The 51,109-nt window shown below is 42.7% G+C and overlaps 1 protein-coding gene and 1 pseudogene across 3 annotated transcripts; both read right to left on the reverse strand.

The window, feature by feature from the left end:
* Nucleotides 1-1,657: 1,657 nt before the first annotated feature.
* On the reverse strand, nt 1,658-45,324 carry Zkscan1 (zinc finger with KRAB and SCAN domains 1). 3 transcript variants are annotated; one of them, XM_004630521.2, is made up of 6 exons: nt 45,202-45,324; nt 36,256-36,766; nt 35,596-35,749; nt 31,795-31,883; nt 31,399-31,513; nt 21,959-28,524 (listed from the first exon to the last, which is right to left on the reverse strand). In XM_004630521.2, exons 2-6 carry the CDS (start codon nt 36,676-36,678, stop codon nt 27,638-27,640), a joined length of 1,668 nt encoding a protein of 555 aa, XP_004630578.1. In that variant the 5' UTR covers nt 36,679-36,766; nt 45,202-45,324; the 3' UTR covers nt 21,959-27,637. The 3 variants fall into 3 exon arrangements, with proteins under 3 accessions (XP_012370034.1, XP_004630578.1, XP_004630579.1); XM_012514580.2 differs by lacking the exons at nt 21,959-28,524; nt 31,399-31,513; nt 31,795-31,883; ... (1 more) ...; nt 36,256-36,766; nt 45,202-45,324 and adding exons at nt 1,658-2,838; nt 5,394-5,577; nt 5,929-6,361; nt 13,251-13,330; XM_004630522.2 differs by lacking the exons at nt 31,399-31,513; nt 31,795-31,883.
* On the reverse strand, nt 17,603-19,006 carry LOC101582427 (annotated as a pseudogene).
* Nucleotides 45,325-51,109: the final 5,785 nt, after the last annotated feature.

Below are 51,109 nucleotides of genomic sequence, written 5' to 3' on the forward strand. Positions count from 1 at the left end.
ACACACACACACACACACACACACACACACACACACAGTTGTGCTGTCTTTGTTCTGAGATGAGTTTCACTATGCAGTTCAAGGCCTCACTTTAAGGCCCAGGCTGGTCTTGAACTTGCAATGATCCTCTTGCCTCAGCCTCTTGAGAGCTGGGATTACAGTATGTGTCACCACGCTTGGTTTGAGTTGTATTACTGTATTCTTAAATTGTAGCAACAGCAGAAAATAATATCTTTGCGATTTACTCAGTGAGACCCTGTCTCACAGTAAAGGCTGGGGATGTGGCCAAAGCAAAACAAAACCCTCTTAAGACTTTCCAAGACCTGGCTGTAAGCATATGACGCAGCCTGTGGTAAGTGACTAGAGGTGCTAGAACTAATTAGCAGAGACCTGAAAACCCAACACTGAACTGTTAGCCTAGAACAGCAGTCTCCAACCTCTTTGGCACAAAGGACCAGTTTTGCCAAAGACAAATTGTGCTTGTGGGGTTCACAGTAGAGTTCGTGCTCCTGCTGCTCTGACCAGAGGCTCATCTGGGGCTGCCACGAGCAGTGGGGAGCAGCTGCGAAGACTGAAGCTTTGCTCCTTACTCCTGGCTCATCTGCTGTGTGGCCTGGCTCCTATCTGGCTCTAGGCAGGTCTGTGGCCCAGGAACGGGGACCCCTGCCCTGGAGGACCCAAGAACTCATTCACTAATCAGGGATGTGCCAGGATGGGAGCAATCAGTATTTCCCAGGTCAGTGGTGGCATGGCTAGGATTAAGTGACAATTAGGCCATGGAACCATTCCCCGGTGTCAGTGGGGATGACAGAGTTCTGCCATCAGCAGATGTGAGGTGGTGGCACTTAGCTGCCAAGGCTAACATAACTACCAGGATGGGCAACAAAGCTGCTGCCTGGTGATGAAATTCCCTGCTGGCTGAGAATTTCTGTTGACAGGTCAGGTCACCATAAAATAGTTTTAATGTGTTGATAGTACATCCAGATCTTTAGCAAGCTACTGTTAGGAAAATTTATTTTCAATTTCAATAATGTCTCCCACTCACATCTGTATTTGGCCAGTAAAGACTCACCCGTGCGGTCTAATCTGATTCCAGATTACATAGAGGGCAGTTTCTAGGATCATATCTGGCACTGAACATGAAACTTGATTGCTACCTGTCTTAGCATGTCAGGCTTAACAGCGGGAAAAAAGATACTGCAGTGAATACAGATACCTGTCATAATATGAAGGCAGGCAAGTGATAAAGGAAGGAATAAAGTAGTCAGGTTTCCAGTTACCAGGAGAAACTGGCCAAAAGCAGCCAGAGAACTGCTTTAAGAGACCACAGGAAAAGGGAAGGCGGACTTCAGGTAATCACTGTGGTGACTTCACAAGTTTCAGAGGGATGCTGCTCAGGGAGTCATTTTCAACAAACTTTAACAGACAGGAAAAATACACAAGGCTGACAAAATGATCTTCATAGGAAAAACAAAAAGCTCACTATGCAAGGGGATATAGACCATATGCCGCTACAAGACACATTACAACTGCCTCATTCACAGTATCCTCAAGTATCTAAAGCGTCATGCGTTAAAAGCTGAACCAGTAGGAAGTTTTATCTCTTAAGCGTTCAGTAAGCAACATGTTATCAAAATATTAGTCCTGAGACATTACATGTTTTAAACTTGTTCTAAATTTTATTAAATTCTATTCTGTATGGCTCAATTGTTTACAAATTACAATTCTAGAATACAACAGCTAAACAAATTTCTACACTGGATACACATCAATTTAGCTACCCAGAAAGCAATGCTGGCGTGGGTCACAGGGTCCTGCGGGACAGGGAGGGCCTCAGCCCTGGCAGGCAGCCAGAGCGCAGCCTGCTGCTGCTCCCCACAGACCTCCTGAGTGCAGCGAATCTATTAGCTGTTATTGCATTATAGGACTTCTCCCTAATGTCCACATTCTAATGTTTACAAAAACAAAAACAACAGCCAAAGGGCATAATTGACAATTACAGTACTTCTCCCTCTCCAGTATGCACTCTCTGATGTTTGGAAAGATTTGACTTGCTACAGAAGGTTTTTCCACAATGGTTACACCAATAGGGCTTTTCCCCAGTATGGATTCTATGATGTTTATTAAAATTTGAGCTGTGGTTGAAGGCTTTGCCACATTCCTTACATTTATAGGGCTTCTCTCCAGTGTGGAGGCGCTGATGGGAACTGAGACCGGCATGCTGACTAAAGCTCTTCCCACACTCGTTACACTGATAGGGCTTCTCCCCGGTGTGGATGCGGTAGTGTCGAATGAGGCTACCTTTGCCACTGAAAGCCTTTCCACAATCTTTACATTGGTATGGTGCCTCTTCTGTGTGCATTTTCTGATGTTTGAGGAGGTCTGAGCTGTGCCCAAAGGCTTTCCCACACTTACAGTCATAGGGCCTGTCTACCAAGTGGGTTCTGTAATGCAGGGTAAGGTTGGAGCTGTGGCTGAAAGCCTTCCCACATTTGGTGCACACATAAGGTTTCTCCCCAGTGTGTATTCGCCGGTGTTTGGTAAGATTTGAACTATTACTAAAGGCCTTTCCACATTCAGCACATATGTAACGTCTCTCTCCAGGGGTGGGTTTAGTAGAAACTGATTCTGCCCTTTTCTTGGAACCTGTTTCTTGTAGAGCAGTTTTTATTCCTCTTTGCTTTTCAAGATTTACCCACTGCCTCTCTGACCTGGGCTCACATTTATTAGCAATAATCACAGGAATGATATCCCTTTCAAGTCCATCTGTGCCAGACTCTTCTTTAGAGCTGTGCTGTTCATCTGCTGACTCGTCATTCTGGGGATTGGATTTATAATCTGAAACAAGAAGCAGAGTAAGACCACATCAATTGTTTCTTGGGCTGAGAAGAAAGCTGTTTGAAAAGCAGGACCAGCACACAAGAGTGGCGTGTTCTGAAGCGTAACTATACACAGCTCTGTGACGTCGTATCGGAGCGGGACAAGTAAATCATTACATCAGCCACACTGCACTTCCTGAGTCCCTCACTGGAAGCTGTCACAGTGTGCTGACTGCATGGCCTTTTCTGCCAAGTCTCATATTCACCAGGCAAAAACAAGCACATCTCCACAGGAGCAAAGGAGACGATGGTGCTCTGGCAGAAGCAAACAAGGCCAAAGTTGACAAAGCAAAACATCAGGGACAATTAAGGGGGAGGAGCTGTGTGGCAAAGCTGCGCAACCTGTATCCTCACAGAAGTGAACACATACGCTATTAAGGACTGTCAGTCCATTGCAATCAACCCAGTACCAGATGCTTGCGAATTTGAATGAAAGCACTTGACCACCACAGAAGTTTAACTTGTCTTTTAGATTTTTTTTTAAAGGACTGAACCTAGGGCCTTTGTGCTGAGCCACATCCCCAGCCATTCTAAAGTCCTGAGACTGTGTATTACTAAGCAGGGTGTTGCCCAGGCTGGGGCAGTTTGGGATCCCCCCAGCACTACCTTCCAGGTTTAAGGTTAACTTAAGAGTAAGGTGTGAACTGCAAGCCCAGCTCCTTTTTGCCATTCTGATTGTTGAAATCTAAAGGAACAAGTTCATTCTTTTTTTTTGATACGCTACACAGTTTGTGTCTCGCTACACAGTTCGGACTCATAGTGATCCTCCTGTCTCAGCCTCCATAATGCTGGGATTACAGGCACATACCACCAGGCCTAGTTCTGGGGCTGGTAGTAGGGATCAAATTTGGGACTTTGGGCTTGCTAGGCAGGCACCTATGCTGCCGAGCTATCTCCCCAGCCCCAAGTTCACTGGTTTTAAAACATCTCTATAGGCAGTCATAATTTCCAAAAGTCCTCAATACATGCATGGAAATTCACTCTAAAAAGCAGACTTCCTCCCTCTAGAGTTAAGGAATCATGTGTCACTCAGCATGGTGCTCTCTCTCCCAGCCCTGTCTCCTTCCCAGAAGGACTGTCACTCCTGTCTCCCTCCACCGGACTGCATCTCTCCTTTCAGGCCCCATCCCCTATACATTGGGATGATGTCACTGAGCAGAGCTACAGCACCTAAAATCCCCTTCATGCTCCATGATGAGCAACCACTTGCCTACATTCGGATATCTGATTACTGAAGACAACAACAACATGTATGGGAACGAAGAACTTGTAACAGTTTACAATTAAAAACTAGTTTACCCAGACATAAGCTCAGAATGAATTAGAAACCATTTCTTTTACTGTTTTCCCACCTGCAATATTACACTTCTGAAGTTTATTTGCTATTATTATAATTATCACTCTTCCTGTGGATCATCGGTCTTTTCTATCTTGGTCCCTTTTAAGACATGCCATAAAATTTTTATGTATCTAGAGTCTTTTTTTTTTTACATAGGTTCTCACCATGTACCCCAGGCTGGCCTTGTGCTCATGGTGATCCTCCTGCCTCAGCCTCCCAAGCACAGGGAATATAGGTATATGCTACCAGGCCTGGCTGGTTTTGGTTTTTCAAGATAGGCTGCACAGTCCAGGCTGGCCTTAAACTCATGATCCTGGTGCCTTAGCCTCCAGTATACTAAGATGAGAATTTGACTTTTAACAAGGTTTAAAATCTTATTTCCAAGATGAAGAATTTCTCATATCCAAGGAGTTTTCTGTAGGCTGCAGGCTGTGCTCTTCAATGCCTATCACGGGCATGAACATTGGTCTACACCATTTATACATCCAGCCTGTCTTACTCTGGAAAATACCCCAGGGATAAACTGCCTTAGTTCTCCTGTCCTCTGGCTACCCACTGGATTGGCTCAGGGAACCAGAAGTGTGGACAGGAGCAATAGAAGATGGGCACGGTGGCGCATGCCTGTAATCCCAGCACTTGGGAGGCTCAAGCAAGGGGACTGTTGGAGGTTCGAGACCCGCCTGGGTTACAAAATGAGTTCAAGGCCAGCCTGAACTGCATATGAGACACTGTCTCTAAAAGACAAAAAAACCCCAGGTTATTTATCTTCTCCATTCTCTCCCTTCCCATGGCCACAGGCCCAGGTGAGTGAATCCTCTCTCACTTCAAGGCTAGAGCTCTTGTAATAGCTCCTCTCTGCTGATCCCTGAGGCTCACAGGCAGTGATACCTTTTCACTTCTGCCCAATGCAGTGCTATTTCTTACCGACTTACCCAACTGTCCACACCACTGTGAACAGTGCTTTTACTGAACTCAGTTCAATCAGCCCCTTGAAGAGTACTCCAAGTGTTCTCCAGCTGCAACCCTGCCTGAAGCAGCTGTATCAGGGAGAGCAAAGCAAACCACTTCATCTGGTCCACCTGACCAGGTAGGTCAATCTAGGGCCTCAACCAGAATTATGGATTATTTTGTTGCTTCAACTGCAAATGCTGGAGACACTGAGACACGGTCCTCACCTCGACTCTTTCTTGGATCTCGAGTGAAATCCTCTTCCTCACCGGTCTCCTGGATGTACAGGGGCCCCCAGGATTCGTATTTGGGACTGTCCTCCAGAGATTGCACGCTGCTTGGGGACGCCTTTGCCGCTCCTGATGATGACATCTCCCACACCTGTTTCTGTTCATTTGAAGGCGTTGAAACCTAAAGACAGTTAAAAAAGGGCCAAGTTTAAGCACAGCTCAAATCGGTTCTTGGCCTTTTGGCTAAGATCAAGTGTAACCACAGCTCATTTTAAGAACTAGAATGAAAATAATCTCAGGAGATATGCAGAACCTCTAGGAAAGAAAGAAAAATATCCATTTTGTTCAATTCCCAAGGCTAATGGTAACTTAGGGTAGGCAAAAAAAACCCCTAAAATAACAAAAGTGGGAGGAAAAATGGCCCAAATCATTACAAAAGCTTCCTGTAACCTTGTTAAATACACAGACCCATGTGCCCTCAGGAAACACTATGCTCCCAATCTTCTGGAATAAAAAAGGCTTCCCTGCCTACCTGCAGTCCTGGTTCATCCAGTTCCTGCTCCAGATCTTCCAGGAGGGTGACAGCTTCTTCCGCACTCTCAGGACAGTGTTCCTGCACCCAGGCCTGGAGCTCCGGGGGCAGGATGGTGAGGAACTGCTCCAGCACCAGCAGCTCCAGGATCTGCTCCTTGGTGTGCAGCTCGGGCCTCAGCCACTCACAGCAGAGCACCCGGAGCTGGCTCAGGGCCTCCCTAGGCCCGGGGGTGTCATGGTACCCAAACTGCCTGAAGCGCTGGCGAAATATCTCCAGGCTAGGGAGGCACTTCCCTTTCTCTTCCTCCTCCTCTACTTTCAAAATCACAGGACCCAGCTGCTGCTGAGGTGGCCTGGGGCCTAGAACTGTGGCCATTCCCACCACCTTGGTCATCACACAGACTCCGAAGCAGTCTCTCCAAGGTCGGGTTCTGTAGAGCAAAAGAGTTTCTTTGGGTTCCTGGCTCTTTAGGATCACACACTAAACCTAAGAAAATATGGTTGCCATAAAAACACCAAGACCAAAACTTTTGGGTTTTTGTCTTTAGAACCAAAATTTCATGACAGGAAATCATGGAAATTATGATCACCAGTAAAACTACTGTATCAAAATTGTTCAAAACCTTACTGAAGTCATCTGAGGAAGCCTTTGATTTTACTGTGCTGTCTCCATTTGCCTAAAAAGTACAATAAGGCATTATTGCAGGGTCCTGAGTTCAATCCCTGGTGCCACAAAATAAATAAATAAAATTAGATTAGGGGCTGGTGAAATAGCTCAGTGGTCTAAAGTGCACCTGCTTAGGCAACAGCAGGGACCGTGGTTCAATCCCCAGCACCATATGCCACACCAGCCCCACCCCCCAGGCAGGGCAGGCTATGCTGGCCACCAAAAAAAAAAAAAAAGATTAACTTTGTTCCAAAGATGGTTTTATGATCTTTTTAACTATAGATATCTTTGTTTTTGAGAATTCAACAAATTGCATTTGTTGAATTCAAATACTGTGCATTTGAACCTAAGACATTTAGCTTGAACATTTACTAGTCAGTGACTAGATTTGTCAGTTACCAGGTATTGGGTTGGAATGAACTAGTATGTATTTAACAATAATTTGAAATATAGTAGCAATATATTTTTTTACTTTAAAAAAATTTTTTTTACATTCACTTTATTTTTAGGACATACATACAGTACACAGTTTTTTTTGACTTTTTAGAGACAGGGTCTTGCTATGTATTTCAGGCTGGCCTCAAATTTGTGGCAATCTTCCTGCCTCAGTGTCTTCAGTTTTGGGATTAGAGGCATGTTCCACTATGCCTGACCTGTAATACATTTTTTTTTTGTTTTTTGTAATGCATATTCTTATAGTATTTATTTTGATAAGCTGTGTAGTATTAAAAAGAAACTGAGGGGAAAATTCAAGTAGATGATACCAAAAAATAAACTTTTTTCTTTTAACTTTTTTTTGCAGAACTGGGGATTGAACTCAGGCCCTTGCGCTTGCCAGGGAAGTGCTTATTCTACTGAGCCATCTCCCCGGCCCTCTTTTAACATTTTAAATAGTCAAATAGCAGATGATACATTAGAATACTGAAACATACATAGCAGTATAGCTACTTCAATGTTTTTCATTTCTTACACATCGTGAAGTCCATTCATTAAACACCGGACAGCCACCACCTGGGCAGTGCTAGGGCTGCAGTGGGAGTGAGAGGAGCCACACTCCCACACCAGGGAGTTTTCTGGGTTGTGGGCACCTGGCACATGAATGAGCAAACAGGCACGGGAATCAGCTACCATTCCTGACACTTGTTAAATACATTTTGGAAGAAAATACTTAATGATGAATAGAGGGATTTGTTCTAATAGTGTTTGTAAATAGGATATCATGTCCGCATCTTATACAGCAATTAACCACTGGGAAGTATGTATGCAATGTGTAATTATTGAAACTGTCCTACCAATTTGGTCTGAAACTGTCTCACTGCTATTTGTTTCTCAATAAAATTATGGGAAAAAAATAAAAAATTTAAAAAAAGAAAATACTTAATAAAATTTTATGCTTCTAACTGGCCTTCCTAAGCATACTTTCAAACTGTAAGCATCATCTTTTCCAGCACCTTTGTATTCTGTGCTGGATTTGGATAAAGCAGAGCAGCAAAACTCCCAATAAAATCTCAATAAAGGAACTACTTATGTATCAACATAAATTTATATTGGTGACAATGGTAAAATCATAAAGATCTACACATGCAGACATCAATTTAGAGCATTTAAAGGCAAAATGAAGCTAATTTTGGACACCTGCCCATCCCCCATGAAGCTGATCCGCCAGAACTTAAGATATCAAAAGTCATAAATATAAATACAGCATACATGTAATGGGGAAAGACCAAAACTTAACAGTGACACTGCCGGGTTACAGAACTGCAGATTGGTTTTAAGTTTCTTCGTTCTTTGGAGATATTTATTTATGGCTTTAGTAATCAGATCCTTTCCCTCTTTTTTTGAGACAAGCTATACTGTCCAGGCTTGCCCTGAACTTACCATGCAGCCCAGGATGGCCCTGAACTCTTGCTCCTCTAGCCTCAGCCCGAGTGCTATTATTATTGCCATGCCACATCACATCTGGCTAGAAAATCTTAAAAGGAACCACAAGAAGTCTTTTGACAAGCAAAACAGGTTTTACTGCTAACATTTTATAGAAGGCTCGTATTTATGAAATTAATGCTGAAGTGCTCAGCAGTGAGATTATAAACATTAGCAAGCAACTCAAAGCATGAAGAGGGAAACTATGTCAAAGAAAAATCCCGCAAAATGTGTCCAAAGGAGCTATATACATCTAATGCAGTAAGCAGAATAAGTCTGAGAAACAAGTAGTGAATGAAAACATGTCTATTTATTTCTTTTTTTTCTTTTCTTTTCTTTTTTTTTTTTGTATTTTAGGGAAGGTCTACAGGGTCTTTAGGGTCTCACTACGAGATCAGTGGCCCAAGAGCTGGGATTATAGGTGCACGATACCATGCCCAGTCTCAATTGCCATCTCAGTGCGTTCCAGGGGTGGGGCCAGCACAGCAGGCCTGGGGATCAAACCCCCTGAACCCCTGCATCTGCTTGCAGATGCTTTAATCCACTGAGCTATTTGGCCAGCCCTTATTTCTTAAATTTTAAGACTTGTTAAGGTATTCTGAATGCTATTGCACCCCCAATGAACATTTTTGGAAATAGCAATCAAGATTCTTACAGTATCTATGAGAAAAAAAATATGGAATATTTGTTTCAATGTAGTTAAGAGCTGACCAACCAAGAAAGTTCTTTTGAAATAATGTTAGTACTGCACTGCTTCAGATCCGTAGACAAAGGATCCTGACTATGTGCTGAAGAATAACTAAAGGTTACAGTGCTAGGAAGGTTCAAGTTCAGGAAAGCCAGTCTAGAGACTGAAGTTGTCACCGGGAAGCAGAAAGTTTGGGCAGTAAATCAGAACTGAGAGTAAGATAACGTAAAAAAGACATTGTAAGCTGGAAGGACAGCAGGGTCCCTTGTTTACTATGCACATTTGAAGTTAATGGAATGGAGTGCTGAGCTGGTGCTGGTCCCAGGGCGTGCTGAGGGCGACTGACACTGGGCACAGTGGTGCACGCCTGTAATCCCAGCACTTGGGAGGCTGAAAACAGGGGAATCAGTATGAGTCCTATCTATGTAGTGAGACCCTGTCCTACCATGAAAAAAAAAAAAAAAAAAAAAGAAGTTAATAGAATGGAGTTTGGGACACACCAGGTATACAAGTGCAGAATAATCATTTATGATGGAGGGGAGGCTGAGGCAGAACCACCAGCTGAGCCCAGTGCAAGCCAGCCTGAGCAATATTTTAAGACTGGCTATTTGTTCGTTCATTCATTGTGGCACTGGGGACTGAACCCAGGGCCACTCCACTGTGCTATATTCCAATCCTTTATTTTAAATTTTGAGACAGGGTCTCACTAAGTGCCTAAATTGCCTAATTTGGGCCTGAACTTGCATTCCTCCTGTCTCAACCTCCTAGAGTCCTGGTATTAAGGTATGCTCCACCAATTCTGGCTGAGACCTGGCCTTTAAAGGAAAAAATGATTATGACATGTATGAAAGAATGAACAGGACTTAAAAGAGAACTACAAAGATCCTCTGTAGTGAAGTAGAAAAGATGGCTCTAGATTTTCAAAGCAGTACTTTTTGAGAACACATTACATCTCGAAAAAAATCAGTGTTTATCTAGTTTCTTTATCTAGTTTCTGTAAGCCCTGGATAAGGCAGTCTGTTATTGAACAGGACAGCCTGACCCAACTCACTCATCCATGAAGACAGTGATTAATTACCGCCCTCACTGTACCAAGTGGCCAATTCAAGCCCCAAACTTTTAAGATTGTAACTATTTCTTGGTCATTCTAAGAAAGACCTGATAGCAAGAGAACCAACTCACCAGTGTGTTACGCTTGGTATTAAAATATTACAAAGAAAGGTATATAGGCCAATGAAGCCTGGTCCTGGAAGTGAATTCACATCTCAACATGGAGGCTAAATGAACATAAAGACTCATTTATCTGCCTTCTCTTAGTCCAGTGGGACAGAGAACCAGAATGTAAAGATGCCATTCCCACTTATGACCTCTGCTTTTATAATTTTAAGATCTTTAATAAGGGCCTATGTTAATATTTACTGACATTAAACAAGTTCATTGGAAACACTAACATAGCCATGGCGCACCATCATTCATCAAAAATCTTCAGAGGCATCTATTTAAATTTGCTTCTTAAAACGCACAGGTTGAGGGGCTGGTGAGATGGCTCAGTGGTCTAAAGCACCTACTTAGAACAAGCTTAGCAAAGCACAGGGACCGCGGTTCAATCCCCCAGCACCACATGCCAGCCAGCCCCGCCCCCTAGTGGGCTGAGCTGGCCACACACACACACACATAAATAAATAAAAATTAAAAAAAAAAAATCGTACCTTTAAAAAAAAAAAAACGCACAGGTTGAGCAATCCTACTTTTGTATATCCTTCAGACCTTCTTGGCAAAGTGAAAAATATCTAGGATGGCTACAGAAAATTCTGTTAGGAAATGTTATTCCAAAATCTAAAAACAGGCCAGGGAAATAGCTCAGTGGAGTAAGTGCTTGCCTGGCAAGTGCAAGGTCCTGAGTTCAATCCCTGGTACCATTAAAAAAAAAAAAAAAAGCCTAAAAACACAAAACTCACCCTCAACATTAAGCCCATGTCGCTAACAGACATACATTTCTGGTTTTCACAGTGGCTGCTTAGTTTCATACATTTAGTAAATATTTATTGAAGTGGGCTTTTGATATGGAACCCCAATTTATAACCTTGGTTTTATTAGAAATCCAGTAACTGCCAGCTGCTAAGTAGGTCACAACTGCAGAGATAAATTCCCCTCTACCGTAGCCTAGTCCTGAAGATACGCCAACAGGTATTCCAACAGGGTAGATCAGAATCAGTGCCCTTACACTGGGCTCTGCTCAGTAACTACTGGAGTTCAGGACTACTGGAAAACTAAACAAGGGAAGTAGCGCCAACCAACTAATCTAGAAGAAAGGCACATGCATTGGGGTGATGACAGTCGGACTCTGCCTCATGTTTCTCCACACCATCTCATTCCTCTTCTCATTCTTATGAATTACCTGAAATCACAGCTACTTGGGAGGCTGAGGAATGAGTGCTGCTAGGGGTAGGGGTGGGGTTGGGGTTGGGTAGAGTGATACAGTTCACTGGCAGGGCATTTGCCTACCACCAAATGCAACCCTGTGTTCAATCCCCAGCACTGCAAATAAATAGAATCATTAAGAATTACAAAAGTTTTCATGAAATGCATCCACCTATGCAACTTCAAAAATAAAGAAATATGATAATGAACTATCTTGACACTTTTCCCTCCCTGAAGAAAGCCATAAATTTCACATTTGGTCATGCGTAGTCTGTCTAACGGTTCGTTCAGGGATGTCCTCCTGGCTTTGGTTTCTGAATTTCCCTTAATAAAAGATTTCATTTGTATTATCTTCAACCACAGGGAACTACTTTTTTGATAGTTTTGTACCCAAAGGGTCACCAAGCAAAAGTTTGTGGTCCATCATAACCAAGAAGGTCTTTGAGTCAGATGTGGTGCTGCACACCTGTTTGTAATCCCAGCACTCCGGGATGCTGAGGCAGGAGGAACAAAAGTTTGAGTCCAGCCCCGGCAACTTAGCAAAACTCTGGCTCAAAATAAAAACGGTTGGGGCTATAGGTTAGTAGGAAGGCTGTGCGCTCATCGCTAGCACTGCAACAAAAAAGGTCCTTTGTTCTATGTCCAGTGTCCGTCCTCCCCCCCCGCTTTTTTTTCTTTTACCAATTTCCCCAAGTTTATATGCCTTTATTAAATAAACTGCCCTAGATCCATTTTTGAACACGATGAGATATATAAAAAGCAAGTATCATAGGCCCCAACAATTCAACAGCATTTATCATCTAATGCTAAAATAGCTTTAATACAGCCTAGGTGTAAACTTCTAGGCAGGCAAATCATATAATCTTTGAAGTGCAGAATTATGTTGAACGGTTTTAATCGTTACAAGGTCTCCTTTAAACCAAATCAAATTCTGCAGCATCTCAATGAATGCTGGTAGGGCTCTAGACCAGTACTTTTTTCTCCACAGTTGCTGTCCAAGACTTGAAAAACAATTTTCTTGCCCCTTAACGCTTTTACTCTTCACAGATATTTTAACTTTTTAAAAAAATACTTGGATTTACTATTTTATCCGTCATCTCGCTCACCTATCACCTTTCTCTCTACTTGGAATTAGTCCACTAAAAATGCTTCCAAATGAGCAGATCCGTTATGTTTACGTTTTCTACTCCGGTCAAAACCTAAGGAATTATTTTTTTCTCTTGGATTGGAGACGTCTGAGGTTCAGTTTTTCCCAGGAGGTTCCCAATCACCGGCCTCGTGTTCAAACCTAATTTAAGAGCCAGCAAAGAAAGAGAATGTAATCCCACTCCGACTAACAGACGGCTCGACTCCAGGAGCGCAGAGGAAAGCTTCTTTGGGGCGAAAAACACGCATAAGTTTCATATTTGTTAAGCCCCAGAGAATAAAAAACGCTTTCCAGGGAGTCGCCGCCTCCACCAGCTGGGGCTGGGCAAAGATGGGGCGCCTCCTCACAGCCCTCCCAGGGACCAATCTGGGGATTCCCGGAGACCATAGTTGCTAAACCCACTCCTCTCCCCCCAAGAACCTTCGGGCTAGGGTTCCTTCTTCCACCGTCACGAGGACCCACGACCCACAAGCTCACCACGGATCCCAGTAGCTGCGGGGCACGAAGAGACCTCACCGCGCAACCCCGCGCGGCGCAACCGGAAGTGCGTCATAGCCCCGCCCATGGGCGGGCTCAGGAGCCAATGGGCCCTTCTAGGAACCCGGGAGGTCTTGGAATCTTGGTTTAGACCCCTACCGGAGAAGAGATTCGACTGCTAAATATGCGGACAGGCATGTACACCTCTCGCCCCACCTGCCCTTTAAAGCCAAAGACCGACCTAGTTAACCAAGGACTGTGAATGTTTCGGCAGTCCTCCATGGCTCCCAATATCCTGTAACGGGAGTCCATTCACCTGTGCACCTTCAGGCCTATCACTTCTTGAGAACTTCAGGCCTATCACTTCTTGAGAACTTGTCTCATATTAATGGCCAGGGAGCCCCACGATTAACCACCTGCAGACACGGGTCACGGTGTGCTTTTGAGGGAACTAAGCTTCCTGGACATTAAAAGCCTATGGGGGGCTGGGGAGATGGCTCAGTGGAATAAGCGCTTCCCTGGCAAGCATAAGGGCCTGAGTTCAATCCCCGGTTCCAAGGCCCATGGGATGTGCTCCTCCTAATGCTGTGGGATATAATAAAGGAAGCCCCCTTGCTTTTCTTCCCGCTGCTGTTGTTTAGCTGCAGGTTGCAGACCAGAGATTCTGTGTTTTCCTTTCCAGTCCTACTCCCCGTGGCCTCCAGTCAATTTGCTTTTGTTATGTGTGCCAGAGTCAACACGAGTTGAGGGACAGCAGGATGCTTGCACACAGAATACCCTGTCTAAATGCACCTATAAAAACGACATCATTTTCCCTTGATATTTTCTAGGATCATTTAAAAAAACTTTTTTTCAGAGACATACAAAAGCAGAGACTATTAAGATAATGAACTTCCACGTATCCTCCTAGCATTTGGCCAAAACCTGGTTAGTATCATTTTTCAAATTTCCCCATATATTTCTCAGTGCCCACCAGATTATTCTGCGAGAAACTTAAGTTTATACTTACTGTTTTCCTAGAATTTTAAAATTAAGCCCAGCCTTTCGACTTTGCTCAGATGTCTAGACTGGAGCTGTTGTGGAAGACATAGCTTGAATGTTCTAAAGCTAATGGTCATCCAGAAATGAGCAAATCCAAATGTGTGAGGCCTCAACACCTTGCTGTTCACTCTATGAGAATTTAAGGATTTTTTTCCTTATCTTAGATAGTAGAAAACAAGGAAAGAGTAAAGGATAAAGCAATGTTAGTTTTTAAATGTGTGTGAAGTATTGTCATTTGAAAAGTTTGTCTTACAACTTGCAATGTATTAATTATTGTAACTTTCCTACTAACCTGTTTTGAAACTGTCTCATTGCTTTTTCTCAATAAAATTAATTTAAAAAAAAAAGAAAAAGTTTGTCTTGTGGGATTCCAGAAGATAGAATGAGACCAATGAATAGAAATGATGGAGATAGAGTGGCTCAGAAGTGATATCTTCTGCATCCTCTTATGCTATTTGAAGATTGGGAGACCACTGAAGATAGGGAGGATGGGAGTTTTGCAAAATGAATGGTTGACCTAAGACAACCTTCAATGTCTCCTTCCTATAGCTTGCCCCAAACCCTTATCCTCCAACCTGTCTAAAACTCTATTCACCATTGCTATTCCCCCTATATACCTTCTTTGAGTACTTTCTCATGGGCCAGGTTCTGCATGAAACATTTTATTATGGTTCCTTATTGCTACCTAAAAGCTTAGTGCCTTAATATAACAATTGTTTAACAGTTTTTACAGCATCTCCTGAAGCTGGGCTGTTCTGCTTCCCTGGGGTCAAACGGAAGAACTGGGGTGACTACCAAGGAGTGCTGACCCAGAGCTAGGGTGCTGACCCCTTGGTACTTCTTCAGATCAGTCTTTCAGCATGGCTGCCTGGGTTGCTTTGTGTCGTGACAACGGGAATCCCCCAAAGCATCACTTCAACAGGTGAAGGTAGAACTTGTACATGTTATAAGGCCCAACCTTGAGAGTTTCATAGCATAATTTTTACTGCTTTCAGAATATTGCAAGTTCAAATCCAGCCCAGGCTTAGTGAGACCCTGTCTCAAAACAAAAGAAAGCGAGTGGGGGTGGCAAGCAGGGAACGCAGCTCAGTGAGACTTGAACTCATTGAAATGGTCCTCTTTTCCCCTTTACTTTCTCTGCATTATTTCCATTTTCTATTGTTTTGGAAGATTATCTGGCTTGACAAAAGCAGAATTGCTGTGCCTTTTGTATCAGAAATCTAGAAGGGGAAAAGCTTCCAGTGTTTACTGTCATCATGGGCTTCCTCCGTCCTTTTCGAGTAAGGTGGCCAGGTTTCCCTCTGAAATGGTTCTTAATCTTCCTCGTTCTTGCTCGTTTATTTTTTGCTGCTACAATCATGTTTGGCCAGTAGAGGGTGCTCATGGCTCGTAGAGCACGCCGGGGTGACCAGGCGCGTACCGCTCGTTACAGAACACGTCTCCTTCCCAGCAGTTTGCTTGTGCAACACATTGGACGGCTGCAAAGACATTTGCTAAAGAACGTGGAGAGAGAAAAACCGAACTGTCAAAGATCGACAGCCGGGCTGGTGAGATGGCTCAGTGGTCTAAAGCACCTACTTAGAACAAACTAAAAGCACAAGGACCACTGTTCAATCCCGCAGCACCACATGCCAGCCAGCCCCGCCCCCTGGTGGGCTAAGCTGGCCACACACACACACACACAAATAAAAGAAATAAATAATAAATAAAATAAAATTAAAAAAAAAAAAAGATCGACAGCCGTTAAAGAAAAATGACCGCTAACGCTCAGCAAGGAAGACCTTATTTAAGATCTGATCAGAGCAGGGATCCCTGCAATGGCATTTTTGCAGTAAGGGGCAGAAAGAATGGGAAAACTGCAAAGATAATTCCAAAGACAACTCAGCCAAGTTGGAATTTATGGCTAAGGGTCAGGGTGTGAGTCAGTGGGTACAAAATTACTAAGAAGAAACATCAGGGTAAGATTCTGGTTAAACCAGCTTAAGTTTTTTTTTTTTTTTTCTTTCAGGTTTCACCTTTTTAATCAGTTCTGAAGGACATTCCAAACATGTGAGACATGAAACAATATTTTTTCGAAACAATATTTTTTCTTCCGGTATTAAAAATGACATTCACAAACATTTTCAAGACGCTCTTATACTTTAGTAGATCTTCAATTAAAAAAAAAACACACACACACACACACAAGAAACACTCTAGGCAATCATAGCCTTTTTTTTTTTTTTTTCTATCGAAGGGTCTACAGGGTGTTCAGGGTCTCACTACTAGATCGGACTCATACCTCCCAAGAGCTGAGATTACAGGCACGTGCCACCATGCCCAGTCTCAATTGCTGTTTCAGCGCTGCCCAGGGGCGGGCGGGCATGGCAGGCCTGGGGATTGAAGCCCTGGTTCCTGCGCCTCCATGCCGGCGCTTTAATCCTCTGAGCTATTTGGCCGGCCGCTAGGCAATCATATTCTTTTTTTTTTTTTTTAAACATTTATTTATTTATTTTTTGGTGTGTGTGTGTGTGGCCAGCTCAGCCCACCAGGGCTGGCTGGCATGTGGTGCTGGGGGATTGAACCGCAGTCCCTGTGCTTTGTTTAGCTTAGCTTGTTCTAAGTAGGTACTTTAGACCACTGAGCCATCTCACCAGCCCCAGCAATCGTATTCTTGATGCAGACTGCTTACAGATACATTAAATTTTTTTTCTACTCAGGATTATAAATTGCATACATATTTTAAAAATAACCCCAGATATATGATTTAAAAGAAAAAAATCAGTCTGGCACAACTTTTTTGTGTGCCAGAAGCAATGATCCTAAAAGTCCAAACTAAAAACTTTTATAAAGACCCCCATAACTCTACAAATGTCTCATAAATTTGACTTTAAATGGGGAGAAATTAAAATAACACAGAGCTTTATAAAAGGTCTTTAACAAGATACCTCTGGTGCTCAATCAAAAAATAGGAAATATAAGGGCTGGCCAAATAGCTCAGCAGATTAAAGTGCCTGCTTAGGCAGACACAGAGGCCGGGGGTCCTGCCAAGCCGGCCCTGCCCTGGGGGCGCACTCAGGGCAATTGAGACTGGGCATGGTGGTGCATGCCTGTAATTCCAACTCTTGGGAGTCTGAACACAGGCGGATCACTACAAGTCTGATCTACATTGTCAGACCCTGTAGACACTAAAATACAAAAAAAAAAAAAAAAAAAAGGAAATATATTAAACACGTTTCAGCGGCGGCTTCTAAAATCTTTATACGGTAATTTGGAAGGACAATCCTGAACGAGAAATGTTATTCCTTGTGTACGTCATGTCTACAAGCCTCTCAGTTGTCATAATTGTCTCCATAATTCCCTCCTGAGTATTGATAATAACCACCCTGGGCTTCTGCCACTATAATCTCTGGATCGCCCATAACCATATCCATATCCTCCAGGTCAACTGTCATACCTGCCACTCCCATAGCCCCGTCCCTACCACCTCTAGAGGAGATGTGACCACGTCCGTGGGCCCCCAAAGCACCCCTTCCTCTGGTGCTCTGGGCAGATTTGGCTACCATCCAGGGACTCTCCATTCATGGCTCTCATGGCATCTGAGGCATGCTCTAGATTGGTAAAGGTGACGGAGCCAAAACCCTGGGATAGCTGAGTTTCCCCGTCCTTGACAGCAACCACCTCAGAAATAGGCCCAAAGCTGCTGAAGTGGTCTTCCAGTGCTTGCTCCTCTGTATTGAAATCGAGCCCACCAACGAAGAGCTTCCCCTCTTCAAAAGACAAGGCAATGAATTCAAATCCTGGGAATCAGAAAGTAATAAGGAATCACGTGCTGGAGGGCAAATGCTGAAGAACAAGGAGAACAAGCACCTTTTAAAGATTCTTGATAGAGGCCAAAGTGATCAGATTTCACCTGCGGGGTGTTGGAGGTGAGAAACCAAATCAGATTATCAATGGTAATGAGATATGTAGAGGGAGTGGGGGTCTTGCTGACTGGAAGGGTTCACTGCTATAACTGAAATTGATGAGAAATGGGCCTAAGAGAAGGCTCAGGAACCAGACTAAAGTCTAGTCAAGTAAAACAATCTTTGACCCTAACCCTGTGCTTTAGAGCCAGAGCTATGTGGCCAATAGGCCTTGGGAGATTTGGATATGCAATTTGTCTGGAATACAGGTACATTAATACTTGCTTTGAGAGTCAATTATAGTTTGTGAGGGTAATCTAGCTTTGTGAACTAGCTTGGCAAAGAAAAAATATCTCACAAAATATAAGAGATTTTTAATGCTCAAAACAGTTATTACTTCTAGGGCTGGCCAGAGAGCTCAGCGGACTAGAGTGTCTTCTTAGGCAGATGCAGGGGTGGGGAGTTCCATCCCTGGCCATGCCAGCCCTGCCTCTGGGGCGCGCTGAGATGCGATTGAGACTGCGCATGGAGGTGTGCGTCTGTAATCCCAGCGTGTTTGGGAGCCTGAAAAACAGGTGGATCACTACAAGTTCAATCTGTATAGTGAGACCCTGTAGACCCTGTACTAAACACATTAAAAAAAGAATTACTTCTAAACTCTGTGTGCTGGCAGGGTGTGTGTGTGTGTACATGTGCTGGTGCTGGACGCCAGGGGCTTGCACGAACTAGGTAAGTGCTCTACTGCTTAGCTACACTCACAGCCCAACTTCCATTTTACTTCAGTCTCCTAGCACTAGATACAGCTCTGCATATCACAGGCCCCTCCTCCATTCTGCTCCCTCTGGAGAGCACCACCTGTCTTTTGAGTAAGGGAGGGTAAGAAGTCCCGCCAATATCTTGTCTTTCTATAATAGCAGGCTGCTAGCTTGTTCACTTTCGTTTGTGAAAGAACCCAGGATGGAAGATCAAAAGGGTATCTGGCTCAGCCAGCCGTCATGCAAAGTAACTTCCTTCACAGGACCCCCAAGTGGTTCTAGAGATGTCTGAATACCTGAATTAATATATCTCCAGATGCCCATGTGCTTAACTAGTATGCTGGGATGCTCCATAAACATAACTGTGGCGTCATGTTAGTGGTGGACAAAAAAATGGGAGAATTGAGCTTATAAAGGAAGATAAGGAACAATAAAGTAATGGAAAGAACCTGGTTGCTGGAATGAGAGTGACCTGGTTTTAACATTCAGCTGTAACTGAGTAAGCTACTTTACTTCCTGGACCTCCATTTCTGCAACTGTAAAATGGGGCTACAGTGTCTGCAAAGTTCATGTATGGACTGGAGACAGTTCATGGTTGTTACTCATGAGTCAGTGAGGAAGAGCGATGAGCTAGAGAACAGTGTAACACCGACAATGACAAGCTTTCAAGCAGACCATCTTATAGGAAAGAAAAAAGGCAAGAAGAAAATGCTCTTGGCAAGAACACTGGTGACCTGTAACAGTGCCATGCCATTTCGTGGGGTAAAAGCTGAGTCACAGAGTCTGTAAAAGGAGGCATACCAGCAGCAGCTGGGACGTGACAACACTGGTTAGTAGAGGAATTTGGTGGGCAAAAGAAACATTTTCAAAGGAAAGTTTTAAGTGTTTGCTTTTGTGCCTTAAAGCCACAGTTTGGTGCTTATTAGGTGATGAAAAAGTGCTGAAGGCTGAGGAGTCCGGAAGCGCCAGAGTCCGAGGTCCTGTACCTTGCGGCCAGCAGGGGAGGCTGGGAGGATGCAGACCAGAGGCAGGCACATCCTGATGGCCTGAGGCCTGGGAAGGAATCATGAGGGACACCTGCTAAGACAAAGTGAGGCAAGGCTAGGGTAGGCATGCATGGAATTTGCGGGGAAGGAGATATCCAGATTGCCATGGGGACACTGAACCCAAGAATATGGTAGAGACTTGAATTATCTAGCAGGGGCAACAGGAAGAATGTGTGTTTTCCTCTTGCAGGAACCTGGGACAGGCCCAGGAATGGAAGAAGTGGAGGAAAGGACAGAGTGAAAGGCTGAAGAGGGTCTTGGAGGTCAGCTTGACCCTGATGACGTGGGGGCTCTCAGGTGCAATGGCTACATGACTTAAAGTCACGCTTACACAATGAAACCTCCATAAAACCTGGGGTTGATAGGGCTTCTTGGTGAACAATGAAGTGCTGGGAGCGTGTGTCTACCCAGAGAAGGAAAAAAACCTCGGTGCACCTGCCTGCTGCCACCCTATACCCTGCCTATAGTACTGTTAGCAGGGTACTGAAAAAAGCATATTTTCAAATTCTGTGAGCCGTTCTAGCATGCTGTCAGTCCTGAAGACGGGGTAGTGGAGACTGCTGACTTATAGCTGCTCACAGGTACAAGTGGCAGCTTGAGACTATTTTTTGGAGGAACTAGGGATTGAACTCAGACCCTTGTGCTTGCCAGGGAAGTGCTTATTCTACTGAGCCATCTCCCTGGCCCCCTGGCAGCTTGAGACTTGTGGCTGGCCGCTGAAGTGGGGACAGTCTTGTGGGTGAGCTCACTCGACATGTGGGGTCTGTCTGTGGTAATTCCAAGTAATGTTACAATAGAGGTGAACACTCTACAGAGCTGGGAGGATTGGTTGGTGCGGGGGAAAATGGGTCACTAGAGCTACTGTGGTGAGCAGTAGTAGTCAGGGGCACCCAGCTTCTCTTCACGGCTTGTATGCAGACCCAGAATGGTAGGGAAGCTACTGCGCTGTGGAGCAGCCCGTGAATAAATGCTCCCCACTTCAGTTCTCAGAGCAAAATAAACATTAAGGGAGTTACTGGGGCCTCAGCTGTCTCCAAGAGACCAAGTTCAGTGATGGATGCACTGATTTCTTCTGGATCCTGTTTCTTGTCTCCTGGAATTATTGCCTAAAATAAACTACCAGCTCTACTCTGGGAACCTTGGGTAAGGTACTAGAGAAGACAGGGCTGAATTCCTTTCAGCCAGCACTTGGCTGTAAAGATACTGGGACAAAAAAGCTCAACTCCCCCCACTCTTTTCATTTCACCTTCTTGAAACAAGGCAAGACAGCATAAATATTCTAATCTTAAAAGAGTACTGAAACCAGTCTAGAGGAAACCAGAACACTTTCCCTGCACTCAAGGTTTTAAAAAAAGTGAATAAATTCATTATTTAAATGGAAATAAATAAATGGGACAAGTACAATAGTGTGCGAATTTTGTGGGTTGCAGCTCATTTTTTAACTTTGAGGTTGTACTTTTTCTCAAAGCCTGTGCATTTACGCAGCCAAGGATAACAAAAGACCCGACACAAAATATTGCCACTTAGCGATAATTTATTGTTTTTCCATGACCCAGATGAGAAACAACAGAGAGAATATTACAATCTCCACAACTTCTTCCCCAACTTCACTAGTCTATCATTTCTTTGTCAGATATCACAGGCTTCCTAAAATGGACCATGGACTATGAATTTTATTGTGCTGCCATCTCTTACTATTGAAACCTCAGCTCTTAATCAAGGTTTTTATTTTAGTGAGCTTCCCCAGCTTTAAAATAATCATCTTTTGTCGGAGATTCCAAAATTTTGTGAAAGCTTTTCTAGACATGTGAGGATTTTCAGCAAATTCAACTTAAAAACCATCTACGGACCATCTGTGACACATCTGGACTCTTCAGAGACTAGAAGTCCAGTTTTTAACATCAATAACTTAATGGTGTGGGTATACAAAGACAAGTTAAGTTCTTTATTTGGTCTAACTTATCCTAAAAGAAGCTGGGAACTTTTTTTTTTTTTTGAGACAGGGTCTCATTATGCAGTTCAGGCTCTCTGGAACTCACACTAGTCCAGGGGTCCTTGAACGCTCAATGATCCTTCTGCCTCACCCTTCCAGGTGCTGGGATTACAGGCATGTGCCACCATGCCCAGCACAGGACAGGTTGTTTTAGCTGTCTAAAAAGTGAACAAGACAATGCCTGAGTTAGCTCTCTATATAGATTTAGGCTTATCATGTTGATCTGGTTGCAATAATCTATATTTAACTAAAAGTTTAATAAAAATACATATGCTTATCTTAAAATAGTTACTGCTTTTGTTTGCATAAACCAACCCTTATCCCTCCACTCTTATTTTTTGGACATGACTTTTCTGCATAATCACAATCTGTCACCCCCTGCCCCCAGGTATGTGACCAAGTAACTCCTGCTATGATCAGAAGCATCTCTAAGTCTAACATGCTTTGCTAACGTCAAGCAGCAGCTGAATGCTGTGACTTGGCTGAGGTGAAGAGGAAGGCAGATGAGCACTAACCCAACTCTTCCTCCAGTGTCACTTTTTTCCTCACTCTAGCCTTGTGCTTCCTCAGGCAACAATATGGGTATGGGTGTGTGTATGTGTGTATGTGTGTATGTGTGTGTGTGTGTGTGTGTGTGTGTGTGTGACAACTCTGCCCCTTTCTCCTTCCACCTGATAGGAGACAACAGGACGCTGACTCAAAGTAACTGCAGCTGCCTGGCCCTTTTCCTGGACCAAAGGAATTTAAAATACAAATCTGAAACTGGAACAAAACCCAAGTTTCAGTAACGCCTCTTCACTCACTCATGCAGATCTCATTCTTTGTATCTTCAAGCACTGGGCCTCTCTGCTTAATGGGTGTTTGCTGAAGGGAGAAATTTTAAAACCAATTAGCTTTTCTGATGTGTAACTTGAAGCGAGTCATGATTCTTTTAAGTAAATGAAGGCATGAGAATCTCTAACATTAAAAAAAAAAGTGTTAAAATGAGAAGAGACTGGTTTAGAAATCAGCTAATGCCCTTTCTTCTTTCCACTGTTTAAGGGAACAGAGAAAGACATGAGATTGGTGGTGTCCCCGAGTAAACAGAGCCACACAGTCAAAACTAAATTCTTGTGTGTGGATGTTCTGTTTAGGGGATGTCAAAAGTATTTCCCCAACTTTTGTTTGACCTGCAGAATTGGAGATGGCTTACCTCCTTATAACTTCAAGTTTGTTTTACAAAGCCTTTGAAAAGTAAAACATAATTTTCAGATATAATAAAAAATTAATCTGGATAGCAAAATAAGTAACTGCTTTTAAACGTACAGTAGTATGCTTAAAATGAAACCTAAATCTACATTAGGAAAACTTTTCAAATAATGCTTTTATTAAATTCTCCAGTAGTAGCTGAAATAAAAATCTACCCTAATCTCTATGAAATGATCTATTTATACCACTTAATTTACTTTTCTGATTTTATTCACTTATTCTGTAGACCAGTTACTCTGTAGACCTTGATTTTCCTAATAGATACCTCAGCGTCCTCAAACATTTCTGAGACTTGCAAAGAGGAGTGCACAAAACCAGCAAGTATGACTGTCACTGATCACATCTCAATACTGCTACTCTAGCTCGCACCATTGGTCTCCCATGAGAATGGCAGGTTGAACCTGGTGAGTTGGTTTCAGATAAGCTGATCAACAATGGTGACCCAGGATTAAAGAAAAAAAAATCTTTCACAGCTAAGGCTATGACTCTTCACAAACTCTGATAATCATACCCTAAGGAAAGAAAGCAGGTACAGGGAAGGTACACAGGAGCAGAGCCACAAGCATTCTTGCAAGAAGCTTCTCCAGCCTCGCCAGACAACTCTCTTGCAGTGTCCACTGGAGGCATCTATCCCTGTATCCTGGGAAAGTCTACCTTGGTGTCTTCCTACCTTAAGTTTTAGAGCATAAAGATTCAGAGTCAGTGGGGGAACAGGACTACTGGTTTGCAGGATCTGGCCAGGTTAAGTGGTCCCTCTGGCCATCCCAGGACACTTCCTACTCTGAATTCATGGAGCCCCTCCTACCCTGCAAGCTCAGAGAATTCATGAATTCCTTTAGCTCACAGTGGGGACCTGGTAGCTTAGAGGACAACTTTCAGGGATTAAAAGCTCAAAAGAAGCGCCTGCCATTGACAGGAGTTGTTCCATTTCAGTGCCCTAGTAACTTGTGTATCTCCACAAATTTATTGATCTCTCAATTCAAGAGGCACCAACCAATGAAGGTTTTTTCTTTCTTCTGATTTTTTTCCTCTCCTCAGTTCTGTGAATTAACTTTTTGTCAACATATCACTATCTTCATTATTCACTCCAAAACTTCACTTTTTGGAGTGATGTGTTCTGTCAAATAGATTAAAATAAAATACATTATTTGTTTTGGGGGGATACACAGAAAAATGGGATTTGAAGGTACAAAACACACCATTATGGCCATATAAAATATATGGAAGTACCCAACATTAACAATTTTGTATGAAGTTGCACATTTTTTACTATTTCTTTAGCATTTCCTCACATTGTTTTCTTCTGACTCTCTGGAGCTAAGACTGAGATCCCTCTGCAGCGTTCCTGCAATTAACCAACAACTGGAACATACTGAGGGAATTCATCTCTGTCCAAAGCAATGAGTGGTATCTATGCATGAAAGTTTTCTTCACATATAATATTAATAAGCTTTATTTACAGTGTAAGCTTTCTGATGCTAAGGGCTGAGATGTGATTAAAGGCTTTGCCATATTTATCACATTCAAGAGATTCCTATCTGGAGTAAATTCTCTGATGTCTGTAAGCTGTGAATTGTCTCACATATCAAACACATCAATCTTTATTACACATTTAGCAGTTTCGCTTTTATGCCTTTAGAATTAAGTGCCATACACACCAACATGTCTCTTACATCTATGGTCTCAGGTTTAGCCTTGTCTGCCAGGCTAGAATTGAAACAAATACCTTATTGCCTGAAGAATTTTACTTTTCTTCCTGGCAAGGTGATTATTTTTAAAAACTCTTCAAAAAGTTCCATTAGGTCAACTTGCATGCTAATGGTTAACTAGAGAATACACAAACTTGTTAACAGACTTCAGCCAGTCATGACTTTTGAATCTATCCTGAGTACTAATTAAGTGTTGCCGGTGGTCCAATGACACTTTGCACTGAGTATCTGATACATCAATGGTTTTAATAACCAGTTGTAGCCTGTTTTCCTCAGAAAACACATCTTCAAATAGCTGGCTCCAGCAGTGCATCTGCTGAAGATCTGAAGCAACCTGGCGGCTATCCAGCAAAGTCAGTCAGATCTCCCAATAAAATGGGAACTTAATGCCAGGGCACAAGCCATATTTAAATTTAATTTAAAAACAAACAGTTGTGGCTTAAAAAAAAAGAAAAAAACCCAATGTGGAACTGACTGAAGTCCTTTCCTTTTTAAGAACAAAGAAGTGCCCAGAGCTGTGTACTTCACCTTCATGTCTTTTTTTAGTGGGCAAAGATCTTCTCAAAAGCACTGATGTTCTAAGCAACTGTCACTGTGGCTCACTGTTTAAGGAAAATTCTTAAAAGTATTTCTACCTCCATTTCCTTATAAACGAGGTCTACTCTTCTGGAACATCTCTTCTAGTTTTCTTAAATTGGATGGTAAGAAGTATTCTGGCAGCTGCCTAACCTGCTATGTGGCTTTCCCAGGAAAAATTGAAGAAAATGCCATAGGGGAAGTTAAGGTTGGTCCATGCAATGAAGCCAAAGAATGACTGCTGTGTAGAGGTTTAGTTTGGTCTGGAGCTGAGGCCGTATGAGTCCCTCCCTCCTTTTTTCAGCCATGACGTCTCATGGACTTAACCTGCTGGTCAGAATGACTGATGATGGTTTTAGTTGTTTCTTCAGAGAAAAATCTCAAGTTGTACATGGGTTTTATTACACGGTGATTACACTGCTGGTGTTCAGGTTTGCTTTAGACTTTAGATTTTTGTAGGGTGGAAAACAGCCATTTGAATGCTCTCATGCACACAGCCATCTCCACCCCAGACCCTTGATACCTACAGAACGAGCAACACTTGGTCATCTCCCATGTGTGTGACACAGTCATCAACTTCTGCGGAGCCATCTGTATCCTCCTGCACAGATGATGGGAGAGATTAGAGTTCTAGAACCTCACCTTGGTCTTGAGCAGTGAGAAACATAAAAGCACTGTGCACTGTTACCCTGATACAATCAACCACATCTCAGTACACTGATGAGCTTCTTGGAGCAACAACGTATCTGTAGTAATTGCCAGCTAATGATGACAAATGTTTTTATATTTCTGGAAAGTGTGGAAAACATGTTTCACGTTCCTTTTTCTGAAAAGCAATACAAATCACCTATTCTGATCTACATTACCAGTACCTAAGTTACAAATGATTCAGAAAGTGTCCACATCATCACTGTTCAGCAGCTGAATAGAGTGAATTCTGGCTAGTACCTCTGCCATAGAGAGATGTCAAAGGATGACTTCAGTCAGTGTTCATGCCTTCTTTAAGATGCTGATAACAGTCATTTCTGACATTCTGTTGTATTTATTCCTGATTTATGTTGAGCAAAACCTATGGAAGTTTCTTTTGTTTATATTTAGGACACAAATACCCTCAAACCCCAGAGGTTTGGTATACCTCCTGTTACTAGCTCTGAAGATCCTCTTTCAGACTTGGGCCGGGCTACCATATTTTGGGAACTTGTGATTCACAAGTCTTTCTCATAAATATTAAAGTTCTATTAGAAGTAAGTCATAATGAGTGTCTCTAATGTATTTACGTGCAGTGTTGTGCTATAGGACATAAAACTACATCCCTTGACAATAGAAACATCTTTTTTGGGGGGTGATTAAAAAAAAATCTCAGACAAAACAAGATTAAAAGACAGTATACAATCAAGTGCTAGCTTGTGGAGAGATGCCTTTAGGAGTGCTAGAGTGCTTCAGGAACTTCAGGAAGGGGAAGTATTTTGACTCATTGCTATTTCAGCAGAACTGATCTCAGTGATGAGGACAGAACCACCTACATTTGCTGAAGTCCTTTGGAGCTGTAGACTGGTGCACATACCCTTTCTTTAGGAAGAGATAGAAATCTTTGGTTTGCTACTGGTCAGTACAGTCCTAGATTTCTATAGCTTTGGTAGGCTACCAGTGATCACATGTATGTAACTGCTATAAGTAGCTGGAGCAGCACATCCTAATGTAGTTTTAACTGTCCCTCTTTTTCAAGAAATAAACAAGATGTTGGCCAAGCAGGGCTTTTTTGCAGCACATGGCTTCTTAACTTCAAGTGTCACACTCACAGAGCGATCTTAGATCTTTACATGCAGCGGTTGCTGAGTCCAGCAGTGCCTTTAAAGGTATCCTCATTACTGAAAAGCTTGATATTTTACTATGTGTGTGCTTTCATCTTGTGTAGAATAGCAAGTGGACTATCTGCATGACCAGCTTTTTCCTGCAGGGCTATGTGGAAGAATTACATGCCCAAAGGCAGAACACTGCCAATATAATTTTAAGGATCCTTGAGATTTTAAAAAAATCTATTGAGGCCTTTTTTTTTTTTTCTCCCTTCATGGGCACACATCTCTGAAATAATTTTAGGAATAAAAGGGGCAATGGCTTGATGACAAATTCCTGTTTTACACACAACCCTTCAGGAATGCTCCAAATGCATCCAGGGAGGCTGGGCTGTACTCTGAGGCTCGCTCTCTGGCGTGGATTCTGTGATGCAGTGTGAGTGTTGAGCTCCGGGTGAAGGCCTTGCCACACTTAGTGCACTTGTAAGGCTTTTCTCGAGTGTGAATTCTCCGATGCAAAATAAGGTATGAGTTTCGGTTGAAAGCTTTCCCACATTCACTACATTCATAGGGTTTCTCCCCTGTATGTATTCTCTGATGCTTGGTGAGGTCTGAGCTCTGGCTGAAGGCCTTCCCGCATTCGTTACATTCATAGGGCTTCTCTCCAGAGTGGATGCGCTGGTGCAGAATGAGATTTGAGCTATGACTGAAGGCTTTGCCACACTCATTACATTCATGAGGTTTCTCCCCTGTGTGGATTCGCTGATGCAGGACAAGGTTTGAGTTGAGACTGAAGGCTTTCCCACACTCACTACATTCATAGGGCTTTTCTCCAGTGTGGATTATTTTATGGCGGATAAGGCTTGAACTTCTTGTGAAGCATTTACCACATTCATCACATCTGTGAGACTTTGCTCCTGTTGGAACCTCTTCAGGGGTATTATTAAAGTTTGAACTCAGACTGAAGCTTCTTCCCAGCCCTTTCCCCTTCTCCCTTGGAGCTCTCTCTCCTATGGTGGTTTTTTTCTCCTTGGGTGTAGCTGATTCTCTCTTGTCTTTTCCAGTTTTCTCTTCAGGGTTTCTCTGTTGCCTTACTACTACTCTACCCGGCTGTTCACGTTTCTCTCCCAAATCCTTCTGGAATCTTCCGGCGACCCCATGGGACGCCGAGTCGTCTGTGTCTTCAGCCTTTGAGGCTGACTCCTTGTTTTCACTCCTGTTTTCACGACCTGACATAATAGAGAATACAAATAGCATCTTTTCCTTTTACAAATATGGGTTAATCAGGTGACATTATTTTCCCGGAGATTCTGTATGCTTGTCAAAGAACTTAACAGTATTAACTGAAGATAAAAGAGTACAATAAAGGAAAAACTGAGAAAACAGTAAACAGAGTTTGAAAGTGAGAAAGTTGGTATGCAGAGTAGAAAAGACAACAGTAATAACAAAGGGAGAGAGAATTTAAGTAATCAAGTATGGTGGGGAGTCAGGAAGGAAGAGATCAGTTAAGGAAGGGATTTAATTAAGGGATGTCAAGAGATCATAGTTATGTTATTTGATCATTAATAATTAATTTAAAGGATTATGTATTTTTAAAAGACATGTCCTATTTTCAGCAAGTATTTCTAAGTTTTTCAAAAAGAGAACAGACAGGTTCTTGCTAGAAAATAGTGGTATTAGAAAAACAAACATACAGTTCCAGAAAGAAATGCAAATACTATTCCAGTTCTGTTAGTTGTTTTATCAACAACATGATAGAAAATAGGTACAACAAGCAGCCTTGAATCAGGTAGGTTACAGGGACCTTCAGACACAGGAAAAAATTTCCCTCCAGCAAGGAAAGCAGCAAGGAGCTGTGTTCAAGTAACAGAGATAGAGTAAAGGCGCTGGTGGGGGCAATCCCTAGCCACATAACGAAGCCCTTCAACTAAGAGAATTTTCAGAACATAATAGAAAAGAAACTCAAAATCACTCTAGAGACAACCTACAAAGGAGATAAGAGAACAATGCTTACAAATATTGAGCTAATCTCTTCATGTAGCAATATATTAAAACATTGGAGTTTAGTTTTTATTATGCATTGCTATAGTCTGTGTGTCATCTTACTTTTTAAAAATCACTTATTTATTTATTTATTTATTTATTTGGTACAGGGTCTCCCCATGCATGCTGGACTCACAGTGATCCTTTTGTCTCAATCTCCCTAGCACTGGGATTACAGGCATCTACCACCATGCCTGGTTTCAGTGGCTGGCTTGGCATGTGGTACCAGGGATCAAACCCAGGTCCTTGCACTTGCCATGCAGGCACTTAGACTGCCGAGCTGTCTCCTCAGCCTGACATTTTTACTTTTTTTCCCCCATTTTTTAAAGTCCATTTTTTTTTTTTTTTTCTTTTTGTGGCTGGCTCAGCCTGCCCTGGGGTGGGGCTGGCACAGCATGTGGTGCCAGGGATAGAACCACTGTCCCTGCACTTGCCCCAGCAGGTGCTTTAGTCTGCTGAGCTACCTCGATGGCCCCTCTTTTCCTTTTATTCGGAGGCTGAAAATTGTTCTAGACATATAATTTGTATTTGACTATGAAAAAAAACTGAAACATCTCTATTCTGTTCTTTTTTTTTTTTTTTAAGTTGGGGTTTAGCTTTTGTTTTGTTTTGGGGGCTAAGAACCAAACGTAGGGCTTCCAGCTTGCTAGGCAAGTGTTCTGCCACTGAGCTAAATCCCCAGCCCCTATACTCTGTCCATTATTTTCTCAGTGTTAAGACACCTTTTCAAGAGGGCTTCTGCATGGTCCCAAAAGGTTCTTGAATGTAATCTAAAAGACTAGAAAATATCCAACCCCCAACAAGTGATGAAATAACCATAAATACTGACCAGTTCTAAAGAAAACTGGTCTACTTGTTTTGAATTCTACACCAAGGCTCTTGACAATACAGTTCCCAGTTTCTCCTATTTTTTTTCTATTATCAGCTCATAAAGATTAGTTTTTTGGCTTAATTTCATTCTACCAGTACAAAAATCAAGTATCTACAAGCTACATGTCATTGTTAAACCTGTTTTGTTTTGAGAAAGGTTCTCATCATGTTGCTCAAGCTAGCTTTGAACTCACTATGTAGCCCAGGCTGGCCTTGAACTTGTGTGCCCCTCCTGCCCCAGTCTCCCAAGTACTGGGATTACAGGCATGTGTCACCACACCCAGCTTATACCTACGGTTTCAAACAAACTTGAATTAAAGTAATACTTACACTTACTCTGTACACACCTTTCACTGCCCTCCCAGGTAGTGTCCCTGTCACTATACATATCTTGTGGTCTCCTACAGGGTAAGCTGTAACAGAGACCAATACAAATGGCTGCCAGCTGGGGCACTTTGTCTTATGTGGCTCATGCCTCTTGTACTTCTCTGTTCTTACTATATACTCAAGACCCAGAGCTCTTCGTGAAGATCACTGTTAGTTTTGTGAACTGGAAACCTAACCCTAAAGGAGGTCCAGGTGCAAGTTGATGGGGTGACACAAAGCAGTCTCTGAGCAGGGCTGACAGGGGATAAAGAAGTTAGATACCATGGAAGGATGCTTGGAAGGCTCACGAATGCAGTGCCAGGACAACAGGCTGGGATTAGATTGACAGTCAGGTCACTTGGACATCTCTACTAGGAAAAAGACTCTCCTGACGGAAGCACCCACAATGGAACTTGCTATAGGGATACAAAGCTGAATCCTCCCAGGTAACTAAGCAATTGAGGAGGTGACTCACAATAATTTATTTCTGATCTCCAAGAGTAAAAATAACAAAAGTAAACAAATCAGGGGCCAGGGATATGGCTCAGTGGAATAAGTGCTTCCCTGGCAAGTGCAAGGGCCCGAGTTCAATCCCCGGTTCCGCAAAACAAAACAAAACAAAACAAAAAAACAAAACAAAACAAAACACAACAAAGAACCCTCATCAAGAATCAAGAAGTCATAGTTCAATGAATACATATGTTTAACCTCTGTTTTGAAGACAGGAGTTCAACAGCCTTTAAATCCTTATCAACTGAATACATCAGAGGTCCTACTGCTAAAAGAGGTATAGTAATCAGAGAAGAATCCTATGTCCATCTTACCCTGAGAAAACACTTGCTGCCTACTGTCCCTACTGAGATTCCTCCGAGCCAGGTTCTGACATCCCCATTCCTCCAGGATGAGGGACACAGCCATGTCCTCGATCTTCACCATTGCCTGAAATAACAGGAGAGTCCCACTCAGTTCCCCCAAAATGCAGAGACAGCCCATTGCCCAAAGCTGATGTCAAGGACAGCACTGCCTGCAGTCACAGGATGCTGGGGAGGATATGACCAAGCCTGATAGACTGAGGGGTTCTGTGGTAGGAAGATCTATGGGAGAGGGCATGGGCTTCTATGGGTGGGACATTGAGAGAGAGTGACCTGGTGGAAGCTTCGACAGGAGCTCCGGAGGAGGCAGATAGGGGGACTCAGGAGGGCGCAGGGCACACAGCTCACCTGGGAATCTGTGGTCAGTAGGGCAGATGCCATTGCCTGGTCTCTGGGACTCCCCTCAGGGGGGGCAGGAACACGGGTGGCAGGGACAGCTGATGGAGAAGAAAGGAGCTGTGAGTAAATCAGCTCTGCTCTGAGCTTTGCTCAAGGGGGGCCTGGGGCACTCTCCTTCCTGCACCAACCCATTTACTGTTCCATGTTTAACTCCAGAGAACCCAGACAAAAGATAGCAGGACCTCTATGATCTCTGCTGTGGCAAAAGCACAGGAGCCATAAAGGGGTCGAAGCCCTTTGCTTTATTGAAAGGGGACCTTGCAGCCCTGAGAAGCTAAATGAATTGTCTAATGTCACTAAGGAATGGCAGGGCCAGGCAGGTCTTGAACCCAGGTTCCTATTCTTAACAAGAAAATCAGCAACATTAACCTATACTTCTGGCTCATACATTTCTCCAGCTCAAGGATAGTACAAGGATATTAAAACTCATTTGTGCTTACACTTGTCAAAAATGTAGCCCAGCTTTAAAGTTTTACATTAAACCCACAAGGAAGAACAGGAAGGAGATCTTCAAGTAAGTATCTGCCATGGGACTGGGGGAGGGGGGCAGAAGTACTGAGAATTGAAATGAGGGCCTTCTCACTGAGCTACAACTCTGGCCCTTTTTTATTTGGAGACAAGGTCTTGGCAAATTCCCAAGGCTGGGCTCAAACTTGCAATCTTCTTGCCTTAGTCTCCCACAGTGCTAGACTAACCCACCTGGCTAGCTTTTGCCATTTTTGTTTCTCTATTTCTCTCCTTCACTCAGCTATAATAAACAGTTTTTGATAAAATTATATATATATGATTGAAAATTTTTTTCCCTTCCTTTATGTATTTGGTACAGGGCTCACTACACAGCTTGGACTCCTAGCAATCTTCTGGTTTTCAGCCTCCCCAGCACTGGGATTACACGTGTGCATTACCACACCTGGACTTGTTTTCAGGCTCAGCATGCACCAGGGGCGGGGCCGGTAACATGCGGGAATAGGATTGAATTTTTTTTTTTTTTTAATGATTGAAATGTTGATGAAACATTTACAAATGTATGGAGGGATGGGGAGACATATAAGACACCCATAATACAACATATGAGCACATCAACTATAGTATGTAAGAAGAATTGGAAAAATTTTAAATTGCAAAATTAAAATTAACACCTGCCCTCTCTTTCCTTGCCAAAGACTATTACAGTTGAAAGCATTACATAAACAGATGATGGTACACAGTGCAAATGTATGAATTTGAAACTGAATTACATGGGGGTGGGGCTTAGGCTCAGTGCCTGCCTGGCAAGCATAAGGTTCTGAGTTCAATTCTGGTACCTTCTCCAAACCAAAACAAAAACTGAATGATAAAACTTGTAGTTACTCCCACCTGTACAATAAGGTGGGCTAAGCTCTCATGCCTCTTCATAATAGCCCATGCTATATTTAAGTTACCTTGTTTATTTTTGGTCTTTTTTGATTTTTTTTAGTTTTTGGTACCAGGGATCAAACGTAGGACCTCACACTTGCCAGGCAAGCACTTATTCCACTGAGCTATGTCCCCAGCCCCATTTTGAATTTTTCTTTTCTTTCTGATTTTTTTTTTTTTTTTTTTTTTTTTTTGGAGAGGTTTTTATTTTTTGCTTTTGGTGCCGAGGACTGAACCCAAGGCTTCCACCTTGCTAGGCAAGCTGAGCCAAATCCCCAGGCCTCCACCCTATATTTTATTTTTTGTTTTATTTTTCTTTTGGTACTGGTGATCGAACTCAGGACCTTGCACTTGCCAGGCAGCGCTTATGCCACTGAGCTATCTCCCTAGCCCCTACCACCCTGTACTTATAGAGCCATAATGGTGAACCTTTTAGAGTCAAGTGTCCAAACTGCAATCCCGAATCCACTTATTCACTGCAAAGTGCCAATACTGCAATTAAACCCGAATGCTGAGGCTTTAGTTTACAAAAAACAACTCATTAACATTTTTTGTCTTAAAAGTAAAACACCACCTGTGCCACAGGTTAGCCACCACTGCTTTAGGCTGTCGTATTTCCCCCTCCCTTTTATTTGGCCCAAGCTGGCTGTGCAGAGCCCACTGTTTCTTTCTCCTGCCCTGTACTTTTCCCTACCTTTAATAAATGTGAAACTCTGCCACTGTTTAAAGAAAAAAGATAGGTTGAAACAAAATCCACCAAAAGATCACATTTAAACCTGAGAAATAGGAAACTTGCACAGGACAAACAGTAAATTGATTTTGAATGTTTTTGTTTTGTTTTGGCAGAACCAGGGATTGAACTCAGACTCTCGTGCTTGCCAGGGAAGCGCTTATTCTACTGAGCTATCTCCCTGGCAACAAACAGTAAATTGAAAACAAAGGTATATACCTCAATTCTATCAAGAACAGTTTACTAAGTAATAACTGTAGGCATAGGGTGGGTCTCTAAAACTATTTCTTTGCCAACCTAAAGCACTAATCTGGTGCACAGACTACAAGACCATGAACATCCTATTTCTTAATGTCATTCTCTGTGACTTTTGCTTGTAGAGTGTGGAGAAGCCTCCCAAGCCTTCAAAGGACATCAGTAGTGTTGGGGTTATACATCACAGGGCACTGGTGTGCATGGATGTCTCTGGCATTTAATTCCAGGCTGAGCTCCAGGATGAATGGCAGAGAGAATGCTTTTTTTAAAAAAATTTTATTTATGCGTGTGTGTGTGTGTGTGTGTGTGTGGCCAGCTCAGCCCACCAGGGGGCGGGGCTGGCTGGCATGTGGTGCTGGGGGATTGAACCGCGGTCGCTGTGCTTTGCTAAGCTTGTTCTAAGTAGGTGCTTTAGACCACTGAGCCATCTCACCAGCCTGAGAATGCTCTCTTAAGTGCTACGATCTAATATTCCTGACAAATGTTACTGCAAACAAATATCCTAGTAAAGGAACCTGCCTTGATCAATTGTATTTTCTTTTTTGGTACCAGGAATTAAACTCAGAATCTCACGCTTGCCAGGCAGGAGCTGTGAAGCTGAGCTATATCCCCAGCCCCCTTTTTTTTGAAACATAGTTTAGCTACACAGTCCAGGCTGGACTTGAATTTGTGGCCAATTCTCCTGCCTGAGCGTCCCAAGTGCTGGAATTACAGACCTGCACCACCACAACCACTAACCAAATGTATTTTCAACATTTCATGATTTTTACTGACATTCTACACATCTACTCTCACAAAAATACATTGTATATTTCACCAAAGGGGAAAGAAAACCCAATGGAATAGATTTTTATATGCTCCTGAATTTGTTTTTAAAATTTCCTCAACAAAAAAGCATCCCTCCCCGCAAAAACCCATTTTTGTTTTCCTTTTCTCTAAATTTTTTTTTACAGTAACCTAGAAAAGAGCAGTGTTAAATTGTATTTTTATGTATTTTTAAATGAAATGAATCTTTAAAAGATTTACAGTCCCTTGAAAGATCATAGTACAGTGTTTTAAAACCCAGGCTGGAAATACATCATTTGCTCCCTATACCACTCCTGTCAGAAATCTACTAAACATCTTAAATACTAACAGTTCAGTAAATAATGACTACCAAGTTCAGTGTCACAGTTCACTTACCTCCTTGGTATATCATTTAATTCCTGAGATTGGACTAACTCATATTCACCTACTGTTAGTAACAATATCATTAGGCAAAATAACAAAAACAAGCATGCTGTTTAAATCTTAGGCAGTGAACAACATGGAGAGGGTATTCTTATCCTGGATAATTTACTTCTTTTCCCCACAGGAAACCTCCTTCTTACCTCGGGATTGCAAGAGGCGGGGTTTCCGAGATGAATGCTTGAAGTGTGACTGGGTGGCCTCATGATGGAGGTCAAAACTTGAAGACTCCTGAACTGGATCCAGAGGTGCCATGCCTCTGGCAAGCATCTCAGGCCCATGAACTTGACCGGGGACCTAAGGACAATCAGGTTGGACTTGTAGATAAATCATTTTTATTTTTATTTATTTATTTATTGTGTGTGTGTGGCCAGCTCAACCCACCAGGGGGCAGGGCGGGCTGGCATGTGGTGCTGGGGGATTGAACCTTGGTCCCTGTGTTTTGCTTAGCTTAGCTTGTTCTAAGTAGGTACTTTAGACCACTGAGCCATCTCACCAGCCCCCAGAGAAATTATTTTTTAAAACAGGAATTAAAATATTAAAAAGATTTTCCAGTGGGTGAAGGAGGTCAGAACACTTTTTTTTGGGGAAAGGGGTGGGGTGTCTTGAGCCTGAGGCCTTGTAAATGCTAAGCCCACACTCTACACTGAGCTACACCCCTGGCCCCCAGATGACTTGGTAAATCCTACTCCCCAGAACAGGCAGAATAACCACAAAGATTCCTAATACTAGCTCTACATCAGTGGCTTTCTCCTATCCCCAAAGTCCATGCCTCTTCACATATAAACTTCATCTCTTTTTACCTGTTGTCCTGACAGATCAAGCTCCAAGTCTTCTAGGAGGGTCACAGCTTCCTCTCCACTATCGGGCCGGTACTCTTGTAGCCAGACTTGGAGCTCTTTGGGCAGAATGGAAAGGAACTGCTCCAGCACCAGCAGCTCAAGGATCTGCTCCTTGGTGTTTATCTCTGGTCGTAACCACTGATGACAAAGTTCCTTTAGTCGACTCAGTGCCTCTCGAGGTCCAAAAGTGTTCTGGTAACAGAAGCGCCTAAAACGCTGGCGGAAAATCTCTGGGTCGGGAGGTGGTGTCTCCTGCAGGGTGGAATCCTGCCCCCACACGTGGTCTTCCTCATCCTCCTCTTCTACCTTCACTATGACGATGCCATCCTTCTCCTGTGTGGCCTGGGGGGACAGACCTGTGGCTTCCCTGGACTCAGCAGTCATCGTTCAGGCTCAGGGAGCTGGTGTGATCCAAATGGGGTCTGGGCTAGCCTTTTCAGATAGAGGATTCAGTACTCTTTCTGCACTATTCCTGATGTATTAAAAGAAGTTATTAGTTATCTTTATAAAAAGTGACTTGTGGTGCTACTGCTATTCATCAAAGTACTAAGAACATCTCAGAATAAAAACAATCAGGGGGCTGACATGATAGCTCAGCGGTGTAAAGCGCCCACTTCAGCAAGCTCAGGCAGGCACAAGGGACTCCGGTTCAATCCCAGGCACTAGGCTGCGCCAGCCTCGCCCTCAGGGCAGACTAAGCTGGCCTAAATAAATATGATTTCTATTAAAAACAAAACAAAACAACAACAACTGAGTTCCAGTGTCTCCCAGTCACTTCATGTGCTAAACTCTGCAAAGAGAAACCTCAAATGGGTAACCTCCATCCTCAGGGTGTTAGCCTGGAGCGAGAGCAACTTGCCCCCAGGTGTACAGCAGGATACAAGACAGTGTACAGTGTTTACAGCGCTCAGCCCAACGAGAGCTCCACTATTGGCAGGGTATCAAGCACCAGGCTGAGTGCCATACATGCATATTCATCTGTGCCTACAACAACCCTTGTGGGTAGGAGGAATGTTAGTGCCACGTTAGAGATGATGCAACAGGACCAGGCCAAGGATAGCTTAAGCAGTTCATTCAGATATAATGACTACCTAGAAATCACTGAAGCCAAATGTGAAGCTCCAGGACTTGCTAAGGTATCATTTACCCAATTTTCTTATTTTTATGGGTGTCTTGGGCAGTCAAAAGAGGTGGTTTCCAAAGTACAAGATAATCTTCCTGGGATAATGAAAGAATGTATCTGAAGGTGCTTTAAAAGTGAAGAAATGACATTTTATTTAACTGCAAATCAAGACTAACACCCTCACTGGGTCTATGTCCTCAACTGTTACATGTCACACTGAATATTCTCAGAACGTATCCCTATGTTCACTTCTAGATTCTGAGATGTTTTCTGGCTTAGCTGCGCAGTCATGTGAAACGGTGGGATATTCTAACTAGCTTTATCTAATTTCAACGTCATAAATGAGGCCAGCAGCTTAAAAAGATTCTTGCAGAGACAATTAGAGGAAATACAGGGGATGATGCAAACCCAAGTGGACAGCAACACAACAAGCAGAGCAGAAGCTTCTCTGGAAAGTGAGGTCTTAGCCAGATCAGGAGGTAAAACCCAAAGTCCCTCTACAAATGAAGTCACCAATGAGGGAGAAAGCAGCTGGCTTAAAAATCAAGAGAAAATAGCAATTACAAACAATATAAGTATTTTCATCATTATGTACCTACCAAAAATGATACCATGGCCCGTAGAAAAGACCCCTACATGTACATTTTCTAAAAACCTGCTTTAAACTTCCAAAAGAATTTTATAATTTAAACCTGTTTAAAGAAAAATAATGAAAAGCAACTGTGTCACTAGTTTTGTAAGAGCTGGTGATTCAAGTTGATGAAAAATAAAAATGTACTGGACTAGTCACAAACATTGAGCATTGAAAGCCGTTCGTTCACAAGTTACTGAATCGAACTGGCAACACGATTATTCCATTTGAATTGTTAAATCTTTGTGAAAACTAAGCATCAAGTTGATATTTTAGGAGCAAAGCATCAAATTGTTGTATCATAGTGAATTAAACTGTTTTAAACAAGCAAAGTATTTTTTTATATTTTTGCAGTGCTAGGGATCAAACGCAGGGCCCTGTACTTGCCAGACAAGCACTCTGCCACCGAATGACATCCCCATCCTCTAAAGAAGTATTTTTAATTACATGGCTTTCCCTAAAAAACAACCAAACAAAAAACCCAAACAAAAAATCCAGTAATTTGATGCAAAAGGGGTTATGTATATTAACACAAAGTTTAAACAGTACAATTTAATGCTGCATATTTTTATTGTACAAAATATTGATAGAATAGTATAGGTTAGTAATTTTTATAAAAAGTTGTTTTTAATTAGTAGTATTCTTTTATCTGCTGTTTTACATTCTGTGGCTTTTGATACCTGCAATCAATTGTGGTCTGAAAATACTAAACCGCAAATTCCAGAAATAATTCATTAAGCTTTTTGTTTTTTTGAGATAGGATTTTGCTATGTAGTCCAAGCTGGCCTTGAATTCAATATGTAGCCCAGTCTGGCTTCAAACACAATCCTTTTGTCTCGGCTGAGTGCTGGCATAACAGGCATGTACCACCTCACCCAGCACCTTAAATTTTAAATAACTTTTGCTACAGTATATAACTGCTCTATTTTGCCTTTAGTTATTGCTAATGTCTTAGTGTGCCTAATTTATGCATTGAATTGCCACAGACTGTGTATATATAACAAAAAGAAAAACAAAACACAGAGGATAGTTCTATCTGTGCTCTCAGGCATCTTTGGAATGCCCTGAAACAGATCCCCTGAGAATGGGGCAGCAGTGCTACTGTATACATGGTTTTAAACACAAAGGTTATTACTATAACCTGAAATTTATTATAGGATTATTGCTTTTAGCTCATTTTTATATCCTTAATGAAAAACAAATTCTTATAAAAAATAATAAACAATGAAAAAGGGCTTTCTTCATAAAAGAAACCTTGGAATCAAGTCATTCCTCCACTGACTTAAAGGTGGTAAATTTTCTATTATAAACTATATCTATGTGGGCATATGGGTGCACCTTGAGACCATATAATGTTAAATGAAATAAATCAGACACACAAGCTTAAATATTAAAAGGCACCTTTTATATGAGAAACCCAAAGTATAAATAACTTAAAGTACAAAATAAAAAATAGTAGAAAACAGATCTTTAGCAAATAGGAAGGGGACCCAGACAGAGGAAAGGAGGTAAAAAGAATTACAAGAATTAAGAATTGTTATGTAAATGTACCAGCTTTCCATAGTGTGATCATTGTGATGCAAACATATACTAATAAAAAATTTTAAAATGTAGCCCTTCCCATAGATTCTTTCAGACTTGTTCTGTGTCCCATCTTGCTTGCTGGGGTAAATATAGCTGGAGTTCAACTTCAGATCAGTTTTATTTCTAAAGTCCTTACAAATCCAGTTATTCCATTTCCTAAATGTTTTCTGGTACCTACAAACTGCAAGATGTTCTCTAAGGCTGCTGGGAAGAGAACGTGTTAAAACACGACCTCACCTTTTCTTTTCTTTTATGTATTTGGTACAGGGTCTCACTACACAGCTCAGACTGGTAGTAATCCTCCTGTTTTCAGCCTCCCCAGTGCTGGGATTACAGGTGTGCACCTCACCCCCACGCCTGGATTCGGTCGCCGGCTTAGCACACCTCTGGGAATGGCGCAGCATACGGGACTGGGGATTGAACCCTGATCCCTGTGCTTGCCAAAGCAGGTGCTTAGTCTGCTGATATCTGGCCAACCCTTTGACTTTGACTCCAATAATCAGACCACAAAGCAGAATATTCCAAGAAAGTGTCAACACAAGTGCTAACGGAACCCTGAGAAGTGACTAGTGGGTAACAAGGAGGAGCTGGGACATCTAGGACAGACAGGGCCTCCTAGGACTAGACAGGGACCCAAGTGGCCCAAGAGCACATCTTCACTTCTGCTTTTTCCTGAGAAATCTTATTAGTTTCTTCCTCAGTTCATTTGGAAAATCCATCCTCTACCTGGTACAATTACTTTCTGTCACACTAATACAGGTTTCCCCCTTCTTACCAGGATTACAGCTAGAGCTTCAGTTTCTCTAGCTCCAATTTCTCCATCATGATATACAAAATATACCAAGTCAGTATAGTACTGCCTATTTGCTTGTGATCCTTCCCTACTTCCCCTCAATTACTATAAACAAATGTCTAAGATCTACCAATGTAATGTTCAAGAGGTTTCGCCTTCACAACATACTCAATTTTAGCCTCTCACGTATCTCAGTGTACTTAGCCCATCAATGTCCCCAAATACAGGGCCTGACCTTTCACCTTCACTCCTTTGCAGGAGACATCTCCCCTTATATCAACTCTACTGGTTAAATTTATACTCACCCTTAAGATGCATGACTATCTCTTGAAATCCCAAATTAAATATTTTTTTCCTTTGAACACACTGCGTTACTACTTTATGACACTCACCATATTCTCAACAGTTGGGCCACAGTTCCTGTCTTCCAGCCTCCCAAGGTCACGTATCCATGTTTCTCTGAACTTATCTCCCAGAGAACCTGGCTATTTACTTGTAAATATGCACAGATGCAATGAACTACCCAAACTATTCCAGGTCCCCTCCATCCTCTTACTGGTAGCCCATAGTGTGGCAATAAGTAAATATTAGATATTCTACTCATTTCTTAATTGCTCAGGCTGAACATCTTACCTTCTTGGACACCTTCCCTTTTTATGTGTATTTAGTCTTCAAGTACTAGGAGAGATAATTCTTTGCTTCTATTATTTGCTTTAATCTCATCAGGTCCAACTTCCGCTTTATTTTCTAGCCCTCATTTGTTCCCTGCCTTCCTACAGTTCATCTGCTACTTTACTCTTCCTAAAACTCCACAGCTTTAAAATGAGCATGCTCCAGTACTCATTTCCAATTTCCCCATAACCTTTATTTACCATTCATTGTCTCACTCCATGAATCCTATCAAGCAAAAATATGAGTCTAGTCAGTATCTCCTGAAAATATCTCCTATTTTTGGTATCCATCCTTTCTTCAAATCATATTCAATGCCTGAGATTTCTTCCCCAGTCCTGTGTCTTTTCAAATAATACTTATCAAGGGCCAGGGAGATGGCTCAGTAGAATAAGTGCTTGCCTGGCAAACACAAGGGCCTAAGTTTAATCCCCAGTTCCGCAAAACAAAACAAAAACAAGTCTTTCTTATCCTTCAAAGCTAAGCTAAATACAGCTGCCCTCAGTCAATGTTCAAGAATACTGCAGTAGAGGGCCGGCCAAATAGCTCAGTGGATTAAAGCGCCTGCAAGCATGTACAGGGGCTGGGGATTTGATCCCTGGGCCTGTTGAAATGGCTCCACCCCCGGGGTGCACTGAGACAGCAATTGAGACTGGGTGTGGTGGCACACGCCTGTAATCCCAGCTCTTGGGAGGCTGTAAACAGATGGATCACTATGAGTCTGATCTAGTAGTGAGACCCTGAACACCCTGTAGACCCTTCCCTAAAATACAAAAAAAAAAAAAAAAAAAATACTGCAGTAGGTATAACACAACCAGCATCTATTCAGCAACTTCTAGATACTGGGTCTATGTTAAGAATATCACTTGACCACATCACAATCTTGGTAACCGCAATTACATCTCACTTTATAATGATGACATTGAGGTTTACTAATATTAAATAACTCACCTGAGGCCACATTGTAAGTAAATGGTAGTCAGGATTTGAAATTAAGTCTCTGACTCCTAAGAGCAAACATTATACCATTACACATGTGAGGTAAAGGAGGGCCTCTGGGTATAGATTCTTTCGAAAATGGTGACTAAGAATGATCACTAAGGAATGGATCTCATCTAGCATCTGCTATGTTCACCCATGGCACTGTGTGACTAATGCCCTTCCTGGGAATGGGGTTCACAACAGGACACCTGTCTACAACATAGCCAGGTGGGACCGTCAAACAGTTTAACTGAGCAAATCCCCTGTGGTAACCAGCCCAGCCACCAGAAACCTATTGTGCAAGTTTTATATTTTACCAGGTATGGGACAGGACACCTCTGAGACACTGGGAAGCAACACAAGCTTCTGAGGAAGAAATGAGAATCAAAGGAACAGAGACAAGGGAATATACACACTCCCTAATTGGGACAGGTCTTTCTACCTGTCCTCAACACTTCCCTGCTCTTAGTCTGGGCCAAACAGTCTCAGCAACAGTAGAAAGGCTAGGTTTTATCTTAGGGTCCCCAGATGATCTGAATATACAATCTTCTCTCTCCAAAGGTCCTAATTCTGTACCAAATGTTTTTCATCTTAATTTCTTAATTAAGTTTTTTAATTAAGTTTTTTTTGTCTGAAATTTGATCTTTCTTGCCTTCGCCCTCAACTAGACTATTGTTAAGGGTATAGCTTAGTATACTTACCAAGATTCCTTACAAGCATTATTTTTAAAAAGAGTACTTGACTAGATTTACAATATTACTATTTTTTCCCATTTACTTTACCTTTCATCTTGCCCTCAAATTTGTTTTGAAAGATATTTGGAATAGTTTCCTTTAGTATTAAAGCTATTCCACCACTTAGTATGGGTGACCTTGGGCAAGTTAATTTCTCCACATCATCAGTTTCTTCATTTGTATAACTGGAACACATAAACAGTCTGCCTCATAGAGCTGTTGTAAGGATTAAGTTAGCATACAAAAAGTACCTAAAACAGTGTCTACTACCTAGTAAGCAGTGGAGAGAAGTTTCAATTTTTAAAATAAACAAGAACTATAACTATATACAGTGTCTACTACCTAGTAAGCAGTGGAGAGAAGTTTCAATTTTTAAAATAAACAAGAACTATAACTATATATTCTAACTTTCAGTTCACTTTAAAGATTAACAGTGGGAGAAATCTTGTAGCAGAGAAAGCAGCATAGGCCGGAACAGTAAATTGTAGTCCACCACAAATAAATTACGTATTTCTGTATGAGTTATTTTGCCATTCAGATCTTTCCTCAAATAAACAGCAAGGGTGGAAAAACAAAAATAACTACTTTGCAGTCTAAGATGAAAAACATTTTAACATATTCTTATTCACCTTAGATTACCTCAGGGAATAGTTATCACTAAGGATTAAAATTGTCTGAAAAAAATTACATGAAATTATTTTTGATATTACAAGCTTAGTTTATTTCAAAACCTCTTTTTTTTTTTTTTGATGGTCCAGCATCTTTTTCAGATATCACTCTTGAGAGTGTAAATTGCTGCTTACCTTCATGCTTTAGAAAATATGAAAAAGCTGTATTTAAACCACGGCTAGTTACCAAAAGACTATTGGTACCACAGAATGAAAACGCATGATTTCCCATTATTAATCTATTTGTATTTAGATATAACATTAGAGGGGCCGGGGAGATGCCTCAGTAGAATAAGCACTTGCCTGGCAAGTGCAAGGGTCTGAGTTCAATCACCGAATTGGGGGGGGGGAATTAACATTAGAAATAATGTAAATACTTCAACTAAAGAATCACCAAAACATGACAGTAGTAAGTAGCTGGTTGCCCGGTTTATGTTTGAAGATTGGCAAAGATTGCCTGAAATAATAAGAATTTTGCCTAGTAATTTAGAGAGAGTATAAATCTGGAGAAACATTCTGGGGTGAATCTTATGGCTCGTTATCTAATAAAATTATTTCTCCACATTTGGTCATCTTTATCTAGTAACAACAGTGCTCTATTGATGTGGTTACGAAGAATTCAACAAGTATTTATTGACCGCCTCCAATCTGCCTCGCACTGGCCAGTACAATAAATGCTTTCTTTGGTCCCAGGCCATGTAATAGCCACTCTCTATCATGAAAGTATCTTTTTGTGTTCTGGAGGCACTGCAGGAAAGGGAGGGGGTAGTGTCAAGCTAAACTGTAGCTTTATTTTTTCAATTACCTTGACCAAATCTAATCTTTTCAAAGTTGAAAGGGCCTTTTGAGTAGTGTCTTTTACTTTTGCAGATGACAAAATTGAGTTGGTGTCTCATTCAAGGTCACTTTGTTAATCTCTCTTAATGGCCCGGTGCAGCTTCGACAAACTCCGTTCTCTCCTTAGCTACTCTAAATCAAGCAGGTTGAACTGAAAAAACATCCACCTAATCTCACGGACTACTTATTTTTAAAACTTTCGAAACAGTTTAAAAAGCCAGAAGAGAAGGGTCTACAAACCCTACCAAAATCCTTAGGCACTATGACAAGGCTTCAAACACTCTTTACAGATCAACGTTGGGAGAAGGAAAAGCTAGTGATCTGGAACCATGCAGAAGCACCTCAAAAACGTGTCCATCTCTCGCCTTCCCCAGTTTTAAAATTTTATTTTATTTTTTTCACCTCGAACTTCTCAAGGGCCCAGAGAGGGGGACGAGGACAAAAAAACAAAAACAAAAACAAAAACCACCTCACCGGAATCAAAGCAAATGGCGACGACGGGTGAGCAGAAAAAGGAGACAAGGGTCAGTTCGCTAGCGACTCCACTCTCAGCAACGTCAAATGACAATGACAGCACTGTAGGTGACGAAGCCGGGAAGGGGCAGCAAACGGTTTCTCCCCAAGTCTCCAAGCACCGCGGGTCCACTGAGACCCTTCCCCGCTCCCCGCCGGGACCCGGGGTTGGGAGTGAGGAAAGTTCTCCCTGGGAGGCTGCGTTTCCTCCTGCGGAGCCCTGAGTGCAGGGAAGGGCTGGGGCTCCTTCTGCTCTCCGCAGGGGCCACCTGCACGGCGACCCCGGGCCGCAGCTGCAGAGCCCACACTCACTCACCCACACACCCCTGCGGCCAGCCCGCCCGCCCTCCCCGGAGGCCAGCCCCAAGTCTCACCGTGAGCCCCGGGAGCGGCCTGGGGATGCCGGGAGAGAAAAGGGAGCTGACTAGGGCTCAGGCCGGCCGAAGGGCACCGAAAACGGACCTAGGCCCTCCCGACGCCTCGACACAGGCACAATGAGTCACAAAGGCCGGAAGTATGTCAGCACCTCGCCTTCCGGGACCGCACAGCGCTTCCGTGTACTCTCTAGGAACGCGGGAGGACTTTGCATCTCGGTTACCGAATCTCTGGATTTAGCCTTTTTCTTAAGGTGGTTTGAGCTTCACCAGCCGTCCTTGGCTTTGTTCGCTCCCATTTAATTGGGGAACCGACGACAGAGGAGGTCAGGCTTTTCCTGACTGATACAAACAGATTCTCCAGCTCAGATACCAGTCCATATGAGAGTTTGATTTCTCCTCTCTTTTTCGTTGTGGGCAGTCTTATTTAGTAATTATAGTTATTACCAAGCAATGTTACTTAGAATTATATGTCTCTGGCAGAGGAGCTGAAGCAAGGGTGTAGACAAAGATCAAAGTGAAACCATGGGTGGCTGGTTTCTCAGACCTGCCCTGGGGAGCTTCTCCCAGGGTACAGCAGAGAGATGCCAATTGAGTGGGTGGTATTTTCAAATACTTGGCCTGTGCACAAAGAACAACTTTCCACAAACAAGCTAGTTATAAGGTTCTGTGCTTTGCTCTGTGGCATATGCTATTATAGCAATTTTAAAGGGAGCTTTCAGAATGATCACAGGCACTTTTGCCTTCAAGGTACCTTTCCCAACTTATGACAGTTATGGGTCTCCCTTGTACCTTGCAGGATAAAGCAGGAATAAGGCTCTTCCTTGTGCATGGGTGACCACAGGCTTCAGAGGTTGTGAAGGTCCTCTATATTCCAAAACAAGCTTGTGGGAGAGATTGAACTGAACAGCTTGGTTGCATGACTGCCACTGATGGCGAGGTAACTATAAAAAATACTACTATAAAACTAAAACCCAATTACAGTACCATTAAAGGAGATTTGCAAAATGAAGGCACATTATCTCCTGTAACACAACTACAGTGACTTAAATGTATAATTTCCTATGTATTTCTGTTATTTTACTTTTTTTTTTTTTCAAAATGTATTTAGTACAGGGTTTCACTATACAGATTGAACTTGTAGTGATCCTCCTGTTTTCAGCCTCCCAAGCACTGGGATTATAGGTGCAACCCACCACACCCAGTCTCTCTCTCTTTTTTCTTTTTCCTTTTCTTTTAAATGTATTTTAGAGGGCTGGCCAAATAGCTCAGTGGACTAAAGCACCTGCAAGCAGGCGCAGGGTCTGGGGGTTCGATCCCTGGGCCTGCTGTGCTGGCCCCACCCCTGGGGCACCACTGAGATGGTGATTGAGACTGGGCGTGGTGGTGCATGCCTGTAATCCCAGCTCTTGGGAGGCTGTAAACAGATGGATCACTACGAGTCTGATCTAGTAGTGAGACCCTGAACATCCTGTAGACCCTTCCCTAAAATACAAAAACAAATAAAACAAAAATAAATGCATTTTATGTATTACTCAAACCTGAGAGGTTTAGTGTCATGAAGTGCTTCTTCTGTTGCCTTTTGCTATTTCTTTGTGTCCCCTGGCTTGAAACAGCATCTTCTTCAGTTTAGCAAAAGATCTATTAATAGAAGTTTGTTTTGCACAGTAGGCTTTATTCTTGCTTTCTGAATAAATGAGAAAGATTATAATGGCACAAAACAGAATTCAACCTCAAGGTGAATATTCAGCATCTACAAAATTTTCAGCTCTCTCCATCATAGGGAATATTCCTGGGTGACTTTTAATGTTTATTCCCTCATCCCCACGCCCTGCAGCTCTCTGCCTCCTCCCTCACATCTGATCTCTTGGAGCTTTTATCTTACTGACTGTTCATCTCTTTTTAAATTTGTCAATCCTCCCACTTTAACCCCCAAATACCCATGGGGACCAGCCAGCCACTGAATGGGACAAATTCATTTGTTACCTGGAGGTGAGCTGGGGCTGTGGTGAGCTGCTCATCTGTTGCGCACAAGCCCTGGCTGAGGCAGGCAATCACTCTTTGGGCTGTTGTTGCCTGCAAGGTTGAGTGCAGATGGGAATTCCTTGTTTCCCAGAATAAACTCTTCATGTTGCATGAAGAAATTCTCTGTATAACCTTGAGGTGAGTTCACTGGGCCCCCAGGGAAGGAAACTGTCCCAGGATATTGACAGATGTAGCTGGTTGTTCCTAATTCTTAGCATTGTATCTTACATTCGAATAAAATCTCCCAACAATTTTTGTGGCCATCAGCACCATGGGATTAGTGATGGCCTGAGCACAATCACACAGTATCTGCAATCTACCCACTGACTCTAAATCTCCTGTCTCCTTCTAATAAGGACCTTTGTGAGTACAGTGAGCCTCTGTGGATGATCCAAGATTATCCCTCTATCACAAGATCTTTGACCAAATCTGCAAGTGTTGGTTTTTTTTTAAGTTTTATTTGGTACAGGATCTTGCTACGCAGCTCATAGTGGTTCTCCTGGCTCAGTCTCCCCAGAGCTGGGATTATAGGCATATGCCACCATGCCCAGTCTCAGTGGCTGGCACAGCATGCAGTACTAGGGATCCAAATCAGGTCCTTGTGTTTGCCAGGCAGGTCCTTACTTAGACCACTGAGCTATCTCCCCAGCACTGCAAGTTTTTTTAAAACTAGAAAATGTAACATGCTAAAAAATTTCGTGATCAAGACATAGATAACTTTGTGGACATAATTCCTACTGCCAGAGTTTGAATCCATGTCTGCACATTATACGTCCAATTCCTGGCTGCCAGGCACCTACAAACTTGCATCCCTTAGCTGCTGCTACTGCTGGTGCAGCCCCAACCGCTGATCTGCCACCATATGTCACCCTTGCACAGTGAGTGACACAGGCGTCTCATTGGTGAAAAAGTCTAGTAAATATAATGTGTAAGATCTCCGACTTCTTCCACACAGAAGCAGTGCAAAGGGAGGAAGTGAGCTGAGAGACCAAAGTGGATAAAGACCAGAAATCTCCATCACCATGGCTTTGCAGCACCCATTTTCACCCTTCCATCTGGATCTGTGCTTCAGGTGGTAAGAACACAGCATTATGCTTTCTATATTAGTTATCCAGAAGCATCACCGAAACTCAGTGCCTGACACCTACAGTGTAAAAGAATAGAGGCTTACTTGTCTCATTTCAGAGGGTTCAGTTCATGGTTGACTGGCTCCCAGGCAGAAACAGCATGGTGGGAGGGTCTTGCCTCCCGCAGCTGCTCCTTTCATGGAGCCAGGAAGCAGAAAGAGAAAAAAAGGGGAGGAGCCAGGGACAAGAACACACAGTTTCAGGTCCTACCCAGCTTCTCAACCAAGCCTGGCCCTCAACAGCACGTTCAACTATGAGCTCATCAATGCCTGAATCCACCAATGAGTATGGCAGCTACACGATCCGGTCATGTCTCAAAAGTCCCACCGCTGAACACACAAGGCGCTCTGGAGACATTTTAGATCTAACCCATGGCACTTTCCCTTCTGATGCTGCGGCTGTCCACCTACACGAAATGAAGTGACCGGCCTTTTCCTACAAAGTCCTCTTAGTCGTGCTCCTGGCATGGAACGTTGTTACATCTGACCTGGTCTGGTTACAGGCTTACCTACAGTTGCAGTCTGTGATTTAAAGTTTGAATTGTTAAATAACTGCTCCTAATGTAAAAGCAATGACATTGCTTCTATAAAATAATAGGAAAAAACAGAGAGAGGAACAAAGAACTGTTAGCGAACACATAGACATACGTAATGTATACTACAGATGAGGACAATAGCATGTAGGATGTAACAGGTCTTATTTCTGTCTTGCTGCAAATTGGCAAGACAGAAAAACTAGAAGAATGCTTTACATTTATACTGACATAAACTCCAGGTAGATTAGCATTTTGAGTGTAAAACAAAGCCATGTGAGGGACAGGAGGGAGAAGTGTGACTAGTTGTATGCTTAGGGGCATGATACCTGAAGAGGGAATTCATTGACCTCTGCCCAGCAGGTACATAGATTTTTTTTTTGAGTTAAAATCCTCCTTTTTAGCTGGACATCATGGCATATACCTGTAATCTCAGCATCCTGCAAGACTGAGACAGGTGGATCATAAGTTTGAGCCTGGTCCAGGCAACTTAGTGACTAATAAGACCTTGCCTCAAAGTAAAAAATAAAAAGGGAAGGAGAGTGTAACTTGGTGCAAAGGCCCTGGGTTCAATTCCTAGTACAGAAAAAATTCTCCTGAGTATCTTCTCTCCATTCTTGTCATCTATATGTGATTTGAACAGGTGTCTTCTCATGTGCATCGGCTCTGCAGCCACTGTGGCTGGTCTAGAGGGGACTTTTTTCATCCAATATGAACTATCCATACCTCTGGCCACCAATCTGAGTCACCTGGAGATTCTTTGAATCCTTCTTTGTTCATGAAACTGAAGACATGGGTATTCTGACCATGCTTTTAGGTATAGACAGTGAGAAAATAAGGTTGACATGTCTTTTTTTTTAAAATGTATTTTCTACAAGGCCTCACTACACAAATCACACAGATTGGACCATGGTGATCCTCCTGTTTTCAGCCTCCCAGTCCCTGGGATTACAGGTGCATGCCACCATGCCCAGTTGCTGTCTCAGTGCACCCTGGGGGCCGGCCCAGCATGGCAGGGCACAGGCATGGCATAGGCATGCCAGGGATTGAGCCCCAGTCACTGCACCTGCCTAAGCTGGCACCTTAGGCTGCTGAGCTATCTGGCCGGGCCTAGGCTGACAAGTCTTGAGCCGGGTGTGGCGATACATATCAGTGATCCCAGCACTTGGGAGGCTGAGGCAGGAGGAGAACTGTGAGTTTGAGGCCAACCCGGGCTACACAGTGAGTTCAAAGCCAGTCTGAACTACCTAGAGAGACCTTGTCTCAAAATAATTTTTAGAAAGCCATAGGGTGGCTGGCAAGATAGCTCAGTAACTAAAGCGCCTGCTTAGGCAAGCTTAGGCAAGTTCAGGAACTATGGTTTGATTCCCGGCACCACATGTCACACAAGCCCTGCCTCCAGGGTGGGCAGAATTGGCCAGAGTCTGGGCATAATGGTGCATGCCTGTAATCCCAGCGCTGAGGAGACTGAAAGCAGGACCATCACCACAAGTCCAAGCTGCATAGTGAGACCCTACAACAACCAAATACATTAAAAAAAAAAAAAGCCAAAGAGGGGGGAGGCTGACAAGGAGAGAAAAGAAAGTTGAGAAACAGGGAGGCTTGGTGGTATTTTTCCCTTAATTCCTATAACTCTGTTTCACATCCTTGTCCTTCCTGGCTAAATGATTTAAAAGTTCTCACTTGTACCCCATTTTGTTCAATTTTGTCAGTTAAAACACAAAATTCCAATTCAAGCAATACCAGAAACAGAAGCCATAAAAATAGTAGATATTAAAGTTAAAATTCCTCTAAAATCAATTTTAAGAAGAAAAAATTACCATATATAAGAATTAAATCATAAAATTGCAAGAAAAGTGAGAAAAATTTGCAACTCCCGTGAGAAAGGCTTTTTGGGCTATCTTGTCTCTTGATCCCAAGAAAGCTGCCTTGGTTCCAGTCAGCTCTTCCCCTTACAGTCATACCTGCGGACAGAAGAAGATTCAGCTGTCTTTCCTCCTGTTTTCTCTTTTAAGAGAAAAGAACAACCTCATCATTCTCTGCTGACCCCCATTTCTAATAGAGTTTCCTGTCTTATTAGCTAGAATAGCATTATATAATCATGCCAAGAACCTTTAGTTTGGGGTTGGAGAGATGGCTCAGTGGTCTAAGGCACCTACTTAGAACAAGCTTGGCAAAGCATCAGGGACCGCGGTTCAATCCCCCAGCACCACATGCCAGCCAG

The sequence above is a fragment of the Octodon degus genome, unplaced genomic scaffold (assembly GCF_000260255.1).
Source record: "Octodon degus isolate 3935 unplaced genomic scaffold, OctDeg1.0 scaffold00035, whole genome shotgun sequence".
Classification (NCBI taxonomy): Eukaryota; Metazoa; Chordata; class Mammalia; order Rodentia; family Octodontidae; genus Octodon; species Octodon degus.

Excerpts from the sequence above, each read along its gene's own strand:
- Zkscan1 (XM_004630521.2), bottom strand. The coding sequence starts at position 36,678 with ATGACTGCTGAGTCCAGGGAAGCCACAGGTCTGTCCCCCCAGGCCACA. Across the intron at positions 35,750-36,255 it reads TTGATCTGTCAGGACAACAG|GTCCCCGGTCAAGTTCATGG; the intron begins GTAAAAAGAGAT and ends GATTGTCCTTAG. Across the intron at positions 31,514-31,794 it reads TACTGACCACAGATTCCCAG|GCAATGGTGAAGATCGAGGA; the intron begins GTGAGCTGTGTG and ends CTGTTATTTCAG.